Source organism: Panthera leo, chromosome D1 (genome assembly GCF_018350215.1).
Source record: "Panthera leo isolate Ple1 chromosome D1, P.leo_Ple1_pat1.1, whole genome shotgun sequence".
NCBI classification, from domain to species: Eukaryota; Metazoa; Chordata; class Mammalia; order Carnivora; family Felidae; genus Panthera; species Panthera leo.
In genome coordinates, this window is record NC_056688.1 from 577164 (window position 1) to 649252 (window position 72089).

Consider the following 72089-nt stretch of genomic DNA (forward strand, 5'->3'; position numbering starts at 1 on the left):
CTTCTTCCCTAAACTCCAGATTATTATAGCCAATGGATCACTCGACATTTTTACGTAAGTGTCTAAAAGACATCTCAAATTGAACATGTCCCCAGAAACAGTAAATGATAGCTCCAGCTCACTTCCTCCAGTTTCGTGGGCTAAAAACCTCAGTCGTATCCTTGGCTCCTCTCTTTTTCTCTCCCTCCACCTGTTTGGAAATCCTGGGTCTCCAAAATAAATCCAAAATATAGCACTCCTTACCACCTCCCCTGCTTCCACTTCTGGATGGAGCCACCATCACGGTCAGTTGGAATATTACAACAGCCTCCTAACTGGCCTCCCAGCCTCTAACTGTCCCCCACAATCTAGGGTCAACCCCGCAACCAAAGCGGTTCTCTTACAATATTTGCAATGCAGCCTCACTTCTTTGAAAAGCTTTTTTAATGGTCTTTCATTGCACTCAACAGGTGTAATCCCTACAATGACCCAGGGGCTCTATGTGATTTGGGGCTTTGCTGCCTCTTTCACCTGCTCCCCTGCCCCCCACCACTCCGACTCAACCACTGTTGCTTCTGCAGCCTCATTGCTCGTCCTGGAACATTCTCAAGCAAGCTCTTGCCTCAGTGCAATGAAATGGAAATTCCTTCTACCTGAAATGGAAATGCACACATTCTGTCTTACTTTCTTCTTTCTTTCAGGTCCTCTGATCAGCTGCCATTTTATTCCTGTCACTATCCCTGAACACTTTCCCCATTCAACTCCTTGTCTTTTGTATCCCGTTTTGTCTCCATAGCTCTTTGGCCACGTAACACCCTGTACGCACACTTACTTGTTTCTGTTATGTTTGGTACCTGCTACAAGAACATGGGCTCTATCACAGCAAGAGTACTGACTTGGTCTCTAGTATGTTCCCAGTGCCGGAACAGCTACTAGCTGATGGAAAACACTTGAAAACACTTGTTGAATTAAATGAATGAATAATGGCACAAAGCTAGTAGTACTGGATTCACCATTTGCCAATTTATTTATTTTTCCAATTTGGCAATTTCTAACTAACTTATCAGTGGAGATCCATGAATAAACCATAGCCCATCCCACATTTTGAAATGAAAACGAGAAGACTATTACTAAATTCTGAAATGTCCATTAATTTCAAGATAGCCTGTGACCACTGTGACCCAGAGGCTGGCTTGATGAGAAAACTAGCTAGCCTTCTCTCTCTCCCCTAAATGCACATGTCATGGCAGAGCTATCTTATAAATCAGGAATTTTCAACTGGAGGTGATTTTGCCCCCTGAGGGGACATTTGGCAACATCTGGAGACATTTTTATTTGTCACAACTGGGGGAAGGTCCTACTAGCATTTAGTGGGTAAAGGTCTAGGATGCCACCAAATATCCTATAATTCACAATCCTACAAGACAACCCCACAGGTAAGAATCCCATCTAAAATGCTGTAGTGCCAAGGTTGAGAATGTATATTCTGCTATTGTTTGGTAGAGTGTTTCTAAAATGTCAGTGCAGTCACACTGATCATAGTGTTGTTCTAGGCTTCTCTGTGTCTACTGATTGTCCTTGGACTTGTACTGTCAGTTGAGTCATGGGTGGGGGCTCTTCAACTATCATTGGAGATCGAGTCCTCCTTTTAATTCTATCACTTGGCTTTATGTATTTTGAATCTCTGTTATCAATATACAAACACTGCTATGTCCCCTGGATGAAGCTACCCTCTTATCATTATTGGATCACCCTATTTATTGTTGGAAAGATTCCCAAATCTACTTTATAATAAACATAGCTGCCCCAGCTTTCCTTTGATTAGTGTTAGGAAGTCCTCTTCTGTCCTTTTACTTTCAATCTGCTGGTGTCTTTATATTTAAAATGAGTTTCTTATAGACAGTACATAGTTGATCCTGTTTCTTTGTCCAGTCAAACAACTTCTACCAGTTAATTGTGCTGTTTAGATAATTTAAATTTAATGTGATTTTTGATATGGTTTGGTTTAAATCTACCACCTTGCTAGCTGTTTTATTTCGCCAATCTATTCTGTGTTCACTTTTTTCTTTTTCTGCCTTCTTTTGTTTTCCTTGAGTCTTCTTTATAATTCCATGTGATAGGCACAGTTCTGCCCAAGATTGTTACCCCTGATGTCCACACCCTGTATATTCCTCTACCCTTGAGTGTGGACAGGACTTGCAAATACGATGGAATTTCACTCCCATTATTAGGGTATACTATGGTAAAGATGAAGAGATTTTGCTACAATTAAGGTTCCTGGTGATTTGATTTTGAATTAATCAAAAATGAAATTATCCTTGGTTGCCCTGACCTAATCAGGTGAGTCTTTTAAAAAAGTATCCAGTTCTTCCTTGAAGAGGGAGATTAGAAGTAAGAAAGATTCTCTTGCTGACCCCCATGACATAACAATGTAAGTTCCTATGACGTGAGCGGTACTGAAAACAGCACAGTAGGAATGTAAGGGCAGCCCTGGGAGTTGAGAGTGGTCCCTAACTGAACAGTGGCAGAGGAGGAGGGGTGCTTGCAATGAATTCTGCAACCTGAACGAGCTTGGTAACAGATCTTCCCTCTTCAGATCTCCAGATGAGAATGAAGCTAAACCAACCTCTCAGTTTTGGCCACATCAGATCCCAAGCAAAGGGCTGAGATAAGCTGTGTCTGGTTTCCTGACCCACAGAAACTGTGAGATACTCAGTATGGTTGTTTAAGCTGCTAAATGTGTGGTAAGTGTTACGCAGCAATAGAAAATTAATACATTACATTTTATTTCCTTTATTGGCTTATTAGATACACCTCTTTTTTTTTGCCATCATTGCTTTAGGGGTAATAGTGTACACCTTTAACTGATTCCACTTTTAAGTGGTTTTATACCACATTATCCATAATATAGGGACTTAGAGCAGGCTACTTCCATTTCACCAATCCTGATCTTTGTGCCATTGTCTACATTTGACTTCTATGTGATAGAAACCTACAATACACTGTTACTATTTTGCCTCAAGCAGTCAATTATCTTTGAGTTATTTTTTAAATAAGAGAAGTTCTCCCTCCCTTATCTGCACCTATTTTTACCATTCCCTGTGCTCTTCAATTACCATCTGGCATCATTTTTAAGTTGTCTGAAGGACTAATGTTCACATTTCTTGTAGTGCAGGTGTTAAATTCTTGTATGTTTTGTATATGTGAAAAAGTCTTTATTTACCTTCATTTTTAATGATTCTTTTGCTGAGTACAGAATTCTAAGTCAGCAGAGGTTCTTTTTTCCCCTCTCAGACCTTTACAGATTAGTTCACTGTGTTCTTGAGGGCAGGGATTCTGGTAAGTCAGATGTCACTCTCAGCTCTTCCCTTGTGGCTGTTTTTAGTTTCCTTGTATTACCCACTTCAGCAGTTTATTACAGTGTGGCTTGGTGTAGTTTTCTTCACGTTTCCTGTGTTTGTGCTTTGTTGAGTTTGGAGGATTCACAGATCATTTATAGTTTCCAAGAATTTTGAAGAATTTCAGCCATTGTTTTTTTTTTCTGCCGTTCCCCAAAGTCTCCTCTCATTACACATATCTTAGGCAGCTTCTTAATGTTCTGTTCATTTATTTTCAGTCCTTTGCTTAATTTGAGTCCATTTCTATTATTATGTCTTCAGTTGCTAATTTTCTCATCTGAACTGCCTGACCTGTGATTAATACCTTCTCAGATATTGAGTGTATCATGTCTAGAAGTTTGATTTTGATCTTTCCAGAAGGGAGCAACTTCTCTGTCTTTTATTAGTATCTTCATGCTTTCCTCTCCACTTTTTGATATAATATTTTGGTAATAGCTGTTTTAATGTCCTTGTCTAACAATTCTATCATTTTCATAATTTCAGAGTCTATTTTTATTAATTTCATTTTCGTTCTGATATAGATTGTATTTTCCTGCTTCTTTTCATAACTGGTAGTTTTCACTGAATGGCAGACCTTGTAAATTTACATTATTAGGTGTGAAATTCTTTTTATTTCTTGAAGTACTATTTTAGCTTTTTTCGAGGACTCAGCAAAATTATTTGGAAACAAATAAGCTTCCAGGTTCTATTAAGATTTGTTAGGGACCAGGGCAGGCTCTAGTCTCAGGGCGTTTCAGATCTTACTGCATTTAAATACCCTCTGAGTACTTGACCCAGTGCCACAGGTATTATGAGATTCCTCTACTCTGGCTCTTGAGCACATGAATCACTCCAACCCTGTGTTGGCTCCAGGAATTTTTCACCTGCTCCTTCACAGTGGCTCTTGTCCTGGCCCCACATCGTCTCCTCGTGTGCATGCTCTAATCAGACGTGGGTGAGAATGGAGAGAAACCATCTCTGGATCTCCAGGGCTGCATCTTTCCAGGTCTTCCCTCCCCCTTGGCATTCCAGGAAGAATTCCAGATGCCTTGTTCTCCCTGAATTCTCTGCTCTGTCTTCACAACTCGGGGAGATCATACACTCTGTTTCGATTACTCCTCTCTGCACTGTGACTTTGGAAATTCCCTCCAGACAGTAAACTGAGGCAATCATAGACTTCATTTCTCCATTTCCCTTCTCTCAGGGATCACTGTTCTATGCTGCCTGTGTCTAATGTGTAAAATCCATCATTTCATATAATTTCATTGTTTAAGGAAGGAGAGAACAACCAATCCCAATTACTCTGTCATGACTAGAAGCAGAAATCTGTATCTAAGTCAATTTTGTAGAACAGAATGGGCAACTGGCTTCACCATATATCAAGTTTTCTTATAAAAATATAGCAATGTAAAGAATATAATGTTAGTGGGGTGTCTGGGTGGCTCAGTCGATAAAGGGTCTGACTCTTGATTTCAGCTCAAGTCATGATCTCACAGTTTGTGAGTTTGACCTCCCATCAAGCTCTGCACTGATGGCACAGAGCCTGAGTGAGATTCTGTCTCCTCTTCTCTTTGCCCCATCACCGCTGGCGCGCGCGCGCACGCACACACACACACACACACACACACACATTCTCTCTCTCTCTCTCTCTCAAAACAAAAAATAACCTTAAAAATAATATATAAGCCTCTCTCTTCCTCAAAAACTTAAAACTAGAAGCACCCTATGATCCAGCAGCCCCAGTTCTAGGACTTCTTTCAGGAGAATTGAAATCGGGGTCATGAAGAGATATCTGCCCTCTCACAACAGCCAAGATATGGAAATAGTGTAAACACCCCTTGTGGATGACATATGAAGAAACTGGTGTACACGTGCATACAGTGGAGTGTTCATTTGGCCTTTAAAAAGAAGCGAATCCTGCAATATGCAGCAATACGGATGAACCCTGGGAACACAATGCTGAGTGAGATAAGTGGTTACAGAAGAACAGGGATGGTATGCCTCCACTTCGAGTGGTCAGACAGGAGCAGAGTGTGGAGCGGTGGCTGCTGGGGGCGGGGGGACAGGAAGGTGGACTCGCTATTCAGCGAGTGTAAAGTTTCACTTACACAAGGGGATTAAATCCTGGAGATCCACGCACAACACTGTCTCTATAATTGTAGTCTTACAAATTTGTCCAGAGGGTAGATCTCCTGTTCTGTTCTTACCATAACTGGTTTTAGGAAAGAGCTCCTCTATTAAACCTTAACTCTATCATAGTTTGATTGTGCCCCTTGTCTCAGACTTCTCTGATGTGCCTTCTGAAAGCCTGAGTCTAGAACAGCTCCCAGATCAGTATTCCTCAGAGCTGAATGGATATTGCCTTTATGCAATCGTCAAGACTTCGTTATCTGTATCACTGTCACGTGACAGAAATCCTGTGCTCCCCCTCTTTTTGCACTTGCTGCTTTAACTTTCAGGCTGAAGCCCAGATCCTCAAAAGGAGGAGCCACGTCTTTGTATCCACAGTGCTAGACACACCGTAGATGCTCACAAATGTGTGTCAAACGACTGGATCCATGACTTCAAAAATCAGCTCTTTAGGAGTCAGCTCTGCTGCTCTCCACTGCCAATCTACTTCTAGCTTAGGACAGCGTCACCTTTATCTCCAGTACTGGGGGCGACTGTTCTCATGGACAACACAAAGGAGTTCTTTATGACACAAGTACATGGAAGACTCTTAACTTAAAGTATCCAGGCTCCAGATCATGAGTTGCTGATTCATTAGCAAAATATAACACACATTTGAACACCTTTTTTCCTTCTAATCACTGTACATTCGTACCAAAGAATGCTGACACAGATAAAATCATAGCTGGTTCAAGTAAGGATACTTATACTCAGAATATGGTACAGTTTTAATATCCAGATTTTCAGGCATCCATCCCTATATTCCATGATGATAACAGGGAATTACTGAAGGCATTTATAGGTAGTACTTTGTCCTTACTCTTATTACACACTCTAGTTTCATATCACTTTTGAAGATTAAATGAGAAAATATCTCCAAGGTTCTATAGAGACTACTTGCAGGGGAAATCAGTTCATTAGCATTTTACAGCTGAGGCTGTCTAGGCTTCCAGAAGGGGTGTGACCTGTCCAAGATCACATAGAAAATGGCAGAATATGAACTGGAACCTAGATCCACCAGCATTCCCATGGTTTATTGCATTTTAGTTCTGTCCAGTCTCCCCACCAAGACAATAGCAACACTGGAGCTGGGTCTGGGGTGTAGGGCTGTCCCCAGGGGAGCCTGGTGGGGCACAGTGACAGGATGTCTTTTCACGGCTCTGTGCCATGGCCAAGGCAGCATCTGAGAGCTGGGGTCGAATCAATAGATCATCATTAAGAGGACCTGAGATAGAAAGCCAGAGAGACTATCCAGCCAAGCTTTGGTCTACAAAGGGCTCAGCAAAGAGAAGAAACAGAGCACAGGCTGGAGAGGTGAGAACAGGGTGGAAGCACAGGCTGCAAGTCCACACCTGGAGGTCACTCTCAGCGGGAGGACACAGGTCTGTGCTGGGGGCAGTGGGCAGGTGGGTACCACGGACCAGATAACCTACAGATAAGCTGCTCCCATCTGCTGTAGCTGTCCTGCACAGGACAGTTAGGGGGAATCTTCCTCTTTACTGCTTTGAGAGCTCACATTCCCCAAAGCAGACAGACTGGAAAGCCACATTTTTGTTCTGTGTTTGGTTGCCCCAAAGTGCAAGGTAAAGTGTGCAAGCCTAACAAAGGAGAGAAGCAATTCCCTCAAGGCATATTTTCTAGAAAATTTTAAGTGAACAGTTAGTGAGCTCACTGACACAAGCCTTAGTCTCAGGTAGGTTTCCTGCCCTCGATCTACCCTCATAGCTTATCACAGATTGCATCCTTCCACTGATGAACTTGAAAATCAAATACATTTGCAGTGGGACACTGGAATGGGATTTTATTGCATGGCTACCGCTCAATTGCAATTTGAGTATTACTGGCCTGAAACCAGCTTTAATTCAAAACATTGTTTGAAACTAGGTCAGATGACATGTCACAGTAGTGGGCTTGGTCTCTACTTGTCTGCTTCAGGTTCTGTGACAAGTTGGCACATGTTTTATGTCTAGTGTATCTGTCACCTTCTACGTAATATACAGTTTCCTCAGTCAGAACAACATGGCACTGTCTTTGTTCTAGGTTATGTAACCATTAATAATTTATTTTATAAATAAAAATTTTGCTGACATTCCAACTCAGCAAATACTTCCATCCTCAGTGGGAAGGAAACGAAGTGGATGCTCTATAGTAGGGTTGGAAGAGCTAGGATATTGTGCTTCTCAGGCAAAATCTTGCCCACAAAGCAGTGAATGAAATTTATAGACTTCGAAGTGATTTTGCCAGGGATGCGGAACTGATAGGTTTAAGGAACTGAAGAGTAAAAACTAAACTGAGAAGTTAGTGAGGCCAGAATTCTATAAATCTTTTTTGTTTTATAACAAAACAAAATTCTTATTTAATAATTTTGGTTATTCTTATTTAATAATTTCAATAACCCTAAAATATAGTTATATTTATATCTACTTTAAAAATGGAAACAAAAAACAAAAAATCCCCAAGCTTCCTAAAAGTTAAGTAATTTGGTCAAGTTACCTGAAAGGACCAAGTTTTATTCAGGGCTTGATCTAGACCTGCCTGACTTCGTATGTGTGACAAAGCAGTGCAAGGTGACATGCCAGGCACCATGGGCCACCCACCAGTACTCATCGTTTCCCCTTCCTTGATAAAGCCCAGTGTTGGTAAGGTGTCCACCCTCCCCACATCAGTGTGCAGGTCGGGGCATCCTCGTCTGTTACTCAAGGGCACCTGAATGGGCAGTCCTCGCCACTCCTCTTGAAATGGCAGGGTAGAGCAGGAAAGCATCGCAGGTGTGGTGGTGACACATTAGGGGAAGTGGGGGGGGGGGGTGTGAAAGGGCGGGGGGTGGGAAATGCTTTGGGGAAAATGTTTCCTCTTTCTTTACAGAGAATAAACAAGACACAATGGTCTTCATCTTTGGGATATAGAGTTGCTGGAGTTGCTGATCTATTAAGTAACCCTACAGTGCACTACCCCCCCCCCCACAATTCCCTTCATGAGATAACACATGCCTGCATTCACCCTTGTTTAAATCCTGGTTTCTGTGTCTAGGAGCCGGAACACCCTAACTGGATCTGAGACCACATGCCTGGGCTCAACCAAGCTACCCCTTGTGGATTTCATGGCAAATGGAACAGAAGGTCCCAGACTGAAGCACATTCATCCAAACAGGGCAGGTAAAAGGATCGCTGTGGCCAGGACTTGTCACTGGTACTTGTAAGGCAAAAGGTTTAGGAAATCAGGGGCCAGCTGGTAGAGAGGCAGGAACATTTGTTGGAATAAAACCTGCAGCTCATAGCAAAGCAACCTGGCTGGTTTCCTATACAGAAGCAGAGCATGTAATGGGCACTCAGGACAGGTATCCCCGCCCGTCAAGCTGGGTCATCTACGAGGGAAGTAGAAAGGAATTACCTGGCATGGCTATGCTCATGTAATCCATCTTCCAAGAGTTTCTTCTGGGCAGCTATTTTTTTTTATATAAAAGAAAATTTTCAAAACCAATTATTCCCATGACCACTCTGCATTCATTGGCTTAGAGATGTAATTTAATGTATTAAACAGTGAATTAGTAGCAGTTTTAATATGTCTAATATCTCGGTGAAAATTCTGAGTTATTTAAATTCTGGTTACAATATTCATGCTGATTAGAGAGGGGTGGTGAGAGAGAGAGAGATTGAGAGAAGAAAGAGAGAAAACCTAACAAATTCTAAAGCTCAATCAGTTCTTGTCACTAGTCACATCCCTTCTTTTCTCCCAGGATGCATAACAGAGAAACACACTTGCAGCATCTTATGATTCTATTCGTTAGAAACAAGAGAAATGCCCACCAAAAAACCCTGTGCAAAGGCACTGGAACAGCTCCCCTGGGGAAACTGGGTCACCATTAAAGTATAGACTCATACAAACGAATCAATATCAAATTACCATTATCTTCTTCCATGTTCCTATGTTTTTCCATTGGGGTTGACCATGAAAACAGGCCAGCTTCACAGCAGGCCCAAGAAAAACGAGGAAGATAGTGCATCCTGACTTAAAAAGGCATCTGGCCAGATATGATTCCCTGTAATTTTTTAAAGACATAAAAAGAAATACAAATAAATATTTTTAGGTAAACATTACATTTCCTCAGGTAATGGAAATGGTAGGCATAGTTCCCATCTAATAGTGAAGATAAGGCTACCCTACGACTCAGCAATCACACTAACAGGCATGTATGCAAAGAATACAAAAATACTGATTCAAAAAAAAAGATGAAGATAAGGTAAGGAAGTTTTACTTATGCTTTCTAGTAATCTCTGATGAAATCAGGAATTGAACTCCTAGTGAAAAGCAAAACAAAGGAAGAGAGAAGAAACTTTTTAAATAAATAAAAGAGTTGGGTGAGGGGTGGGGGGGGGGGTGGACAGGAGCCCTAAAGATGAGATTATAATACAAATACACTAACCATTGGGCGGGATATTGTTTTTAACCCACATATAACTGAAAATTGTAATTCCTCTTACTAAGACAATTTAACTCAGAGGTGATGGAAGCCACTGTGACCTTGTCAAGTGGATCCCCAGGAGGAAGGATTCAATACCACGGCATGTATGCAATTATGTTTCCCACAGTTTTTCCCCAAGGTTTCTATAGCCTGTAGCTGTACTTCAAGACTATTAGACACAGGGCTCAAGTGGAGACTGATACCTAGACACCCAAAGCATCATTACAGTCTCACTGTTAGATGACAGCATCGGGAAACCAGAAAATAAAACAGGCCTGGCCAGGCTTAAAGCGGGTCCTCGAGGTCTACGGATCCATGTGGTAGTAACTTCCCTGATCACCAACTATATAACTAAAATAGTCATAAACCCCATGTCGGTTTCTTCCCCTGTGGGGTGAGAGGCACCAATGGGAAGCTTCTGAAACTACTACCCTCCCCCAGCCAAGATGAAGGCATTTGGAGGTAAGCAAGGGCATCTTTAGTGCTCTTTAGAGACTTAAAAGATGCAGAGGAGCTAGTCTTTATTATGCTTCTTCCTGGCAGGCATGCCTGCAAGCTTAGAAGAACCAGGGGAGATTTGATCCTTCACATTAACAGTCTCTTCTGTTCTAAAAGATACATTTAAGATATAAATTTCCTTCTAAGGTGAATCGAGAATTCAAACTTAGAACAGCTTGAACACCATAAAATAAAACATTTATCTCAAGGAACACTGATTTAAGTCAGTTCTCTGCTAAAAGACAATAATTATTGCATGACATCCCATTCTCAGGTTCCATTTCAATAAATGTTCATTGATCGCCCACCAACCAACGGTAGGTACTAGGTGTGCAACAATAAACTATGTAAGTCTGATTGAACTTTCAGAGTAAAGAGAAGCATGGAGAAGTAGTAAGGAATAGAGACCAGACAGCATACACCTACAATACAACAGACTGTGCTGTGCTGAGGTCCCAGGGAACACCTAAGCCAGCATCGGTGGATACGAGTGCGTGGTGATGAACCTGAGGAGAGGACAGGGGCACATGTTCCAGGAAAGGTGAGAAAACGGTTTCTGGCAGAAATGCCAACATAGGTAAAGACACAGAGGAAAGAAGCAGTGTGGTAGATGCCAGGGACACTGAGAGGCAGCTGTTCTGGCCTCAAACTGCCAAGAGTAGCTTTCTCCTAGAGAAGTACTTCCGTGCATGTTGTGTTTCACTTGGAAGAGGAAGACTCTGGTGAGTAACTTGGAGAGAAGCAAGCGCGCAAAGCTCAGATCTTAGCACCTCACCCTCCCTCCTTTCCTCTTTCCCTTGCCCTCACTCCTTCTCGCTCCTTCTTTCTCAGTATCTACCTCCTTTTGGGAAAGGGTGATTGCCTTACCTTTGTGTGATAAACAGATTAGAGCCCAGGCCAGCTTTTTTTTTTTTTAATGTTTATTTATCTTTGAGAGAAAGCAGGGGAGGGGCAGAGAGAGAGGGAGGCACAGAATCCGAAGCAGGCTCCAGGTTCCAAGCCTAGAACCATGAGATCGTGACCTGAGCCGAGGTCGGACACTTAACTGACTGAGCCACGCAGGCATCCCGAGCCCCGGCCAGCTTTTTAGAGGCAGGTCCAAAGGCGTGTCTGTCTCTGGAAAGCATATCTGCTGTGCTGGCCTAGTGCCCCATCAGACTGGTGGTCCCCAAATCAAGGCTTGTGGAGAGAAGGTTTTAGGAAGGCTGGCAGGGGCTTTGAAGACACAATATCTAACCTGGTTGTTTCCTAAAAGTAAAACAAAGACTTTGATTTCTCACACCTTTGTGTATTTTCTCACCTAAGCCTCCCTGAGGGTAAAAGAGAGTTGAAATCTGATTAACCAGTATTCCTCTGAACCCCATCAGGTATTAGTACTGGTAGGATGTGAGCTCCTAAAGGGGGTTTTGAAAGAGATACCGCCAAGGTCAGGTAGAAACTCACCTTCACGGACACTAACAGCCGTTGTCATTCACTACACTGTGGGAGGATTGACTTCAATCACAGTCCTGGCCCCTCAAATCCTACCTGCTTCACTGATATTTAAACTATAAACCTTAAATCCCAACTGACACCAACTACTTCACCCTCATCCCTCACAGGACTCACTTGTCAGCATCTCAAATCCTCCCTATTTTGAGGAGTAGATAGCAAAGCAAACAGTAGCAAAATCTGACCAAAATGGTGATGCAGGAGAGCCCCTCCTGCCCTCCACAGGGACAAGCAATTAGAAAGCTGCCTGGGAACAAAAACAGCACCAGGAGAATCTGAAGTCCACAGAAGAAACTTCAGCCACAACAATAGGAAAAAAACAAACAAACAAACCTGAAAATAACCACACAAGAAGCAAAGGAATTTAGCTTCCTTGTGCCTACAGGTGCCATGAAGCTGGCACCGCTGGGCAGCAGGAGGGAACTCCCCAGTTAGACTCCCTAACCAGGGAAGGAAGCCGGCAGGCAGTGCAGAACAGCCGGCCTCAGCTCACCCAGATGAGCTAAGACAAAGCAGAGGGAGAGCCAGGAGCACCGGAGGGAAGCAGGGGCTCCCAAGAGCAGCCACCCAGTGGGAGCAGTCTTGGCCCACCCAGCAGAAAGCCCAGTAGCTTTCACTGCTGAAAAAAAAAAGCAGTGGACAGCACAGTGGCTACAGACCCATGACAGTATTGAAAGTCCAGCTAGATCAATCAGCAAGAAAAAGGAAAGGCATCCAAATCAGAAAAGAAGTAGTAAAGTTGTCTTTGTAGACGATGTGATCTTACATACAGAAAATCCTAAAAACTGTTGGAGCTAATCAATGAATTCAGTAGCTTTGGGAATCAAAATCAACATACAAAAACCAGTCGTATTTCTAAACACTAACAATAAAATATCTGAAAGAGAAATAAAGAAAACTATCCCATTTTCAATAGTATGAAAAACAATAAAATATGTGGGAATAAATTTAACCAAGGTAGGAAAAGATACCTACAATAAAAACTACAAGACTTTGACAAAAGAAACTGAAGAAGACACAAAAAAGGAAAGATGCTTCATGTTCACAGATCAGAAAAATTAATATTGTTAAAATTTCCACACTACCCAAAACCATCTTGTAGACTCAATGCAATCCCTATCAAAATTCCAAGGACATTTTTCACAAAAATAGAACAAACAATTCTAAAATTTGTATGGGAAAAAAGACTCCAAATAGCAAAAGCAATTTTGAGGAAAAAAACAAAAAAACAAAGCTTAAAGCATCTGACTTCCTGATCTCAAACTATACTACGAAGCTGTAGTAATCAAAATAGTATATTGATAAAAACAGACCCACAGACCAAAAGAACAAAAATCGAGACCCCAGAAATAAATATTTGTGTATGGTGTCAACTAATATTCAACAAGAGGGTCAAGGATAATGCGCGGGGGGGGGGGGGGGGGGGGGGGGGGGGGGAGGAGATTATTTTTTAATCTGACACCAAAAGCACGAGCAATGAAAGCAAAAGTCAACAGATAGGACCACATCAAACTAAAAAGCTTCTGCAAGAGAAACTATCAACAAAAAGACAGCCTATGTAACAGAAGAAAACACTGCAAATCATATATCTGATAAGGAATTATCCAATATATATAACAAACAACTCAATAACAACATCAACAACAAATCTAATTAAATAATAGGTAGAGGACCTGAATAGACATTTTCTAAGGAAGGCATGCAAATGGCCAACAGGCATGTAAAAAGGTACTGGACAGCACTCTTCATTGGGGAAATGCAAATCAAAACCATAATGAGACCAACATACACCTGTGAGAATGGCTGTCATCAAGAGGACAAGAAATAACCAGTGTTGAGAAGGACATCAAGAAAGGGACTCTTCGTGGGGTTCCTGGGTGGCTCAGTCGGTTAAGCTTCTGACTTTGACTCAGGTCATGATCTCATGGTCCGTGGGTTCGAGCCCCACGTCGGGCTCTGCGCTGACAGCTCAGAGCCTGGAGCCTGCTTCGGATCCTGCGTCTCCTTCTTTCTCTGCTCCTCCTCCATTTGCATTCTGTCTCTCTCTCTCAAAAGTAAATAAACATTAAAAACAATTAAAAAGAAAAGGGACTCCTCGTGCACTGTTGGTGGGAATGTAATTTGGTGCAGCCACTGTGGACAACAGTATGGAAATTCCTCAAAATTTTTATTTTATTTATTTATTTTTTAACGTTTTATTTATTTTTGAGACAGGGAGAGACAGAGCATGAACAGGGGAGGGTCAGAGAGAGGGAGACACAGAATCTGAAACAGGCTCCAGGCTCCGAGCTGTCAGCACAGAGCCCGACGCGGGGCTCGAACTCACATACCGAGAGATCGTGACCTGAGCCGAAGTCGGACGCTTAACCGACGGAGCCACCCAGGCGCCCCATAATATTTTAAATAGAACTAATATATCATCCAGCAATCCTACTTCTTGGTATATGTGCAATGGAAATGAAACAGGATCTCAAAGAGATATGTTTTCATTGCAGCTTTATTCACAATAGCCAAGATAGAGACACAACCTAAGTGTCCTTCAGCAAATGCATGGATAAAGAAGGTGTGGTGTTCCCATCTGCAACAGAGCATCACCCAGCCATGAGAAAGAAGGACATCCTGCCATTTGCAACAGCATGGAAGGAACCTGAGGGCTTTGTGCTAAGTGAAGTAAGGCCAAGAAAGACAGTTACTGAATGATAGCAGTTGTATGTGGAATCTAGAAAAGCCAAGGCCCTAGAAACACAGGGGAGAGAGTAGTGGTTACCAGGCACAAGGGGGCGAGGGGAATGGGGAGACGTTGGTCAAAGGGTACAAGCTTCCTTTATACAATGAATAAAATATGGGGAATTACCATACAGCATGGTGATATAGTTAACACTGCACTATATACTTCAAAGTCAGGAAAAGAGTTCTTAAATATTCTCTCCACAAAAAAAGAAAGGGTAATTATGCGATGTGATGCGAGTGTTAGCTAACAGTCTGATGGGAATCGTTCTGCAAGATAGAAATGTATCAAATCAGCCGTGTGCGCATTAAACATATACAGTGTTACATGCAGTTGTACCTCATCACAGCTGAAAAAATAAATAAACCAGCCAGTAGCTACGCAGGAATATTTATTCCCATGGTCTGTTCAACCTGTTTGAGTTTCAAGAGCTATTTGTCTCTATTTTTAGTAACAGCATATGTACCAGAAATCTATGAGAAATTATCCCTTTAATTTATATGACATACAATGAAGCAATCTCACTTCCTGGGAAATTTAATGGGTAAAATATTTTAATTTTGTTTCATCAAGTCTCCATAACCGACAAATGTACTGCAAATGGGTTTCATCTGTCACCAGTTAAGTTACCTTTGGAGAATTATTTTACCTTACTGTGCTTTGGTTTCTTCAGGGGTAACAGAATAATATTACTTTCCTTCAGTGTTTTGTGAGGATTAATAAAAATATATGTAGAAAGTCTAGCACTTTTCTGGCAGACAACAGTTCTCATTTGCTGAACACCATTATTACTAAGGCCTGGGGATGCTGGAGATGTTGGAGAAAACAAAACAGCCAGGAGAGAGTCCCAGTAGGATTTATTACCCAAATGAACATAGCCTGTGGGTTCTAGAAGATTCACATAACTTGCAGGTGTCAGGTTGGGTCACTGCATGGATGGTGGGATAATTCTCCAGGTAGAAGTGAGCTAGGTTTTGAAGACCTTCAGTCTGAATATCCCTCAGTTATGAGAATGGATGTCACACAGATTCTGAGCTCAAGAGAGGGGTCTGAGCTGGAGATGAGGATGCAGGAGTTATCGTGTGTAGGTGACCAAGGAAGACACGTGCGTGGAGGAGTTGGGGCTGAGGGCTGAAGAGGGAGGCTTGGGGAACATGACATTTAGAAGATAAAAGAAGAAAGACAGCTTTGGACTCTTGCCCTGGAAAGAGTGTTAGACAACAGTCTGCTGGCCCACATGTGTGGGAAGCCCTAAAAAACTATCTTAAAGAAAAGGGAGAGAGGATCTGAAAGAAGCTGTTCAGATAAAACCACTTACTTCTCTGACTTCCAAAAACATAAACAAAAATCTAAATTGAGTCAATAGAACATACCATGTTCGAGAGAAGTGAGACAAACACACAAGCAAGTGAAACAGAGCTAGAGGGCACCACACACAAACCCACTCCCTCTTGTGTGCTCGGTCCTTGTCCTCCAACTGGGCACTGCAAGCCGGCACGTTTGAGGTTCACGCTAGAAAAGGACTTTGCAAAGGTAAGATGTTGTGACACGGAACGGGCCGCCTTTAGAGGTCCTGAGCTGCCAGTCCTGGAGAAGCTAGAGATTGAGGATACTTTGTCAGGGAGGTGTGTGAAGGTACTGTGTGATGGTTCATTTTGTGTGTCCATTTGACTGGGCCAAGGATGTGCAGGTGGGGGCGCCTGGGGGGCTCACTCAGTTGAGCGTCCAACTTTGGTTCAGGTCATGATCTCATGGTTCATGGGTATGAGCCCCACGTTGGGCTCTGTGCTGACAGCTCAGAGCCTGGAGCCTGCTTCAGATTCTCTGTCTCCCTCTCTGCCCTTCCCTTGCTCACACTCTGACTCTCTCTCTCTCTCAAAAATAAATAAACATTAAAAAAAAAAAAAAAAAAAAAAAGGTCATGAATGCCACCTTCTAAAAAGGATGTGCAGGTGGCTGCTCACACATCATCTCCAGGTGTTTCTGTGTGGGTGCTTCCAGAAGAACTTAGCATCTGTCTCAACACACCTCATAAAGAAGATCCACCATCACCAGCGTGGGCCCCAGGCTGCATCCAATATACTGAGGGCCCAAACAGAGCAAAAAGGCAGGGACGGGAAATATTTGCTCCTCTGCTTAAGCTGAGACACTCATCTTCTATTGTCCTGGGATTCCAGCATTCCCAATCTCCAGGCCTTTGGACTCAGACTGCGACTCAGCCCTTGGCTGCCCTGGTCTTCAGGCCCATTTTCTTGGTTCTGGAACTTGCAGATGCTACATTGTAGGACTTCCCAGCCTCTGTGAGCATGTGAGCCAATCCCTTGTGGTGATGTCACTGCAGCCCACTGATTCTCTGTTGGAATGATGCTGCCTGTCGGGGGTGGGGGCAGATGATTATGTGTGAATATGTGTGAGTGGTTGTGGACATCACAAAGATTGGAGGGGCACTCTTGATTTTTAGTGATCAGGCACCACGGATGTGAGAAGTTCCACACTGGCTCAATTGATTGCAGAGAAGGTAAACTATGGGATTCTGAGGAAGAACTAATCATACAGCCTCACGAGAGATTGCTAATGCAATGATAGGAAGATTTCAATGAAATATCTACTCCATATAACATTTCGAGAAGAATCAATGATTTAGTAAAAGTTCCCAAAAGCAACTAGGAGTGTGTTGCAATTAACTGAATTTTCCTTGCAGCAGGATGAACATATTATGTGTAATAATAAAGCTTTTTTAATCACACATATTAGCTTTTATAAAGGAATAAAGAGTTTGCAAGGTAATGTTAATTTTCAAAATTACTTGAAATAGATAAAAAAGAATCATCAAAATTTAGGTGCTTAAAATCTTTATAAGTACTTCATAGAAAAAAATATTTAATGCCTTTACATTAGAAAAACCAATGGAGCACCAGCGATCTTTAGCAATGTGAATGTGTAGCAAACTTTTGAAAAGCAGCACTGAGCATTTTGGAGATTCATTGCCTTGTTCGTTTACCACACTTAGTCACCAAGATTGTAAATGGGACGCTTCACAAATCAGGGAGTACTATTCAGCGCTATTAATACAATTAAGAGCAGTGTTTTAGACTCTGCAGTGACGTTGAAGAAGAGTTTGAATGTCTTAAACATGGAAATAAGGGGATTCTCTAAAGAAAATTGTTTAAAAGATTTTATTTACTATTTGACACTGTTGTTCATATTTTCACTCAAACAATGAAAAAATAGATATTAAAAATTGAAATAGTGTGACATGATATACATCTTTGATGTGTATTTGAAAAGTTAATGAGATTCTTACTTAAATGCAGAGAACCAAATCAACCTCAGTGAAGCAATGAGAATCATTTGGGGATTTAACCACAGACAATTTATTTATTACTTCAGTCACAGAGGATTTTCAAGTTTCATCTTTGTAGCAGTTAAGATAAGAATGAGCTCAAAGAAAATAAGGGGACAAATCAGTAATACTGTTCAAATAACTAGATTAGCCAAAGAGGACGACGACATCAACAACAAAGAACACTACTGCATTCAGATGCTATCACGTAATGACAGGTACAGTCTCTCCTGCAGGGTCCCAGCTAGGACAAGTGGGTGGATGACACACCTGAGCTGAGTGACACAAGGAACACGCAATGAATGATTCTCAAAGACATTGTTAGAGAGGAAAAAATCACAAGAGGTACTTACTGACACTAGTAAAACTAAGACATCAGCTAACTAGCTCCACAATCAAAGTAATCATACTTGTTGACTTAGCGAGTGGGAAAAAACAGAAAATATGTGTGTGGGTCTTGCCCCCAGTTCCTGCCACAGAGCTCTGAAGCCCTTGACATTTCCTGAGTGATAGGATTGATTTTCTTCTAGTAAGATGCCTCTTGTTGGGCTACCTGATGACTTCAGAATGAAGGCTGAGTACCAGAAAGACCAAGCCATGATTAGAACTTCCATCCTCCGGGAAGGGGGAAGGAATAATGCAAATCCAATCAATACCCAAAGTGTTATGGATGGAAAAACTATACATATACATGTTTTATACTTATATTATTGTATTTCATATTTATATGTATATATATATTTGTCACTAGTACTTTTAGGCATTTACACTATGTGCTTAGGCATTTACACTATGTGCCATGTTCTATAATTAGTGGGTTTGATTATAATGTCCATGTTTTTATTCATTCTGGCATTACTTCTTTAAAATTACTGCAGGAAGGGCTTAGAAATAATTAAACATACTATAATATGCAATCAGGTAGGAAATTTATTGAAATCCTATGAAATCACTATAAATGTACATCTTGAAAAATGGTTAATGTAGGAAATACCCATACTATAAATCAATGATTAAAAAATACAAATGAAATTATATGTCCAATATGATCCCAAGTCTATAAATAAAAATGTACATGACCACAAAAAGACTGGAGGGAACTACAACGAATTATTAATGATGATATAATCTCAGAGTGGCAACATTACTTTTCTTCATATTTTTGAAAACATGACCTAACAAAAGTAGGGATAGAAGGGACATACCTCACCATCACAGAGGCCATATATGAAAGGCCCACAGTTAATATTATCCTCAATGAGGAAAAACTGAGAGCCTTCCCCTACAGTCAGTAATATGACCAGGATGTCCACTCTCACCATTACTATTTAACACAGTACCAGAAGTCTGTGCTTCAGCAATCAGACAACAAAAAGAAATAAAAGGCATGCAAATCAGCAAGGAAGAAGTTAAACTTTCACTATTTGCAGATGACATGATACTCTATGTAGAAAACCTGAAAGCCTTCACCAAAAAATTGCCAAAACTAATACATGAATTCAGCAAAGTCGCGAGATATAAAATCAACCAGCTGAAATCTGTTGCATTTCTATACACCAATAACATAGCAGCAGAAAAAGAAATCAAGGAATTGATCCCATTTGCAATTGCACCAAAAACAATAAAATACCTACAAATAAGCCTAATTAAAGAGGTAAAAGATCTGTATTCTGAAAAATATAGATGGCTTATGAGAGAAATTAAGAAAGACACAAAGAAATGGAAAAGCATTCCATGCTCATGGACTGAAATAATAACCATTGTTAAAATATCTATCCTACCCAAAGCAATCTACACATTTACTGAAATCTCTATCAAAGAGGTTCTGTATTCTTCACAGAGCTAGAACAATCCTAAAATTTGTATGGAACCACAAAAGACCCCAAATAGCCAAAGGAATCCTGAAAAAGAAAAACAAAACTGGAGGCATCACAATTTCAGACTTCAAGCTATTTACAAAGCTGTAATCATCAAGACAGTATGGTACTGGCACAAAAACAGACACTCAGATCAATGGAACAGAACAGAAAACCTAGAAATTGACCCACAAATATATGGTCAACTAATCTTTGACACAGCAGGAAAGAATATCCAATGGGAAAAAAAAAGTATCTTCAAAAACTGGTGTTGGGAAAACAGGATGGAGACATGCAGAAGAATGAACCTGGACCACTTTCCTACACCATACACAAAAATTAATTCAAAATGGATGAAAGACCTAACTGTGAGACAGGAAACCATCAAAATCCTAGAAGAGACACAGGCAGCAACCTCTTTGACCTCGGCCAGAGAAACTTCTTACTAGACACAACGCTGAAGGCAAGGGAAACAAAAGCAAAAATGAACTGTTGGGACTTCATCAAGATAAAAAGCTTCTGCAGAGATAAGGAAACAACCAACAAAACTAAAAGGCAACCGATGAATGGGAGAAGATATTTGCAAATGACATATCTGATAAAAGGCTAGTATCAAAAATATATAAAGAACTTATCAAACTCAACACCCAAAAAACAAACAACCCAGTGAAAAAATGGGCAGAAGACATGAATAGACATTTCTCCAAAGAAGACATCCAGATGGCTGACACATGAAAAGAAGTTCAACATTATTCATCATCAGGGAAATACAAATTAAAACCACAATGAGATACCACCACATACCTGTCAGAATGGCTAAAATTAACATCTCAGGATGTTAACAACAGATGTTGACAAGGTCGCGGAGAAAGGGGAGCCCTCTTGCATTGTTGGTGGGAATGCAAACTGGTACAGCCACTCTGGAGAACAGTATGGAGGTTCCACAAAAAATCAAAAATATAATCATCCTACAATCTGGCAATTGCACTACTAGGTATTTTTACAAAGGATACAAAAATGCAGACACAAAGGGGCATGTGCACCTCCCCCCCAACATTGATAGCATCACTATTGACAATAGCCAAAGTATGGAAAGAGCTCCAGTGTCCATCAACTGATAAATGGATAAAGAAGATGTGGTATATATCTGATGGAATATTACCAGACATCAAAAAGAATGAAATCCTGCCATTTACTAGATGTGGATGGAGCTAGAAGAATGTATTATACTAAGCAAAATAAGTCAATCAGAGAAAGACAAATATATCATTTCACTCGTATGTGGAATTTAAGAAACAAAACAGATGATATAGGAAGGGGGTGGAAAGGGAGAGGGAAACAAACCACTGGAGGCTCTTAAATATGGAGAACAAACTGAAGGCTGATGGAGGGAGGAAGGTGGGGGATGCACTTAGATGGGTGTTGGGCATTAAGGACGGCGCTTGTGATGAGCACTGGGTGTTGCATGCGAATGACGAATCACTGAATTCTACTTCTGAAGCCAACAGCGCACTGTATGTTAACTAGAACTTAGGAAAACGTGTTATGTTACCATCGGAGAAAAATAAGCTATTTTAGTCACGATATAGGCACTATAATTACAATGTTCAGGAAAAGCTCTTAATGGGAGTCTCGGTTCCCTTGCTCCATATTCTCCTGGTTCTTTCACATACTGAGCACTCAGAGTCAGCATGAAGCTCTCCAGGATGCTCCAGCATTAATGGTCCCAACAGTTAAGTCATGTTTACAAGGGTTGAGCGTTGTTTCCAAGTTTGTGCATGCCAGCTGCACTTATTATTGCTATGCTGTAATTTAATTAACTAGTATATAAATAGTTGAAATGGGAGCAGGGAAACAAAGAAAGCTGCTGTTTTTAAGAACCAAACTGAAGGTTTTGAGAGGACTCCATCAAGTCTAGTCAGTTGAAGGAAGGAAGGAAGGAAGGAAGGAAGGAAGGAAGGGAGGGAGGGAGGAGGGAGGAAGGGAGGTAGGCAGAATTTGCCTTACTGTGTGGGGCTGACAATTTAAAAGAATGGGGTGGGAGAAGGAGAAAAATCTGGAAAGATTCAGCACTCAGATGACTTTGTGTGTTTACGTTCTCCAACACCCTAAAGAAATGGATGCTGGAAGAGTAAATGCTGTCTTATTGGTATGACTTATTCAAGAAAAATTGTGAATAATCCAGTTAATGAGCTTGTACCAAGAGTCCCGTATCTGGCTCCCACATCAAAAGATTGGTGAAAAATGCACATTTAGGGTTTTAATTTAAAATAAAATGTTTAAAATCTATGTGTGTTTTCGTTTATGAATGCCCAGCCCAGGTTTTTCACCAATACTGACAGAATAATAGGACAGCAACCACGTTGTGCTGTGAACGTCTTACATTTAGTCTGGATTAAGCTAGGGTGTGAAGAACGCAGGATGGGGTCTGTGACCTCGGTTATAATCCTGTCTCTCACCCACTAGCTATGGACTTCTGTGCATTGGGCACATCTCTTAACCTCTCAACCTTAATTTCCTTACTTGTAAATGAGAACTTTTGGGTGGAACATGAATTCAAGTCATTTGCACTGAAATAACAATTCTACTACTTGTTAATAAACATTTATAAAGTAACCACTAAGCTTACAACAATAGAAAAACAATATATTTCAATCATTTACGGTATATAGTATCCAATTAAAAGTAGCTTTGCAGGGAGAATATATGAAAGGGGTATAAATTTAGCCGTATCACTTTTTTTGCAAAGGAGAGAAGCAGAAAATCACATTTATAAACTTGAATACATACAATAAATTCATATATCCAGTATTAAAAATCATTGTTAAGACTTTAGGAAATGCATCTCCTTCTCTAAGTTAAATCTGGTGTGAAGCTATTTTATTGTTAAATAATTTAACACAACTGAACTATGAATGCAGATCTATTTCTGAATTGCTCTGGTACCTAGAAAAGTCTCTCAATCATAACTTGCAAAGAAAAAATCTATTTTGTCATTTACTCCCTGCCCAACCCTACCCTAAGGTGTATGAATAATTGAAGAGTTTGTGTGAACATGTTCCATAAATTAACAATTATTATAAACTTGGCAAGGAAGCCAAGTGCCTGGAGTGACCTCCATTCATAGGCCCACTGACTGCAAGGGCCCCACTGACCACCAGGAGCCCACTAACCACCAGGGGGCCCACTGACCACAAGAGCTCCACTGACCACAAGGGCCCACAGGGCTGCTGTTAGGGTCTCTGAATCCTGCCAAATTGCCTATTCCCAACAGAGGAAGAAAAACACCCACCCTAAAGTAGTCCAAATGTCCTGGGGGGAAAAATGCCCCAAATATCCCCTTCACCAATTCATGTTTTATATAAAGAGCCAATCGAAAGGCAGTCATCAAGCAGCTGATCATTCTGTTGATAGCAAAGTTCAGACTTAAAACTGAAGTGGCAGAAAAGCACGTTCCAAGTAAAATCCGTTACAAACATTTTTACTCGGGTTCAGCTCATCCGAATGCTTCAAGTATGAACCAGTGTAGGTATTGCATGCAGGGGGGCCCAAAATGATGTGTATTCCACTGTAACATTTCAGTTTTTGACTCTCACATAACATGTCTGTGTAATCATCTTTCACGCTCTGCATTTCGAGAGGTGGCAGCGACAGTGAAAAGAACCTGGAACTTACAGGGAGGGTTTGAGTCAAGTTCCTTGTTTTTTCGTTGCATTACTTTGGAGAAGTCACTTGACGTGTTAGAATCCCAATTGTGTACGAAGAAAGCTGAGACTCTAGTATGTAGGTTGCTTGCATTCTAGTGATTAGAGGAATCTAAGAATATAGCAAGTGCTTTGTAAACTCTAGATTCTACCCATCATTTTCCATACTTAAACATTAGTAAGTATTCAGCTATAAATAATTTGTGCCTATTGCTTATTTCCTTTACAAATTATAACCTCCACAACATTTTACACAACTTGCTATAGTTCAGAGAAGAAACTTAGTTTCTTTTTGTGTATATGTGCTTGCTTATTTATTTATTGATGTAATGAACACCAGGAATACCACCTCTTCCCCGCTCAAGTTTAATACTTCCCCCAAACGGCTGATACTCATTCTTTGTCTTTATTCTTAATAACATTTTATCATGCATATATTTTTTAGGGATATGTTGTTTAAGCTGCTTTTAAATTTTTTTTTTTTAAGAGACAGAGACAGGGTGACTACACATGGCAGAGGAGGAGCAGAGAGAGAGGGAGAGAGAAAGAATCTCAAGCAGGATCCACACTGTCAGCACTGGATGTGGAACTCAAACTTACGAACCCTAAGATCATGACCTGAGCTGAAACCAAGAGTCAGACGTTTAACCAGCTGAGCCACCCAGGTGCCCCAAAGCTGCTTTTAATTTTTAGCATGTATCCTGCTATATATATGCAATCTGCTGGAATTTGCTCAAAAAGCTACAGGACTCACTTTGAATGCTATAGTAGTTAAAACAGCACAGGGACAGAGAAATTGACCAACAGGATGGAATAGAGAGTTTTCATCAGATCTCTATAAAACTAAAATTTAGTTTCTTCATTTATAAGAATTTTTAACTACAAGATCTCTGAGCTTCCAACAGATGAAGTGATTGGCCCAAGGTTACAGAAATACTGAATAGTCCATTTATAGGATTTATACTTTACATTTGCAGTTTTTATTATAAAAATATATTTGCCTTACAGTCTATTTTCTTGTGGTGGTAGTGGTTGTTTCAACATCTTTATCGAGCAGCTTACATACCAATAAGTTTATCTGTTGCAATTGTAGAGGTCAGCAATTTTTAGTAAATTCACAAAGCTGTGCACCCACACCACCAGTGATCTCAGAACATTTCCTCACTCCCTCTGGCCCCCTTCCACAGTGTTGCGAGGTGCCCATTCCCAATCATTACTCCCATTTGTAGGTAACCACTGATTCACTTTCTATTGCTTATAGATGTGACTTTTCTGGAAATATGACCTAAATAGAATCACACAATATATAGTCTTTTCTGTCTGGCTTTTTCAATTAGCAATAGTATTCTTGAGGTTTTGCCATGTGGTAGCAGGTATCAGTAATTTGTTCCTTTTTACTGCTAAGTAGTATGCCCTTTATGGCTACATCACATGCCATTCAGCAGCTGATGGATATGTGGGTGTTTCCAGTTTGGGACAATGGTAAACAGTACTGCTATAGATATTGGCAAATAACTATTTGCGGGGGAGCACGTATTTTTATTTGTTTTGTGCAGATACCTAGGATTAGAATTGCTAAATCATATAGTAAAATTATCTTAACTTTTTAAAGAAACTGCAGACTGTTTTCAAAAGCAGGTGTACTACTCCATTCCTCAGGATTGTATGAGGGCTCCAGCTGTGAGTTTGGTCAGCATAATTGTAACCATTCCCGTGGATGTGAAGCTGTACCTTGTTGTAGTCTTAATTTGCATTTTCCAATGGCTAATGAGATTTAACATCTTTTAATGAGCTTATTAGTTTGTATGTCTTCTTTGTAAAATGGCTGTTCAAATATTTTGCCAATTAATACAAATTTCTAATTGACTTAATTAGATTGTGTGTTATTCAATTGCAAGCATTCTTTACGTATGATGAATATAAACCCTTTATCAACTACATCATTTGTAAACATATTCAACAAGTTTTTAGCTTCTCTTTTCATTTTCTTAATTTTGTCTTTTTTTTTTTTAACTTTTAAATTTTTTTTTTTTTAACGTTTATTCATTTTTAAGACAGAGAGAGACAGAGCATGAACAGGGGAGGGGCAGAGAGAGAGGGAGACACAGAATCCGAAACAGGCTCCAGGCTCTGAGCTGTCAGCCCAGAGCCCGACGCGGGGCTCGAACTCACAGACCGCGAGATCATGACCTGAGCCGAAGTCGGCCGCTTAACCGACTGAGCCACCCAGGCGCCCCAATTTTGTCTCTTAAAGACCGTAAGGTTTTCACTTTGATAAGATCCAGTTTATCGGTTGTTTCCTTTTGTATCATGCTTTTGGTGTTATACCTAAGAAATCTCTGCTTATCTCAAGGTGTCCTTACTTCTCCTATGTTTTCTTCTAGAAGTTTTATTGTTCTCATTTTTACTTTTGGGCGATGATCAATTTGGAGTTAATTTTTGTATATGGCATAAAGTAAGAATAGAAGCTAGTTGTTTTTTTCTTTTTAAACACAAGATACCCAATTTTTCGAGTCACATTCATTGAAAAGACTATCCTCTTTCCATTGAATTTTCTTGACAGCTTTGTTGAAAATCAACTAACCATAAATATAAGTGCTAGTTCTGGACTTTCTCTTCCATTCCATTGACATAAATGTCTATCCTGATATCAATACCAACAGTCTTGATGACTGATATCATCATACATTGTATAGTGTATGGTGAGCATAAGTCCTCCAACTTTTTACTTTTCTATATTGTTCTGGCTAATATAAGTTCTTTGAATTTCCACATAACTTTTAGGATCACCTCCTAAATTTCTATTTAAAAAGTCCAATGTGATTAGATGTGCCCTAAGTTCTCTCAGCCATATTTTGTAGTTTTTAGTACATAGGTCATCCACTTCTTTTTTTATCCTAAATAATTTATATTTATCCTAAATAATTTATTCTTTCTGATGATACTGTGCATGAAAATGTTTTTGTAATTTCCTTTCTGTATGGTTCCTTGCTAGTATATAAGAAATGCAATTTATTTTTGTATATTTACTTTGTATCCCCAAAGCTGTTTTTTTAGTTTTTATTTAAATTCCATTTAATTAATATACAGTGTAATATTAGTTCCAGGTGTACAATATAGTGATTCAACACTTCCATACATCACCCAGTGCTCATCACAAGTGCACTCCTTAATGCCCATCCCAAGTGCACCTCCCTGTGGTGACCATTAGTGTGTTCTCTGTAGTCAAGAGTGTATTTCCTGGCTTGTCTCTCCCTTTTTTTATTCCCTTTGCTTGTTCGTTTTGTTTCTTAAATTCCACATATGAATGACATCATATAGTATTTGTCTTTCTCTGCGTTATTTAGCTCAGCATAATACTTTCTAGCTCCATCCATGTCATTGCAAATGCCAAGATTTCATCCTTTTTGATGGCTGGGTAATAGTCCATCATATATATACCACATCTCCTTTATCCATTCATCAGTAGGTGGACACTTAAGCTGTTTCCATAATTTGGCTGTTATTGATAGCACTGCTATACACATTGGAGTGCATGTGTCCCTTCAAATCTGTATTTTTGCATTGTCTGGGTAAATACCTAGTAGTATGATTGCTGGTTTGTAGAGTAGCTCTACTTTAAACTTTCTGACAAAACTCCATACTATTTCCCACGGTGGCTGCACTAGGTGGCATTCCCATCAACAGTGGATGAGGTTTTTTTCCTCCACATCCTCACCAACACCTGTTGTTTCTTGTGTTGTTCATTTTTGCCATTCTGAAGGTGTGAGGTGATATCCCATTGTAGTTTTAATTTATATTTCCCTGATGATGAATGATGTTGAGGATCTTTTCATGTGTCTGTTAGTCATGTGGATGTCTTCTTTGGAAAAATATGTATTCATGTCTTCTGCACTTTTAATTGCATTATTTTGTTTTTGGGTGCTAAGTCTGACAAGTTCTTTATAGATTTTGGATACTTTCCCTTTATCAGATATGTCATTTGCAAATATCTTTTTCTATTCAGATTGTTTCCTTCACTGTGCAGAAGATTTTTATTTTTTGTAGTCCCAATAGCTTATTTTTGCCTGTATTTCCCTCACCTCAGGAGACATATCTAGATGCTAAGGCTGAAGTCAAAGAGGTTTACTGCCTATGTTCTCTTCTAGGATTTTTAACATTTCAAGTTTTATGTTTAGGTTTTTAATCCATTTTGAATTTATTTTTGTGTACGTTGTAAGAAAGTAGTCCATTTCATTCTTTTGCCTATGGGTGTCCAGTTTCCCAACACTATTTGTTGAAAAGACTGTCTTTTTCCCACTGGAGATTCTTTCCTGCTTTGTTGAAGATTAATTGATCATATAATTGTGCTTTATTTCAGGTTTTCTATTCTGTTTCATTGATTTATGTGTCTATTTTTGTACCAGTGCCATACTGTCTTCATGACTACAGCTTTGTAATATAACTTGAAGTCCGGAATTGTGATGATACCTCCAGCTTTGCTTTTCTTTTTCAAGATTGCTTTGGCTATTTGGGGTCTTTGTAGTTCCCTACAAACTTTAGGATTGTTCTAGCTCTGTGAAAAATGCTGTTGGTATTTTGATAGGGATTACATCAAATGTATAGATTGCTTTGGGTAGTACAGACATTTCAATAATGTTTGTTCTTCCAATCCATAAGCATGGAATATCTTTCCATTTCTTTGTGTCCTCTTCAGTTTCTTTCATCAGTGTTTTATAGTTTTCAGAGTACAGATCTTTCACCTCTTCGATTAGGTTTATTCCTAGGTATCTTATTGGTTTTGATGCAATTGTAAATGGGACTTATTTCTTAATTCATCTTTCTGCTGCTTCATTATTGTCATATAGATCCGAAGTTGATTTTAATACATTGCTTGGTTCTATTTAAATTAGTTAACTTCAAGTTTATCTCACTCATTTCCTATTTATTTTGCTACCATTAGTTTTTGCTTCATATTTTTTCATATACCTACATTTCATTTTATTAGAATTGATTAAATTAACTCCATGCAATTGTACAATATTTTGTGCAAATATTCTGAATAAATGTGTGATTCTTAATAGCTTTTTTCCCTGGGTGTTATCCAAGAAGTTCATTCATATCAATTTAATTTATACAAATTAAAATCATGTGGGCAAAGGCATCAAATACTGTTCTTCGATATCATTACAAATATAAATATGTACTTATTTTATTGTCAAAATTAAACTCAGTAAAGTGCATTTTTTGAGAATCTAATTATTTGTGCTTTGGTCATGAGTTCAGTCTCATAATTATTTGTGCTTCCTCTAGTGTTAAAATAAACTTATGTACAACTTGATAACTTAGTTTAACTTAGAAGTTATATTCAGAGATGCTGTGGTCTGTTGACACATATATGAATTTGTCATCATGTACTGAATAATATTCTAATGCAGCATTTTCCCAAACTGTTTGATAAGAATGTTTTTGGTTATGAATAAAGAACACCTTAAGCAAGTAAGTTTGGAAAATTACAGGATAGCAAAGTTAAATAGCTCTTGTTTCTGAGGGACTTCTCAAAGCATTTGTTAATATAGACCACACCTCTCAAGAGGAAAATGCATCGTGTTTTTTCTTGCCACATACGATTTCAAATTCAGCAAAGGTTTTTAGGCAAAAAAGCAGCTATGCCTTAGTGGCCCCTGAGTCTTCAACTTTGTTCTACAGCCCCATAAATCTAAACTAAAATATTCACTGATTTCTCTGCACCTAGTGCTTTCCTCTTCCCAGGCAAAGTCTGGGTTCCGTGTCTTGCCCCATCCCACCAGTCAGCACAAACCCAGAGGATGAAGTGACTCAGGAAAGAACATCAGCTCAGTTCACTGACTCTCCCTTCACCTGGATTTTTTCCCTTACAGCCCTCATTGGGTCAGAAGCCATCTAGTATTGAAATTTGTGTTTTAATTCATCTTTCCAAATTATTTTTATCACAAAGACTGGATTATCACAAGCTGTTGCACACTATTCAAAATCTTGTCTATCTGAAGCAAATACGCGAGGAAAGTAAAATAGCACCTATAAATATTGAAAAGTAGGAGAAAACCCTTAATTTCTGATGATATTATTTTGAAAACACCATGATCAAACTAAAAACCAACTAGAAATAAGGTGGCCAGTTAGAAAAGATGCAGGCAGCTCTGTCTCCCACATGTTGTCCCTGGCTGCCCGGAAACCATAAGGGACCATTATGGGACCATAAGGTCCCCATAAGGGACCATTAGTAACAGAAAAACAACAAAACCTCAGCAAGACACACACAGATTCTTGAAGGAGAAAATTAAACTGCTGCACTAAAAGGAATAGGAAATGACTAAGAGAAGCTAATAAACACTTGAATAGAAGAAATAATAAAGGGCAAAGGGTCAACATGTTAAGATGCATTTGAATATGTATATGAACAGATATTTCTATGCCATGTTTAATATTTAGCACATTTATTTATTTAAAGCATAGCTAATATGTGAGTTAAAGATGTGGAAAAGGTGGTAAAATCAGTAAACATAGATTCTCCATAAATGTAGTGGGGCCCCTCTGTTTAGAGTGTAATACCTCAGAATCCAAATGGGTTGAGACATGAACAGATGTTTCACACAAGAGAAAAAATAAATTTATAAAAAAGTATAGAGTGAAATATTTTCATTAGTTATCAAAATTTTAAAAATTGAATAAATTAATAGTAAGACACTACTTATCATTTATCACATCAATTTAGCAAAAATTGATTTAGCACATATAATACTGTACATACATGAGTGTATGTGTGAAATGATAAGAATTTGGAGAAATTAAGCATTATTATACACAGTAACTGTGTAAATTTTACAACCTATTTGGAAGCAATTTATATATCAAGAGTCATTTAAAAAATAGCTCCCTTACTAATTATCTTGGGCAAAAGTCCAGTTTTTTTAAGTTTTTTAAATTTATTTTGAGAGATAGCAGCAGACAGCGGAGGGGGGAGGGGGAGAGAGAGAGAGAGAGAGAGAGAGAGAGAGAGAGAGAATCCCAAGCAGGCTCCACACTGTCAACACAGAGCCTGATGCAGGGCTTGAACTCACAAACCGCAAGAACATGATCTGAACCAATACCAAGAGTCAGCCGCCTAATCAAATGAGCCACCCAGGCGCCCCAGGCTTACTATTATGAATAGTGCATTCAGTGTTTTTTCTTCATATTTATCACATTTAGAAAACAACATCTAAAAACTTCTTTAAAGTTTCTGATGGTAACAAAATGCCAGTTCAGTGCTACATTCTCAGTACCTAGTGCACAGCAAATTATAAGGACTTAAAAAATATTTTTGAATGGAGTACCTGATTCACATCTTCTCAATAAAACATTATATATTTAGGATAACTGAAAAGCCTAAGTAGCAATATAAATATATGTTGCAATAAGTAAATAGGATATAAACTTTTATGTATCTTCTATGTATACTGTCATTAAACTAAGTAAATAACATATATATACATATACAAATAATGGAAGAAACAATATTAAGGTAAGTTAACTATGAAAGGGTGATACCAAGTTATTCATCATGAAATACTGGAAAGTCATAACTGAAATGAATCTCAGTTTCCTGATCTGTTACACATGAATGAATTTATAGTTACAGAGGCACATAGGAAGAGGTGAGTCAGATAATATATATAAAAACCATTTTACAAATTACAAAGATCTTCACAAATGATAAGCAGTAATTTTCATGATTCACCATGAGTTATGATCTCCACTGATTACTAGTATTTGTATGTTGTGAATGAGTGACTATTTCATCTGTGGCTTAATGACTTCCCTAGAAAAATAGGAACCAACATTTGAAGGAAGTAGAAAAAGAAGGAGGAGGAGGAGGAGGAGGTGGAGAAGGGAGAGGAGGAAAAATAAGAGATAATTAGATTTATCATCTAGTTTGTCATCTATTTTGCTCTTTTAAGAAATTAATAATAAATTAGGCATGCTGTATATGTCAGTGAGTTTCAAATTTTCAAATCTGGGTCAAAGATTTAGTGTGTGTGTGTGTGTGTGTGTGTGTGTGTGTTTATGGAAATATAGGGAACTGTTTTAAGGAAAACCCAACAACTACTCAAGTGAAGAATCTTGTGTCTCATAGTTTTCATGTCATTAGATTCTCATAATTCTCATTTGCAAGATTATTTTAGGAATATTGAGCATGCCTTGAGTATGGCTATGATGAAGATATTATTAAATTAAACTCTATTAGATAGACATTTTGGTTATTAAGCAATATTTTCAGATAGTTTAATTTTTCCCATTAATTCTGGGCACTAGATATTGAATACCATTGTACTGGTTTAATATATTTTATATTTTTTATAGTTATTATTTTAAATGGTGATAGTGCATAGTAACTGGGCAGTTACTGCATGCTAGACACTTTCATAAACAGTAAAGATAAGGTGTGAGCCAAACCAAAAAAAATGTTTCTACTAATTAGAAATCGGCATCTGAACACATTAATATTAGCAAATCTAGCTATTCAGAACAAGAAACTACAAAATGAAAGGACTCTCTGGAGCTTCTATTTATAATATTTATAAATACAGACAAATAAGTTGTTCAAAAGATGAGTCTCTCTTCCCCAAATTATTACAGTTTTCACTTGGCATTTAATAGAATTCATTATTTATTACAATATAAATTCCACTCTCTGCTCCATAGGGATTGGTCCAGCTGCATCCCCTGCCATTAGCATCCATAATATCTGGTGCATAACATGGCACACTGGTATGTGCTCAATAACACTATATATGTATATATACATACATATATATATAAATATATACATACATATATATATATATACATATATATATATATATATACACACACACACACACATATATAGTGCTTAATAAAATTATTTTCCAGAATAGGTTTGTTGTCATTTGTTTAGCCCTCTTAACTTTTACAAATGATGAGAATATGAAATTCAGTGACAAATTTCAAACAAAAGACCAATAATTTGATCAATTCAGTAACATAGACACAACACTTGAGGGAGTAATATCTGTGTACAAACAGAGTGCTAATGGTTTCTTACATAGAAGATCTGTTTTCTGGTAATATTTACACCATGTCATTTTTTTTTCTGAATCTAAACACTACAGTCAATTTAAAAATCTGGATTACAATTAGAACCCATTGGGAAATAATCTACCAAATGGATCATAGTACTTTTAGTTCAGATGAAAACTGGATTAATATACAGATTCTTCTCTAGTCAAAAATGTCCAATATGCAGCAGGTATGTCCAGTTGCCTGATAAAGACATGACCATATGTGTGTGATTAACTATATGAGTACTTTTTTCTCAGAGCGTATGTGGATATTCTTTTAGAAGTCAATTTCACTAAACTGATATTTCTTTTCCAATCCTCACAATATAACTATAGACTAGTTTGGGGTGCTTGGGTGTCTCAGTTGGTTAAGCGTCCAACTTCAGCACAGGTCATGATCACAGTTTGTGGGTTCAAGCCCTGTGTCAGGTTCTGTGCTGACAGCTTGGAGCCTGGAGCCTACTTCTGGTTCCGTCTCTCCCTCTCTGTCCCTTCCCCACTTGCAGTCTCCCTCTCTCTCTCCCTCAAAAATAAACAGTAAAAAATTTTATAACTATAGACTAGTCCACAATCTTGAGAACAGTAAATTATGAGTGAGGGAAGCCCTAGAAATAACTAAGGAGACACATTCAGTTTACTGTGTATCAGGGTGCCATTCACATTAGCAGGAGTGGAAATACTGTTGCCATTTTATTGCAGAATAATGCTTCTGTTCTCAGGGGATTTAGATGATGAGTAGCTCTTGGGAACTGAAGAGTCTTCAGGACTGTTCTAATTATAACATTCCGTATTTTTGCAACCACTACAGAGTTTAGACTTTTAGTTTACAAAGACATCACTCAATGACCTTACCTAGTAAGTTTCCTTTGTAGACCATATACCACCATCAGGACACTCAGTTCAGATTAGTAAAATGTTGTCTTTTGTTTTGTTTTGTTTTTCTTCATAAGTGTATTCTTTAATCCCCATCACCTATTTCCCCCATCCCCCCATCCTCCCACCCCCTGGTAATCATCATAGTGTTCTCTGTAGTTATTTCTATTTCTGTAGTCTATTTCTTGGTTTGCCTCCCTCTCTGTTTTTCCTTTGCTCATTTGTTTTGTTCCTCAAATTCCACGTGTGAGTGAGATCATACAGTATTTGTCTTTCTCTGACTGACTTATTTCATTCAGCATTATATTATACTCTTTAGCTACATCCATGTCATTGCTAATGGCAAGATTTCATTCTTTTTATGGCTGAATAATATTCTGTCCACTTCTTCTTTATCCATTCATCTATCGATACACACTTGGGCTATTTCCATAATTTGGCTATTGTAAACAATGCTGCAATAAACACTGGAGTGCATATATCCTTCTGAATCAGTGTTTTTACTTGTGAGGTAAATACCCAGTAGTGTGATTCCTGGATCATAGGGTGGTTCTATTTTTAATTTTTTACAAAACCTCTATACAGTTTTCCACAGTGGCTGTACCAATTTGCATTTACACCAACAATGCAAGAGGGCTCCCCTTTCTCCGTGTCCTTGACAACACCTGTTGTTTCCTGTGTTGTGAATTTTAGCCATTCTGACTGGTGTGAGGTGATATCTCATTGTGGTTTTGATTTGCATATCCCTGATGATGAGTGATGTTGAGCATCTTTTCATGTATTTGTTGGCCATCTGGATGTCTTCTTTGGAGAAATGTCTGTTCCTGTCTTCTGCCCATTTTTAATTGGATTATCTGCTTTTTGGGTGTTGAGTTGTGTAAGATCTTTATATATTATGCATACTAACCCTTTTAGAATTTACCATTTGCAAATATCTTCTCCCATTCAGTACGTTGCCTTTTAGTTTGTTAATTGTTTCCTTCACTGTGCAGATTACTTTTATTTTGATGTTAGTCCCAACAGTTTATTTTTACTTTTATTTCCGTTGCCTCAGGAGACATATATGGAAAAAAGTTGCTACAAGTGATGTCAGTGAGTTTACTTGCCTATGCTCTCTGCTAGGAATTTTATGGCTTCAGGTCTCACATTTAGGTCTATAATCCGTTTTGAATTTATGTTTGCAAACAGTGTAAGAAAGTTGTCCAGTAGGGGCACATGGGTGGCTCAGTCGGTTGAGCGTCCTGATTTCAGTTCAGGTCATGATCTCACAGCTTGTGGGTTCAAGCCTCGCATCAGGCTCTGTGCTGACAGCTCAGAGCCTGGAGCCTGCTTCAGATTCTGTATCTCCTTCTCTCTCTCTCTACCCCTCCCTGCTCATGCTCTGTCTCTCTTTGTCTTTCAAGAATAAATAAACATTAAAAAAAAATTTTTTTAAAGAAAGTTGTCCAGTTTCATTCTTTTGCATATTGCTGTCCAGGTTTCCCAGCACAATTTGTTGAAGAAACTGTCTTTTTACCTTTGGATATTCATTCCTCCTTTGTCAGAAACTAACTGACCATTATACTTGTGGGTTCATTTCTGGGTTTTCCGTTCCACCATGGATCTATGTGTATTTTTATGCCACTACCATACCCTTTTAATAACGACTGCTTTGCAATACAACCTGAAATCTGGAATTATGATACCTCCAGTTTTATTTTCCTTTTTCAAGTTTGATTTGGCTATTCAGAGATCTCTTGTGGCTCCATACATATTTTAGGATTTTTGTTCTACTTTGTGAAAAATGCCATTGGTATTTTGATAGAGATTCCATTAAATCTGTAAAATACTTTGGGTAGTATTGACAGTTTAACAATATTTGTTCTTTCAATCCATAAGCATGGAAAGTCTTTACATTTCTTTGCGTCCTTTTCAATTTCTTTCATAAGTGTTATGTAGTGTTCAGAGTACAGGTCTTTCACTTCTTTGGTTAAGTTTACTCCTAGATATTTTATTGGTTTGGGTGCAACTGTAAGAGAGATTATTTTCTTAATTTCCCTTTCTGCTGCTTCATTATTAGTGTATAGAAATGCAACAGATTTTTTAATGAAAGTTTTCCCTTTAACAATATATACGGTTTCTGGGACAAAGTTCAGAATAGAAAATAAGGTAAGAACTTTGAATTAGATTAATTTTGAATTCTTAGTTCTGGTTTACCCAATGATATAAGGTGATCACCTTATTAAGGCATTTGGTATTATCTTGTAATGTTGAAAAATCACATACACTTCATCTTAGTAATTCTAATTATAGGTATATGCCTGAAGGAAATTCTAGCACATATGCAAGAAGACTTGTCCAAGAACATTGATAGTATTCTTCTTACTAGCAAAATGGTGAAAAACCAAACCCCAAAAGTCTGTTGATAGGAGAAGAAATAAGTAAGTTGTGGTTTATTTGCACAATGGAATAGTATACAATAGTAAGAGTGAATGAACTACAGCTGCATGTAACAACATAGGGGAATCTTAGAAGCATGATGTTGAGTGAAAAACACCACATTTCTCCAGGCTTCATATAGTATGATACCACATTTTATAAAGCTCAAAAACAAATAAAGCTAAACAGTACATTATTTAAGCACATATATGCATGTAATAAAAATATACGGAATGAAAGTGATAGAATTATAAACCAAAATTTCAGAAGTCATTACCCACAATGGGGGGGAGAGGAGGCTGGATGAGGGAGGAACATGTAAGTACATAAGAGTTATTGGTAATGATACAGGACCTGATTTGGATTGTTGATTGTGATTAACTGTTAATCACATGCTTTATCCTTTGTATTTATTCTTTAATATGAATCAAATACTATATTAAAAGAAAAAATATATATAAATAATTTTAAAATATGATTAAAAATTGACTAAATACTATGGCTTATCCAGTAAATATTATTCTCCTCTAGTAATTTTAAATAAGTATGTAGTCTTTTCATTTACTTATTTATTTATTCTCCCCTTACTGTGGAAATACACTGAGCCAGGCACTATGCTAGCTAGGTACTAGGGATTCAAAGACAGTCAGCATCCTTAAGTACCTTATGATCTGGTAAAAGAAGTTTAACAACACGATTGCAATTCTCCATGAATAGGAAGGATAAATAAAATGTTGCATAAAAATGATTAGAACATAGTAACTACTTGAAAATATTAACTATTAATAATATCAATATTAATAACATTAACTAAGATTATTATTACTATTACTGTTGCTATTTGAGTGGGGTGGGAGGAGTAGCCTTGAGGACACAGAGGCTGAGCACTTATATTCTTCAAGTAGTACACTTTTTCTCTTGCTAACCCAAAGTGTATACAATAATGGATGTTTCTGTTTCATACGGCGCCTCTGAGTAAGCAAAATGTGAAAGGTAAGAGAACAAAGCAAACCAAATACTATTTAATCTAAGCTCTACACCACACTGCCCGTTCTTTTAATATTTACTCTCTTTATAAATGTTTGCTCTTCACGTTGCTCTGATAATTCTAAGAATGCAATTTCCTCACAGAGCTCTACTTATCTTTAGAAAAGCAAAACTAGACATAGTTTATAGGCCAAATGGGAGAACAAAAAAACAATACATATAACTGAGAGATTTTCAACTCTGCCTCCTGAGCCACACAGCTCTAATCCAGCAGCCGCCTCTTAAAGTCCTGGGGGTAAACTAAGGCCCCTCGTCAGATGAAGGAACCCACACACATCAACTGATGGTGTTTTAGCCTGGGATTAAAATTGGGAGTATAAATACAGTCTGCTAAGTAAAGAATATTAAGGCAAAAAAGAAATTAAACTTTTTAGAGAAAGTTATACACTTTTGTACATTCTTACACAGAACAATTGCCACCACTGTATAAAGTAGCTCATGGCCAAAAAACTATTTTACTCAGGTCTCAGTGGACAACATTACCCAAGGCCTGAACCATATAAAACCAAGAGTTTAGATGCTAGATGCCCACATGAATCACACAGGTTTAAAATCAAGTCTTCAACCCAGTAATGCTGATCACTGGAAATGTCAAAACTATCTCCGCCCAATGAATAATTTAAACAGAGAAGCAAACATAGCCCTCGACAGAGGTTCCCCCATGAGCAGCCCTGTGGACACCCGCTGCTCCCGGCCACCTGCTGCTTCCTGACTCAACTTAAAGACCGAAACGGGTGGCTGATTCCACTACAGGGAGCAGCTCATCATACAAAGCTCCCTCACAGAGTGAAGTTCTGGCCAAAGCATGAGTGCTCAGATCCTCTGTTTTACTGGAGTCAGGGGAAAGAAAGGGCTCTCCTTTCATCTTTCTTATCTTTTCTTACCTTTCTACAAATAGCCCAAAACAAAGGGGAAATAATCCCTCTAGTGGTAAAATATATCAACAGCAAAGCACAGGCTGAGGTGGCCCAGCTAGAGTTGCCTGACTTTGATCGCAAAAGGTAGACAACATTCAGAACTGTGAGGCAGGCAGGCAGGACATGCATGCCAGTGATTTTCGTCATCAGATAAAATACAGATGTCCAGTCAAATTTGAAATAGTGAATATTTTTTGTGTAAGTATGACCCATGCAATATTTGGGATATACTCATGAAAATATTTGTTGTTTATCTGAAATTCAAATTTCAAATATACTTTATCTGCGAAATCTGGAAACGATACTAATAATGGATTTCAACAATTACAGCAGCAGTGTCTGAGCTCCAAACAGAAATCCCGTGATCACCATATACTCAGCAAAAATGGTTCAATACACGCCCATAATGCATATGGCCTCCCCGACACAGTCCAAATTCACAGAATACTAGAATTAATTCAGTTAGAAAATATGTTGCACCTTTGAAGCGTATAGCATAAAGTTGCATGTTAAAATATCTCATCATTTCTGTTGCTAATATATTCAGATGACTTTTCTTTTTTGCTTAAAATTTTTATTTTGCAAAATTAACAGACAACTACGTTACATTATTTTGAAAGCTAGGAAAGACAAGCTAGAAAACAAAGCCTTATAACACCCATATTCCCACCAACCTAGAGAAATATTGATACCAGATGATTTTTCGATATACAGGTATAAGTTCACGCCTTATTTATTTATTTATTTATTTATTTTAAAGGGCGGGGGGGGGGGGGGAGATTGTGAGTAGGTAAAAGGGGCAGAGAGGGAGCATCCCAAGCAGGCTCCACGTAGACCCCGACTTGGGGCTCAAACCCACCAACCATGAGATCGTGGCCTGAGCTGAAATTGACTCGGATGCTCAACTGAGTCCCCCAAGAGCCCTGCGTGCCATTAATGACTGCTTTTTCATTAACGTATTCATTCTTAAATAGGACTTTACCCACATGGAACTTACCTTCCCGTGGAAGGAGATGAAGTTACAAATAAAAATATGATCCATGAGAGAACCCATGACGCGAAGGAAAATGAAGCCAAGCAGGAGAGAGTGTGTTGGGGGCCGGGGTGAAGCGCGGTGTTTATGTCAGATGATGACGGCCTACACCTGCCCCTCAAATAGGGACACAAGAGGAGGCCGGGAATCAGCGCTGGAAGCAGTCCTCGCAGTGACCGGTTTTACCTCAGGGAACACAGGAGGTTCCGGAAAGTAAGTCCTGCGCGTGCGCAGCTGGACGCAGCCCGGCCGCAGGGAGGCCCGAAGCCTTCGGGCGGGCGATGCCAGCGGCCAAGCTCGGGGGTGACACGCTCCGCAGAGCCAGCGAACAAGCAGGGGAAGGGACACACGACCCCGGCCCTCAAGGGCCTTCCTGCGGCGACAACCGAAGCTGGGTATTTGTGCGGGAGATTATACCCCCTCCCCCCCCCCCCCCAGGGCGAAGCAGTGCGCATGCCTGCCGCCGCCAGTCTTCCCAGCAGGCTGTGCGGGCCGGCGCGTGACCCGCCTATGACCCGGAGAGCCGAGCCGGCAGGCACCGTGCGGAGCCGGGGGAGGACTTGCACCCGCATCCGGACCCGGCGTGCCCCTGGGTTCTCACCCTGGGCAGCCACGTCCGCGCTGGCAGGCAAGTACTCCGAGTGCGACAGTGCGCGAGTATGTCCTTTAAGTGCGGGGGTCGGGCACCTGGGGGCAGCCGTTAACCCTCTGGTTCGGCTCAGGTCATCTCTGGTTTGGTGGGTTCAAGTCCCGAGTCACATGAGCCCCGCTCGCCTCTCTCTCTCTCTCTCTCCCTCTCTCCCTCCCTCCCTCTGTTCCTGATGGGATTCTCTTTCTCTGTCCCTCACTTACTTACGCCCTTTCTATCTGTCTGTCTGTCTCTCTCTCTCTCTCACAAAATAAAAATTAGAAAAAACTTAAAGTGCCGGGTTTGCTTCTCAGCCTTTGGGCAAAGATGGAGCGGAAGGGACTTGGAGAAGGCATCATGTGGGGCGTTTCCGGGACAGAGCCGTCCAACGTGGCTGAAACTAGGGGGCAGAAGTGGTACCCCCAGGGGGTCCCTGGGGGACTCAGTGGGTTAAGCGTGGGACTTTGGCTGAGGTCATGACCTCCCAGTTCATGAGTTCAAGTCCTGCGCCGTGCTTTGTGCTGACAGCTCAGAGCCTGGAGCCTGCTTCAGATTCTGTCTCCCTCTCTCTCTGCCCCTCCCCCGCTGGCGCTCTTTCTCTCTTTCTCAAAAGTAAATAAACAACAACAAAAAGAAGTGGTACCCACACTACTGAAAACTTGCCCCATTGTAACCAGTTTTGTGTGATGATGTCTTCTAGGCAGAAATGACGTATAAACCAGATTGGCAGGGACCAAGCACACTGCTCCTGCACACCGCGCCTCGAGACCTTCTTGTGGAAAAGGAGGACACTGCAGGCTGATTTGCAGGCAAGTGCATGTCATCTGACAGCCGCCGCTCGCGTGGGAGACCACTTTCCACTCCTGACAGTCCTGACTGATGCTGGTGGTGCTCACGTGGCAGAATTCGCCCCCTAGATCTCAGAGGTACCACAGAAGCCACGGCTGGGGAGGGGATGGGGCAGAGCATGGAAATGCCACTGATTAGAAACAAATCTCTCTTCCAGCCGAAAATGGTCTTTTGTTATTTTAAAGTGCCTTTGAGGAAAATATTCGGCTAATTCCGAGTTCATTCTATCTGTCAGGACTGCCATTCTTCTCCCAGAAGGCTTGTCTTCCTCCTTCACAGGATGGATTCTGCACACAAAGGGAAAGTCCCACGTGCCTGGGGGTTGGGGGGGCAGGGGGTCCAGGCCATCTTGGGCGGAGGTCCAGATGGAGAGGATGTGGAGGACACATACCCGCAGCTGAGTCCGCTGGCCTCTGTCCTCACCACCCGACTCCCGGAGTGCTCGGCTGACATCACTGTGGCCTGTGCTGTCCTCACGTCACTTGGTTCTGGCTGTCACCCCCACCCCCGTCTGGGTCTCCTTGCTCTCTGCACCTGGCCTGGCCCCAGCCGGCCGCACTGTGGCCTCTGCCGTGTGGCCCACACAGACCTCAGCAGAGGGTTCTCGCTCTGCTACTGTCGAGTCCTGCACGAGAGCGCTGGGGAATCTGAGTCTCCCCTGTGCTGGAGAGAGAAGCAATCTCCAGCATCCTCTCTGTCCAGACATGCCAGCTCACCACCTCTCTTCTGTTGTGTTCACTCCCCGTGAAGGGGCCTCCTTCCTGAGAACCTTCAATCTACCTAAGATTTCTCTATTTCTTCGATATCCACCCCACCCTTCCTTCTTTACACAGCTTTAGTGCCGTATGATTCACTTGCCATGAAACTGATCCCTCGTAATGCCCAGATCAGTGCATTTTCATAAATGCATAGGGGGCACAGCCAACACTGTGGTTCAGGCTCAGTGCACCTGCACCTAAATGTTCCCTCACACTCATCTGTAGTGGGTCTCATTCCCACTGAGTGCTCTCTGTGCTGGGCGGAAGCACTCCCAATGCCAGGCTGTTGGACTGGGTACTTAACCAGCTTTTCCACTGAGGACAGCTGAAAATCAGCACTAGGTGTGTGAGGTGTGATGTTCAGATGAATGATAATTTGTATGAAAATTACCAGGCCAAAATGTAGGAACAGGTGAGAACCCACCCAAAAAAGGTACAAATGGTTCCCCAAACTATTTTGGCCCTGAAAACACTTGCCCAAAGGAACAGACAGCCGTGAGCAGAACTGGGGTTTGAGTGGCTTCTTAGAACACAGCAACTAAGGCAGCCGGGGCCCACCTGTCACGAAGCCTGAGGAGCACCACTGTCCCCTCTTTCCATAGGGACCCTCAGAGGAAGAGCTAGCGTTTCTCCAGATTTGCAGCCCAAGTATTACAAGGAAGCTGAACACTTATACTTGGGTAATTGGTCGTACAAGACCACCAACATGCAAGGGAATAAGACAACATGAGACATGAGCGGGAGAAGCCAGAAACAATGGACAGACTCATAAACACTTCATTTAGAAATTATACATTCTGTGAATTTTTTTAATCTTTAAAATAACTGAAAGGAATCAGACACTGAAAAGTGAGGAGGCAGATCATAAAAAGAATTAACTAGCAAGTCTTGAGCAGAAGATACAGTAACTGAAACTTAAGTCCCTATGATGCATTTTATCCAGTGTTTTTTGGCAAACTTCCCCAATTCTCATCCTTCCTTTTATTCTTCCTATTATTCTATCCTCCAGCCTCACTAAACTCTGGAATCTGGAAACAAAAGGAGCAAGGGGTATTGGCAACTCATCAATTAATGTGTCTGCACATAGCTTCTTATTTGATGGTTTGTTAGTGCCCTTCCTAGAAATTGACATCCAAACTCTTTATTGGAAAGAAATAAAATAATCTATCTCAAAACTGGGCAGGGATTCTGCATTTATTAGGTTGCTTTCTGTTGGATTTCACAAAAACCCATCTTGAGCTTAAAACATAAAAGGAAATCATTTTAACAACACCATATTATCATGGCATCCAACTACAGAATTGCTACATGACCTCAGAATAAAAGTTGGAAAATGGACTCAAATATTATTCCTTCTCTCACTCCCTTCCACCCCCCACACTTGTTTCTCTTAGGTTCTCAGCCTCCCTGTCTTCTGGAAAAAGAAAATGACCTCATACTCCCTTATCTCAGATTCATCACCCTGGTCCTCTGGCCAGGGTCTGTACTATCTCCAGAGAGAAGGAGATGGGAAAACAAAATATTAACCATCCACTATCGTGACAGCACTCATAAGTGTTAAACTTCTAAGGTTCATCTGTAGTTTCTGTAGGTCTGACAAACTGTATCAATAAAACCATAATCAGTCCTACAGGAATACATAAAACTTCCAGAAAGGAGGGGAGAGGAACAAGAGACTTTTTCTTCTGGTTCCAGCCAACAAGTTTATTTCAATTAACCATTCTACCTCAGACAAGTAAAAAAGCAGGAAGAAATAGTTTTTAATAGTAAAAACATGTTCTGACCCGTGTAGATACAGGGTTTTCTTTAATAGTAACTTGGTATGAATTTTTCTGTGTGTTATTGTTTACAATAAAAAGGGGTTTAAAATATCTGAATGAATGAATTCCCTAATATGTAAAGTTTCATAAATAACTTTATTTATTTATTTATTTATTTATTTATTCATTTATTTATTTATTTAGAGAGATAGAGAGAGAGAATCCCAAGCAGGCTCTGCACTGTCAGCACAGAGCCTGACTCGGGGGTTGATCCCATGAACTGTGAGATCATGCCCTGAGCTGAAATCAAGTCAGACAACTGACTGAGCCACCCAGGTGCCCCATAAATAACTTTAAAAATATAAGTAAGGAATAATAACAGGAACATCACAAAAAAGAAGTGAAGAGTCAATCATCAGACAAAAATATGCTCGCTTTCACTAATAATCAAAATATGGAGGTTTTAAAGAGGATTTTTTTTTCCATCATCCAACTGTTAAAAATTAAGAAGACTTTATAACCAGGGTTGATAAGAATGTGGGGAATCTGACACTGCAATGCTAGTCTGCAGCACTCCGAACCAATGAACTGTATCTACATACACCATCATAAAAAGATCACCAAATCACACTGGTAGCTGTAAAACATAAATTGCCAAACAATTGAAAACCCAAACTGTGTGAAGACAGGATGAGCAGAAAGAAGGGACCTGTGGAATGTAGGTCATAACCATCTGGCCATGGGGAAGATGGTGAGGCCCTGGGGCAGTTACAAGGACCACAAATAGCTCAGTGGTCCAGGGGCAAAAGTCTGGAAGCAAGGAGAACAAGACCGTACTCAGGCCATCAGCAGTTTACCAGCATTAAAAATATGTTGAAGGTCTAGGAACCCAGATAATACAAATAAGTGCCTGGAGTTCACAAAATGCAATGTAGCTGAAATTGCATCAGAGACAGAAACAGATATGAAAAGGTAAGTCTGGTACAGAAATCCGCAGAAGTTATTCTAACTATGGGAAGTATGATTGTGCTTGTGCTCTACTCCTGGAGAAGACAAGAAAGGAGGTGACAGTTCATGGGCTGCTCACACAGGAAAAAAACAAGAACTTTTATTCCAAGTATATTCATGGCAAAACAATGTGACTCAATCCATGGGGAAAAAGATGCGGCGTTGTGCTATCTCTGTGACCTCTGACTCGAGACTAAACTCAGCTTTTGGCTACCTCGTTGCTAACCGCAGTTGTACATCAGAACAAAAAGTTCTATCAAACAAACGCCTGACATTCTAAACTTTGAGAAAGGCGAGTACTCTCAAAACATACTGAATTCAGAGCACACATGTCAACAGAAAGTGACCTAACAATTTCCCTGAAGCAGAGAGAGAAGGGATGGAGTTGCTGGCCCCAAGAATACTTTCATTTCACCATTATACTCTCGCCTACAGCTGATTTAGCATTTGCTGCCAACCCCTCACTGCCCACAACCTGTAGAATGGAGTCTTTTTTTTTTTTTTAACGTTTATTTATTTTTGAGACAGCGAGAGAGCATGAACGGCGGAGGGTCAGAGAGAGAGGGAGACACAGAATCTGAAACAGGCTCTAGGCTCTGAGCTATCAGCACAGAGCCCGACGTGGGGCTTGGACTCACGGACCGCAAGATCATGACCTGAGCCAAAGTCAGACGCTTAACCGACTAAGCCACCCAGGCGCCCCTAGAATGGAATCTTTTAGATTACAGGAATGTAAAATACATCAGGATAAAAAACAGAGCCCTCTTTATTTTTTTTTAAATTTATTGTCAGGTTAGCTAACAAGCAGTGTATACAGTGTAGAATGAGCCCTCATTTAACAGTCCATTGTATTTATTTCTCCATTGCATTTCATTGCAGAAGTACAGCAAAAATAAAAGGTTCTTTGCATTTTTATTCAAAAAATAAGTCATTTCTATCTAGCTATAGGTGATGCAGTGAGCCATCACAGATCTCAACAATCCATTTAAGTGGGCCTTCAAATCCACGTGATGAGATATTTTTCTTCTAGTTTCTTTTTCACTAACATCTTCTGCCTCTGGAATGTGAGCAGGGCCCGGTAGGAAAAGTTTCCTTTGCGTCCTCTCTCATCTGTTCCTGCTGCACCTCCCTTCTCCTCCCCCTTCTGTCTAAAGTTAAAATCTGCCCAGTGCAGTTGAGAAGCATTCCTCATAAAATTCTTATATTAGTTATATTATTACAAAAAACATGTAAATATAGAAGTGAATGTGTTAAGTGTAGCCTAACCAACATTATGTTATAGAAAAAAATATAGATAAAATGAGTTCATCCATCATCTCCATACCTGAAAGTATTACTAGTTATATTTTGCGGTGTTTCCCTAATCTTTTATATAAGCATATAAAATGGAAGTGTATTGCATATATTTTTTGAACTTTGTATTCGTTCAAAATATGCCATGAATATTTTAATCTATTAAGTTAGTTAAGTACATGACATAATATTCCATCATATAGATATATCATGATTAATCTTATCATACCTTCTTGTTAGATTCCAGGTTACTTAAATGATGTTATATTATAAATAATGCTGAAGTAAATAGCATCTTAACTAAATCTTGTATATATTCCAATTTCTTAAACACAGTTTCCTAAAAATGGAATTACTTGGTGAAAGGTATGAATATTTTTAAGATGTCTGCAACTTGCCCCATATTGCCCTGCAGAAAGCAGGTACTGATATACTCTGACCCAGGCAGTTCACAGAGTACAAACCTTACTTTACCTTCACGGCACTGGGCATCATAATTTTTTAAGCTTTATACCAAATCCAAAAATAAAAATTTGGTAACATTATTTTGAATATGATTGTTTTGATTTTTAGTGAATTAGAATATTCTTATAGTGAAGTACTCAAAGATATTTTTCTTTACCTGTAAGGATACATTATATATTTGCCTTAGTTTTTGCTATAATTTGTCCTTTTCCAAATTGGTATCTCACATTTTGATTGCCCATATTGGGTTTTGTATACAGAGATGTTTAATTTTATGTAGTTGAAATATCTTTTTTTTTTATGTTTTCCTATTATCTCAAGAGGCCTTCCCCATCCCACATCAAATTAAAATACACTCCTATGCTCCCTGGATTATTTTATGTATACATGTAGCTTTCATCTCAAAACCGTAAGGAATATCTTTAGGTCAAAGGATTCTGCTCCAACAACTACTACTTAGACAAAGCCTAAATGTTTTAAATATCTCACTTTAGGGGCGCCTGGGTGGCTCAGTCAGTTAAGCGTCCAACTTTGGCTCAGGTCATGATCTCACAGCTCGTGGGTTTGAGCCCCGCATCAGGCTCTGTGCTGACAGCTTTGGATTCTGTGTCTCCCTCTCTCCCTGCCCCACCACTGCTCACGCTCTCTCTCTCCCTCTCACTCAAAAAATAAACATTAAAACAGTTTTTTTAATATCCCACGTTATTTTTTAAATAAAAGTTGTCATTTATTTTGAATTACACATTGTCTAAAATCCAAAAAAGTACCATTTAGAAGATACAGGCATAGCCTATCTCAGAAATTACACCAAGCCTGAAGGCTTTAGAAAACTCCAATAATCTCCAATTTGGTGGCACGGAATTGCATTTGTTTCGTCCTTACCAACTGCAACTGCCACTCTGTAAGAAGAAAGTGGCACAATCAAGCTAATGTGCAGACTGTGTTGTTGTCTTACCCTGGATGTGGGCAATGTCAAGTAAGGTGTCGGGAATGTTCTAACTGAGCAGCACAGAGGAGCCCTGAGGAGGAAGGTGCTAGACAATACTGAAGAGGAGGCTGAAGCACACTGCAGAAACAGGTATTTTCATTTACTGGAAGCAGTGTACTATATATTCTTTTATTTTTTAAGTTTATTTTTTGAGAGAAAGAGAGTGAGTGGGGAGGGGCAGAGATGGAGAGAGAGAGAATCCCAAGCAGGTTCCGAGCTGTCAGCACAGAGCCCCACATGAGACTCAGTCCCATGAACTGTGAAATCATGACCTGAGCTGCAGCCAAGGGTCAGAGGCTTAGCCTACTGAGCCACCGTGTCGTTTGGGTGTGTCTGAACTGGTTGAACTCCTTGGCTAATTTTCTTTGTCACTAAACTTTTTCGTGTTGCTTACTTTGTACACGGTCAGTCATGTTTTACCTGAGAAAGTCGTCCAGCCGTCATGTGGGAGCACACCACACAGATCTGTTCTGTTTACCACGTAAGCTAGTTGTGTTGTGAATAAAACCCCGTGTTACACAGCTACTGAAGATCACAAAACCGTAATAATACTTCACTGAGCTCACTTTGGAAAACCGAACAAGTATTTATTTAGCATCAAAAATGAAGTGGCATGGTCAAAAAAAAAAAAAAAAAAAAAAAGAGGAACATTCAGATGAAAACTGAAATATTCAAGCATTGAAAATTATGTCTTTACAAAGTAAAACATCTGCTTAGCTGATGTTGATGTATAATTTTATTCTGAACATTGAGCACTGCATAGAAGTAGCCACATTTCATATTGATATTCACTTCATACTTTCTGTGAGAGAAAACCTGTAGCAGTCTGTGGTTCAGTTTGGATATGCTCTTTTCATCAACTCCACTTCACCCGCTCCGTAGACTAATCGCAAGCTTACTCTCTTGCTGTAAAGCTCACGGGTGCTCTCTGAGGCGGTTGGACATCCGTCCCATATGCCTGCTCTGCAGCCCCCTCAAGTCCTGTGCCAAACGAGAATGACTTATTTCTTTCCAAACGCATTTATGCAGGTTGTACTCATTGTGTAATTAACATATAATTTCATTAAATATTAGGTAAACGGTGAACTATCAGAGTAAAAAGAAAATCGTTTCTCTGAACAACTCCGTGAGTACTTTAGAAAAACTCAATAAGAAAAATTTTGAGGTGGGTCCTGGTGGCTCAGCTGATTGAGCATCTGACTGGCTTTCAGCCCAGGCCGTGATCTCACAGTTCATAAGTTCGAGCCTCACATCGGGTTCTGTGCTGACAGCGCCAAGCCTGCTTGAGATTCTCTCTCTTCTCTCTCTACCCCCCCCCACCACTCACATGTGTGCTCTCTCTCAAAATAAATAAATAAACTTAAAAAGATTTTTGAAGGTAAAATTGCTGTTGATTTGTCACAGGGAAGATGACTTAATAGAGAACAAGATCATAAAAATCTTTATTGTGTTGCAGTGCTGAATTCTTACTTGACTTACAAGAAAGTAGGAATAGGAGATGCAGACACTGCATGGTGGGGGGGGGGGGTGATTTACATGAGAATTTGGAGAGCTGGCCCAACCCACGTGCTGTCTTCCCAGGACCTGGAAGAGACTACAGTCTCACCATCACCCCTCTATCAGGACCACTAAACAGAAAGTTGCTCCCCATCCTGCACGCCTGTTGCCTGATAGAAGCCAATGCTAAGCCATCTCCAAAGGCCCACTCTCATTCTCTCTCTGAAGAACACCATCACATGTAGGGAGGGAAGAAGGCACAAGAGCCCACAACTAGCCAACCAGCAAACTGCTAACTTGTTCGCATCTCTGATCCCACTCAATCCTCATGTAGGGCCAGCATGAGAGTGTCGTCCTCATTCTAGTGATAAAAAAAGGGGGGGAGGGGCCAGGAGCAGGTACACACAGTCATGAACCCCTGGCTGAGATGTGGTACGGTCTGGGCTTCTAACTCCAGAGGCTGGTTCTCTCTGCTTCCCCATTTCTTTAGCAATCAAATACTAACTCCTATTACAAAATACCAAGTTAGAGGAAATTTGATTTCTCTCAGCTTCAACCTTTGAGTGTGGTATAATGAATTTTAAATGAGTCCACTAGTCAATAAAAGATAAGAAAGTGTTTGTTTATTTTTTTTATTTTTTTACTGGAGAGAGAGAGAGTAAGAGTGCAAGCAGGGCAGCAGCGGAGGGAGAGAGAAAGAGAGAATTTTAAGCAGGCTCCACACTCAGCACAGAGCCCAATACGGGGTTCAATCCCACACTTCTAGGATCGTGACCTAAGCCAAAATCAATAGTTGGACACTCAACTGACTGAGATACCCAGGTGCCCTAATAAAGTATTTATAAATCAATTGAAAGAAACATACCTTCAAAACAGCTATCCCATAAATTTTCAAAATTCACAAGGGTAATCTTATAAAAGAATGTATTTACTTTTAAAGTTTTAAAGTAAAAATGCTTTAAATAATACAGACAAAACAATGACTTTATGGCTAAGAATTTTCCCAATATCCCATTCCAATAAAAAGACAGTTTTTAAAAATTCTGTATGCTATATAATATTGAATGCATAACCTCATTATATTATCTGAGACTTTGTCCTCAAAAATGGTATATACTTAAGTGGATTCTCAAACTCTCTCATGTTCCTCTACATGACCAAAGAAGCATCTGCTCTAGAACTTTTGTCTTCTAAACTTGTCAGCATTGATTTTAATATCACCAAGACCTCCATTGCTTACTACTTCCTGCTTTGACATGATTTTTCCTACTGTACTGACATAGACTGATTGACTCATTCATTCATTCATTCATTCACACACTCATCAACTCATTAAAACATTCACTTAGCAAATATTTCCATTTCTTCTAACACTTACCACTCTTCTGGACATTGAGGATGCAGTGTTAAGGAAGTCTCTGTTTCCTTGGGCAGTGCACTGTCTGTATTTTCCAGCCCCTGAAAACTGCAAGACAGAGGACAGGAACAAACGACTGGATTCTGGCCAATTGAATAAGGACAAAATAAATGCAAATTAGTTTTGAGCCTGGCGTCAGAATCCTCTCAATGAGCCTTAACATGCACCTTCTTCCTCATCTCCTGGATGGATACAGGGATCCAACAAAGGACTTTGAGTTCCTAGGGATGGTGAAGCCACCAGGCAGAAAGAATCTGGGTTCCTAAAACACATGGAAGATCATTTATCCAGCAACCAATGCATGAGTGAAAAACAAACATGTATCCTAACTGGTGCTGCCATTATGGAACCCGGCACAGGGTCTCCTGAAAAAACTAAAAATAGGCCCACCATATGATCACAGTTCCACTTCTGGATGTATCAGTCTGGAGGATAATAAGACTGAAACACGTTTTTCAATTTAGTCTGGTTCCTCTTGAATCCCTGAACAAAGCTGATTTGTAGCGATGGAATATTCTGGGCATAGGCTTTTTAAATTGTCAACTTAGACTTTGACATATTTCAATTTATTACTTTTCAACCATAAAGTTGGCATATTTGCTTTAGAATAACAGTCCTCCTTTTAATCTGTTTATTTATGAAATACACCACTTTCCTCTGGGCAAAGCTGCAGCTTGGGCTCTGAAATCTAAGCAGTGATTTGACATAGTGTAATTACCTGTAGTCAGCTTTAAGAGGAGACCAGGTAGTGGAGACAGACTCTTCCACCTGTGGGCAGGACACATTAAACTCCGGAGGTTAGCTTTTAAAGAAAATTTTAGAAAGTATAATATGACAAAGTCATATCAGCTTAACATACAGACCTCACACAAATTCACACACACACACACACACACACACACACACACACACACACACACACAAAATGCTAGTGAACAATAGAGGTTATAAAACTACCCAGAATCTTAGAATAAAGTTTAAAGGTCATAATATGGTACTTCGTGTCTTGTTGAAGGCAAAGAGGAAATCAAAATACTTAGAATTGGGGAGGTTTTCTAGAAACTACCCCTTTTATATATTATTGATTAGAGTTTAAACTGGATTAACTTTTTTTAATAAAAATTTATTTTTCTTTTTATTTTTTAAGTTTATTTTTTAAGTAATCTCTACACCCAATCAGTGCTTAAACTGAGTATTCTGAGATCAAGAGTCACACACTCCACTGACTGAACCAGCCAGGTGCCCCTTGGATTAACTTTATAAAGGCATATTGGGGTCTCCTGGGTGGTTCAGTCGGTTGATCGTCCAATTTCAGCTCAGGTCATGATCTCACGGTTCGTGATTCCAAGTCCCACATCAGGCTCTGTGCTGACAGCTCAGAGCCTGGAGCCTGCTTCAGATTCTGTGTCTCCCTCTCTCTCTGTCCCCTCCCCTCATGCGCTCTCTCTCTCTCTCTCTCTCTCACACACACACACACAAATAAGCATTAAGAATTTTTTTAATTAAAAAAATTTAAAGGCATTTTGACAGAATTTTTTTATTTTATTCTATTTATTTTTTCAATATATGAAATTTATTGTCAAATTTGTTTCCATACAACACCCAGTGCTCATCCCAAAAGGTGCCCTCCTCAATACTCATCACCCACCCTCCCCTCCCCCCACCCCCATCAACCCTCAGTTTGTTCTCAGTTTTTAAGAGTCTCTTATGCTTTGGCTCTCTCCCACTCTAACCTCTTTTTTTTTTTTTCTTTACCCTCCCCCATGGGTTTCTGTTAAGTTTCTCAGGATCCACATAAGAGTGAAAACATATGGTGTCTGTCTTTCTCTGTATGGCTTATTTCACTTAGCATCACACTCTCCAGTTCCATCCACGTTGCTACAAAGGGCCATATTTCGTTCTTTCTCATTGCCCTGTAGTACTCCATTGTGTATATAAACCACAATTTCTTTATCCATTCATCAGTTGATGGACATTTAGGCTCTTTCCATAATCTGGCTATTGTTGAGAGTACTGCTATAAACATTGGGGTACAAGTGCCCTTATGCATTAGTACTCCTGTATCCCTTGAGTAAATTCCTAGCAGTGCTATTGCTGGGTCATAGGGTAGGTCTATTTTTAATTTTCTGAGGAACCTCCACACCGTTTTCCAGAGCGGCTGCACCAATTTGCATTCCCACCAACAGTGCAAGAGGGTTCCCGTTTCTCCACATCCTCTCCAGCATCTATAGTCTCCTGATTTGTTTATTTTGGCCACTCTGACTGGCGTGAGGTGATATCTGAGTGTGCTTTTGATTTGTATTTCCCTGATAAGGAGCGACGTTAAGCATCTTTTCATGTGCCTGTTGGCCATCCGGATGTCTTCTTTAGAGAAATGTCTATTCATGTTTTCTGCCCATTTCTTCACTGGGTTATTTGTTTTTCAGGTGTGGACTTTGGTGAGCTCTTTATAGATTTTGGATACTAGCCCTTTGTCCGATATGTCATTTGCAAATATCTTTTCCCATTCCGTTGGTTGCCTTTTAGTTTTGTTGGTTGTTTCCTTTGCTGTGCAGAAGCTTTTTCTCTTCATGAGGTCCCAATAGTTCATTTTTGCTTTTAATTCCCTTGCCTTTGGGGATGTGTCGAGTAAGAGATTGCTACGGCTGAGGTCAGAGAGGTCTTTTCCTGCTTTCTCCTCTAGGGTTTGGATGGTTTCCTGTCTCACATTCAGGTCCTTTATCCATTTTGAGTTTATTTTTGTGAATGGTGTGAGAAAGTGGTCTAGTTTCAATCTTCTGCATGCTGCTGTCCAGTTCTCCCAGCACCATTTGTTAAAAGAGACTATCTTTTTTCCATTGGATGTTCTTTCCTGCTTTGTCAAAGATTAGTTGGCCATACGTTTGTGGGTCTAGTTCTGGGGTTTCTATTCTATTCCATTGGTCTATGTATCTGTTTTTGTGCCAATACCATGCTGTCTTGATGATGACAGCTTTGTAATAGAGGCTAAAGTCTGGGATTGTGATGCCTCCTGCTTTGGTCTTCTTCAAAATTACTTTGGCTATTCGGGGCCTTTTGTGGTTCCATATGAATTTTAGGATTGCTTGTTCTAGTTTCAAGAAGAATGCTGGTGCAATTTTGATTGGGATTGCATTGAATGTGTAGATAGCTTTGGGTAGTATTGACATTTTGACAATATTTATTCTTCCAATCCATGAGCAGGGAATGTCTTTCCATTTCTGTATATCTTCTTCAATTACCTTCATAAGCTTTCTATAGTTTTCAGCATACAGATCTTTTACATCTTTGGTTAGATTTATTCCTAGGTATTTTATGCTTCTTGGTGCAATTGTGAATGGGATCAGTTTCTTTATTTGTCTTTCTGTTGCTTCATTGTTAGTGTATAAGAATGCAACTGATTTCTGTATCTTGATTTTGTATCCTGCAACTTTGCTGAATTCATGTATCAGTTCTAGCAGACTTTTGGTGGAGTCTATCGGATTTTCCATGTATAGTATCATGTCATCTGCAAAAAGTGAAAGCTTAACTTCATCTTTGCCAATTTGGATGCCTTTGATTTCCTTTTGTTGTCTGATTACTGATGCTAGAACTTCCAACACTATGTTAAACAACAGCGGTGAGAGTGGGCATCCCTGTCATGTTCCTGATCTCAGGGAAAAAGTTCTCAGTTTTTCCCCATTGAGGATGATGTTAGCTGTGGGCTTTTCATAAATGGCTTTTATGATGTTTAAGTATGTTCCTTCTATCCCAACTTTCTCAAGGGTTTTTGTTAAGAAAGGGTGCTGAATTTTGTCAAAGGCCTTTTCTGCATCGATTGACAGGATCATATGGTTCTTATCTTTTCTTTTATTAATGTGATGTATCACGTTGATTGATTTGCGAATGTTGAACCAGCCCTGCATCCCAGGAATGAATCCCACTTGATCATGGTGAATAATTCTTTTTATATGCTGTTGAATTCAATTTGCTAGTATCTTATTGAGAATTTTTGCATCCATATTCATCAGGGATATTGGCCTGTAGTTCTCTTTTTTTTACTGGGTCTCTGTCTGGTTTAGGAATCAAAGTAATACTGGCTTCATAAAATGAGTCTGGAAGTTTTCCTTCCCTTTCTATTTCTTGGAATAGCTTGAGAAGGATAGGTATTATCTCTGCTTTAAACGTCTGGTAGAACTCCCCTGGGAAGCCATCTGGTCCTGGACTCTTATTTGTTGGGAGATTTTTGATAACCGATTCAATTTCTTCGCTGGTTATGGGTCTGTTCAAGCTTTCTATTTCCTCCTGATTGAGTTTTGGAAGAGTGTGGGTGTTTAGGAATTTGTCCATTTCTTCCAGGTTGTCCAATTTGTTGGCATATAATTTTTCATAGTATTCCCTGATAATTGTTTGTATCTCTGAGGGATTGGTTGTAATCATTCCATTTTCATTCATGATTTTATCTATTTGGGTCATCTCCCTTTTCTTTTTGAGAAGCCTGGCTAGAGGTTTGTCAATTTTCTTTATTTTTTCAAAAAACCAATCTTGGTTTCGTTGATCTGCTCTACCGTTTTTTTAGATTCTATATTGTTTATTTCTGCTCTGATCTTTATGATTTCTCTTCTTCTGCTGGGTTTAGGCTGCCTTTGCTGTTCTGCTTCTATTTCCTTTAGGTGTGCTGTTAGATTTTGTATTTGGGATTTTTCTTGTTTCTTGAGATAGGCCTGGATTGCAATGTATTTTCCTCTCAGGACTGCCTTCGCTGCATCCCAAAGTGTTTGGATTGTTGTATTTTCATTTTCATTTGTTTCCATATATTTTTTAATTTCTTCGCTAATTGCCTGGTTGACCCACTCATTCTTTAGTAGGGTGTTCTTTAACCTCCATGCTTTGGGAGGTGTTCCAGACTTTTACCTGTGGTTGATTTCAAGCTTCATCGCATTGTGGTCTGAAAGTATGCATGGTATGATTTCAATTCTTGTAAACTTATGAAGGGCTGTTTTGTGACCCAGTATATGATCTATCTTGGAGAATGTTCCATGTGCACTCGAGAAGAAAGTATATTCTGTTGCTTTGGGATGCAGAGTTCTGAATATATCTGTCAAGTCCATCTGATCCAATGTATCATTCAGGACCCTTGTTTCTTTATTGACCGTGTGTCTAGATGATCTATGCATTTCTGTAAGTGGAGTGTTAAAGTCTCCTGCAATTACCACATTCTTATCAATAAGGTTGCTTATGTTTATGAGTAATTGTTTTATGTATTTGGGGGCTCCGGTATTCAGCGCATAGACATTTATAATTGTTAGCTCTTCCTGATGGATAGGCCCTGTAATTATTATATAATGCCCTTCTTCATCTCTTGTTACAGCCTTTAATTTAAAGTCTAGTTTGTCTGATATAAGTATGGCTACTCCAGCTTTCTTTTGGCTTCCAGTAGCATGATAAATAGTTCTCCATCCCCTCACTCTCAATCTAAAGGTGTCCTCAGGTCTAAAATGAGTCTCTTGTAGACAGCAAATGATGGGTCTTGTTTTTTTATCCATTCTGATACCCTATGTCTTTTGGTTGGCGCATTTAATCCATTTACATTCAGTGTTATTATAGAAAGATACGGGTTTAGAGTCATTGTGATGTCTTTATGTTTTATGCTTGTAGCGATGTCTCTGGTACTTTGTCTCACAGGATCCCCCTTAGGATCTCTTGTAGGGCTGGTTTAGTGGTGACGAATTCCTTCAGTTTTTGTTTGTTTGGGAAGACCTTTATCTCTCCTTCTATTCTAAATGACAGACTTGCTGGATAAAGGATCCTCGGCTGCATATTTTTTCTGTTTAGCACACTGAAGATATCGTGCCAAGCCTTTCTGGCCTGCCAAGTTTCAAAAGAGAGATCAGTCACGAGTCTTATAGGTCTCCCTTTATATGTGAGGGCACGTTTATCCCTTGCTGCTTTCAGAATTTTCTCTTTATCCTTGTATTTTGCCAGTTTCACTATGATATGTCTTGCAGAAGATCGATTCAAGTTACATCTGAAGGGAGTTCTCTGTGCCTCTTGGATTTCAATGCCTTTTTCCTTCCCCAGTTCAGGGAAGTTCTCAGCTATTATTTCTTCAAGTACACCTTCAGCACCTTTCCCTCTCTCTTCCTCCTCTGGGATACCAATTATGTGTATATTATTTCTTTTTAGTGTATCACTTAGTTCTCTAATTTTCCCCTCATACTCCTGAATTTTTTTATCTCTCTTTTTCTCAGCTTCCTCTTTTTCCATAATTTTATCTTCTGGTTCACCTATTCTCTCCTCTGCCTCTTCAATCCGAGCCGTGGTCGTTTCCATTTTATTTTGCATCTCGTTTAAAGCGTTTTTCAGCTCCTCCTGACTGTTCCTTAGTCCCTTGATCTCTGTAGCAAGAGATTCTCTGCTGTCCTCTATACTGTTTTCAAGCCCAGCGATTAAATTATGACTATTTTTCTAAATTCACTTTCTGTTATATTATTTAAATCCTTTTTGATCAGTTCACTAGCTGTTGTTATTTCCTGAAGATTCTTTTGAGGGGAATTCTTCCGTTTGGTCATTTTGGAGAGTCCCTGGAGTGGTGCGGACCTGCAGGGCACTTCCCCTGTGCTGTGGTGTATAACTGGAGTTGGTGGGCGGGGCCGCAGTCCGACCTGATGTCTGTCTCCAGCCCACCGCTGGGGCCACAGTCAGACTGGTGTGTGCCTTCTCTTCCCCTCTCCTAGGGGCGGGATTCACTGTGGGGTGGCGTGGCCCGTCTGGGCTACTTGCACACTACCAGGCTTGTGGTGCTGGGGATCTGGCGTATTAGCTGGGGTGGGTAGGCAAGGTGCACGGGGGCAGGAGGGGCAGACTTAGCTCGCTTCTACTTAGGTGACCAGCTTCAGGAGGGGCCCTGTGGCAGCGGGAGGGAGTCAGACCCGCTGCCGGAGGTTTGGCTCCACAGAAGCACAGCCTTGGGTGTTTGCACGGAGCGAGCAGGTTCCCTGGCAGGAACTGGTTCCCTTTGGGATTTTGGCTGGGGGATGGGCGAGGGAGATGGCCCTGGTGAGCGCCTTTGTTCCCCGCCAAGCTGAGCTCTGTCCTCCAGGGCTCAACAACTCTCCCTCCCTTTGTCCTCCAGCCTTCCCGCTTTCCGAGCAGAGCTGTTAACTTATGACCTCCCAGATGTTAAGTCCCGCTTGCTGTCGGAACACACTCCATCCGGCTCCTCCGCTTTTGCAAGCCAGACTCGGGGCTCTGCTTGGACGGCGGGCCGCCCCTCCGCCCTGGCTCCCTCCCGCCAGTCCATGCAGCGCCTCTCCGCCCTTCCTACCCTCTTCCGTGGGCCTCTCGTCTGCGCTTGGCTCCGGAGACTCCGTTATGCTAGTCTTCTGGCGGTTTTCTGGGTTATTTAGGCAAGTGTAGGTGGAATCTAAGTGATCAGCAGGACGCGCGGTGAGCCCAGCGTCGTCCTACGCCGCCATCTTCCCAACCCCTTGACAGTATTTTTTAAAAAGTATATGCCCTTTGACACAAAAACTCCACATCCAGAAATATAACTTGTATAGACACGTGCAAAATGTACATTTTCAGAGATCTTAGAGCACTCTTACTGAAACTGATAGTTCCAGGCCTACATGGTCGATGCTTTCCTAGTGTGCTTAGAGTTCATCACCTGTGCGTAGGGCCTCTGGTAGACCTCTCTCAAAAATAAATAAACATTAAATTTTTTTTATTCAAAATACTATTCTAATGGAATTTTTATAAGCATTACATTATAAATTAATATACGAGTTGTCTTTTATAACATTTAGCATTTCCATTCAGGAATGTGGTATACAGCATAATTTAATCACTTCTACCTTTTAGGGCCCATGGTATATTTTTTTCAAATCCATCTTGCTAATATAATATTAAAGAATAGAGTAGGGGCACCTGGGTGGCTTAGTTAACTGTCTGACTCTTGATTTCGGCTCAGGTCATGATTTCACAGTTCGTGGGATCAAGTCCCGTGTCAGGCTCTGTGCTGACAGCCCAAAGCCTGTGTGGGATTCTCTCTCCCTCTCTCTCTGCCTTTCCCCCACTCGCATGCACACATGCACGCTCTCTCTCTCTCTCTCTCTGAAAATAAATAAACATAAAATTTTAAAAAAAGAGTGAAGTATAGAAAGCCAATATAGAAAAGCAAATAGGTTCGTGTAAACAGACATACACACATTGCACAATATATACCCACCTATGTAACGATAAAGATTTGTGTTAGCACCTGAGATGTTTTCTGTACTGCCTGCTAGTCACTGCTGACATATTGGAAACCCACTGGCTCATGTATGTTTGTTTATTACCAGCTTCATTAGTTGGGGTCATGGCAGAAAAGTAAATGGCACACTCAAATGGATAATTGATAAGAATTTTAAGAAAAGTCTCTTGATGAAGGCATGAGCAGGATTAAGAATGTAACATGAGGTGATAAGACAGCAGGGACTGGCAATGATGGGAATCCGTTACCTTAAACAGCCTGCAGGAGCAGAAGAGTGTTGTGTTATGTCTCCAGTGCCCGGTGAGAGCCGTAGCCGTGGGGAAGACCACCTGAACAAACCCATGGCCTCCCAGGGAATAAACAGTAAATACCATGATCTCATTCTGCTTCTACACACTGCTCTCCAGCTGACGCTTCCTATTTGCTGAATCCAACCAGATGACAAAGAGCAGAGGTGGTGTGTTTTGAAGAACTCAGCCTCCCTACCGGGGAGAAAGGTGCAGAAAAGGACAGAGCGCTCTCAAGACCTAGAGAGAGCAAGGGAATGAACAAAGCATGGCTTTTTATTAGAATTGAGACCCATGCATCTGTAAAAAGAGTGAGGAAGACTTACACATCTTGACAAGATAAATACTGAAAATAGTGAATAAAATCAGGTTAGAAAATACAAGTTCAGTAGGCTACAAATCATGTGTGTTTATTCTAATGACTTAGGAAGACCCAGAAAGCAACAATATTAATTGCATGTACATGAACCTTATTAAAAATAATACCAAAAAGTAAAAACATGGAAGGCGAAAATACATACTAACTTCAGGGTTGCCTCTGGGACTGGAGAGAGTGAACAACATGGGAATGAGAAGGCTTTCACTTCTGTATCATTTCATTACATAGACATGTGATACTTTCTAAAATCCACGTGGTGGTCATGAATTTCTGTTAAACTTTCTCTTGACTTTTTCATGTGATTTTAGTACTTCATAATTAACTATGAAATTAAATGTTGGTGCAGGAAGGAGAAAGCGAAAGAGTAGTCACCTTAGAAAAGGCAGTGGCGTATATTTCTGCAGGTACAGATCAAGGTCTGAGTCAGGATGCCCAACTGCAGAGCAGAGAGTGTCTTCCTGTGTTCCTCCAGCACATCTGGCCCATCGGCCCTGCCTGTGTGTCCTTCTCGGGCCACTGTCATCTCTCTCAAAGTCAGAGGACTTGCAACCACATTCTGGTCTTAAGTTTTCCTAAGCCTTAGTTTTAAATGGTGCTGACACTTTTTCTCCTTTCCTGTGACTTGGTTGTAAGAAGTCATAGGGGCGCTTGGCTGGCTCACTTGGGGGAAGTGTGCAACTCTTGATCTCAGGGTCATGGTTTCAAGCCCCACATTGGGTGTAGAGAATACTTAAAAACAAAATCTTAAAAAAAAAGAAAAAAAAGAATCCAAGATAACCCGCATTGGCTGCTGGTAATGATGGTTGGCACTGTTTTAGACTGAAGCTCGTAAGAATGAATCAGTGTAAATGAATGAGTTTGTGTTGAGGTTCTGAAGGCATTGTAGTTTATCTGTGTTCTCTTCTCTTCCTTCATAGCCTATAAATTCCTGTGGGGCACAAAACACTTTTCATTTATGTGATTTATCTTTGTGTCTCAGCACCTGGCACAGTGCCTGACATCAATCAGAGAAACACTTGTGTTCAAGCTATAGTGAAAATTTAGGAGTGTGGAGCATTGCACAGTAAGAGGAGCAAAATCAAAAGAAGGGGACTATAGGAAAATAATTTGGGGAAAGGCTATATCTTACAATGAAACACACTTAATACTAATTAGGACAACATTTATAATACATTTATCCTGTGTGTGCCTTGGTTGTGAGGTACAAATGCTATTCTATAATGGGTGCAGGTGTGGACTTTAGCTGTTGCCTTTTCCTTGATTTTGTTTTAGTTTCTTTACTTTCCTAAATTTGAAACTAAAGGAAACTTGATAAAAATAATACAACAAGCACTTGTGTAACCTTTACCTAGAGAAGAAGGGTCCTTTATACCTGTTTTCCCCATGGATTCAGCGAGTGGATTATGCATTTGGTTTGATGGTCATGCCCCCTTAGTCTTCTTTAATCTAGATGGGACCCCCCCCCCCAAAACACACTTTCTAAATTCTTCATGACATTGGCATTTCTGAGGAGTTCTGGTAATTTGCCTTGCAAAACGTATCTCCATCAGGATTTGTCTGATGGTTTCCTCACTTTTAGATGCAAGTTAAATATTTTTGGCAAAAAATGTCGTTTAGATGATTTTGTGTGTCTCAAAAGATGTTTACATCACTGCAGGGAAAATATAATGTCAGTTTTGTTCCAATATTAATGATGCTAAATCTGATCACTTGATGAGGTTAGCATTACCACAACACTCCTGTGAAGATAATTGATTTCTGTTTGTAATTAAAAAGTAATCTGTGGGGTGATGTTTGACACTGATTGTGCCGTTATTGCAGTGGATCTAGCGTCCATTGAAAAATCTAGTTTGAATTAATTATTACATACCTTTTGCAAAATAATGATTTTCTAATTCTATTACTCATTCTGCATTTAGTAGCTGCAAGAGTTTTCCCTGAACACACAGCTCTATTGCTGTAGTCACAGATTCTGGTTCTGCCTTCAGTGTGGGATAATCCATTACACTGTTATGATTTTGTTGCTCAGATTGCCTCACGTCTCACCAGGAGGAACTCCTTGGCCTCTGGATCATTTTAACGCACCGCCGTAAATTCTTGAGCACTTCTTTGCTTTCTGACCCAACAGTGTATTACAGGCTGTTGTTTTATGTTCCCTTCTCCACACCTGGAGACGGCCTTTGCTCTGGGGACCCTGGTGCCTGTGCCTGTTAGTAGGGCCATGATTCAGATCTCAGGGCCGCTGCAATAGACATGCTCACAGCGACATAGCAGGAGGCCACGTGGGCCCCACCACCACTGCCTCCATGCGTCTCCACTGCAGTAACTCCAGTGCATCTTCTGACAAGCAGTTCAGCTTCCCCTCAACAAATTCATCACACTGCGGTCAGAGTGACCTTTCCAAAAATCACACCCGTTCCTGTCATACCCAGGACAGAAGCGTGTGCATGGATGCACCCAGGCACAGCATGATACACTTAAATCCATTTGATGGCTGCCCTTTGGGGTAGGATAGACACCAGAATCACTAGCATCATCAGAAAGACCCCGCAAGGCCTGTCCTTCCCGACACTCCAGTGGCTTTGGGCTACTTTACCCCAGCGCCACATCAGTGTGATTCATATCTTTATAAGAGGAGGAAATTTAGACAGACATGAACAGAGGGAAGATGGTGTGGAAAATGATGGAGAAAACTACCATGTGCAAGCCAAGGAGAGGGGCCTGGAACAGACCCTGCCTTCAGGCCCCAGGAGTCCTGCAAACACCTCAATCTCAGATCTCCAGCCTCCAGACTGTGGGAAAGTAATTTCTGTTGCTTCAGCCCCCAGTCCATTGTCCTCTGTCATGGCAGCCTTAGCAGATGAATCACTGCCTTTCCACCTTGTTAGCTCACAGCATTTAGCACAGGGCATCTCACACCACAGACACTTGAGAAATGTTTTTTCGTGTGACTTGAATTAATCACCACGTTATAGTGTATGGCTTCCCAATTACAGTGTAGATACTGTGGCCTTCAGAACTAACTTCAGGGGCACCTAGGTGGCTCAGTAGGTTAAGTGGCTGACTTCGGTCCAGGTCATGATCTCAAAGTTCGTGGGTCTGAGCCTCCCCATTGGGCTCTGTGCTGACAGTGTGGAGGCTGCTTGGGATTCTCGCTCCTTCTCTTTGCCTGTTCCCCACTCATGCTGTCTGTCCCTCCCTCCCTCCCTCCCTCCCTCTCTCTCTCTCTCTCTTTCAAAATAAAGACATAAAAAAAATTTTTAAAAAAAGGAAGCACCATCTGCCTCTTAGCAAGTTTTAAGTGTCCAGTATCGTTAACAGTGGCCATCATGCTGTGCATTAGATCTTTATAACTTATTCATCTTGCATTACCGAAATTGGTACCCTTCGACCATCTCCTCATCCCTTACCTACCCCCTATGCCTCTACGAGCTTGACTATTTTGGATTTGGTATATTGGTATATTGGTAACTGATGATTTCTCTCACTTTTTTTAATCCTTTAAGGATAGACTAGGATGCTTCTGTGTCCCTGTGAGTCCGTGTGGCCCTAACAGGCCAAATTTTCCTATAATTATTCAAGAAAATGTTCTAAAGTCCATTGGGGTAACATCAGTTGGCTTGCTGCTCTCACAACTTGCCTGGACGGATCCACTCCACTTGAAATATCGCAAATCAACACTGTTCTTACTTTTGGGAGAATGGCGTCTCCTGCACTCAGGCTAGGCTCCTGCTCTGTAGTCAGAGGTAAAGAATGTACAGGGGCTCCCCAGGTAACACACCCCAGCACACCCAAATGCCCTTTCCTGCCCACGTCCATGAGCATGCCGTATTCCAGATTACTTCACTTTCGGAGTTGCTAGATCGTATTCCACCCCCAGTTCACCCCCATGATTTTTATCCCCAGCTGGGACGACTTCCCACCCGCCCCCATGAACCATGAGACATTTACCCCCACAGGAGAACCATCACCTCTTCCTCCCTTATGTCCAGTCATTTGGGAGGTAAAAAAAAAAAAAGGACAACAGAGATCTTTAGGGAGTTTTCTACGGAAAATTAATTACTTTCTACTTTTTATATTCAGGGAGAAGTACTCTGTGATTAAAAATAAGTGGGAAAAAGGCTCACGTTCAAAAATAGACACAGCTTTCCATCTGCACCAATATGCCCTTTGATAAAGATGTGTGTTCATTTTCTTTCAATAATCCCATGTCCTGTGACTGATTTCTGAGAGAATGTGGTGTTACAAACTCCAGGTGGGTCACAGCCCAGTAATGATATCAGAGTATAAACCATCATAATCCTTCCATTAAACTTTGAGCAATCACAATACCACCACCAATGATAGTGAAAGAAAAGCCTTTTTCTCGAGAAGCACAGACCATTTATGGGAATGTTTGAGCTGCCTTTCAATAAACACAGACACGTGAGTCAGCCGTGAGCTTGAGTCTGGGGGTGGGGGAGAAGGTGGCTGACAGCAGCAGGTTTCATGACCCATGGGTACATGGTGCGTACAGGTGGTGGCCCTCACCATGAATATTTCGACCCTCCGAGGCTGTGATCTTTTCTCTGAAAATGAACGCTGGCTTCTAGATATCTCACGGCTCAGTTCGTAATAGCTATATTTGTGCATTTAATTTATGGTGTTTCCTTCGATCATCCTTTAAAAACTCTTCACTAAATTGAAAACTCTACCCATCAGGTATAGCAGATGCCACTGCCCTGTGTCTCGTCCCCACAGCTGCAGCTGGGATGACCGGTCTGGGCCAGTTGCCAGCACCCCATCTAAGGCATCTCATCTCCACTTGTGCACACCAAGGCCTCTTCAGAGGCAAAGAGCTTGCTCAGCCCTGCACAGCACAGCCCAGGAGCGTGCGGCAGTGATGTCCAGAGCCATGCTAACCAGCGGGGCGTGGGACCAGGCAGAGAAAGGCCCTTTAGATGCACAGTCCCAGGCAGCATTCCCTATGTTTCTCAGACGTTTTTGCAAAACTGCGCCGGCCTCGACTTCAGGGACTCCTCATGATGTGGGTCTTCCTCTCTGCCTAGCTCAAGGGCCCCCTCCCAGTCAGAGGACCTGCTCCCAGCTTCTGGTCTCAGGCTCCACTTTCAGGAGAGGCCAAAGACAACAAATACCTTCAAGTCTAGTGTCATCTAGATGTGAAATTTAGATACTGAATCAAAGGCAGTGAGAGCAACTTGGAAAAAGTGTCATCTAACCATTAAGCACTTTGTCAGTTTAGTGCTTACCAGCTTACCACTGCTAAGCGCTGTTGCAGGCACTGGGGACCTGCTCCAGGAAGTGGCTATTAGAAATAGCAATTCACTGAGTTAATATTTGTAAAGCACTTAGCACTGTGCCTAATATATATTGAGTAGTATGTGCCCATTAAACAAATAGAAAATAGATAAATGGACTATGTCCTGAGTATCTACTGATTATATCTCCAAGTATAAAACCATCTCTCAGCTTTCCAACAAACTCAACAGTCTTTTTAATTAAACTTTTGAGATAATTAGACATTCAATAAAGTCGTAAGAAATAATAACAGAATGACCACATGTGCCCTTTATCTGAATAGCATAATTTTAATTACAGTGCTAATCAAAATAATTCAATTTCCCTATTTTCTTTTTTCATTTTGCCTGAAACACAGGGTCCAGTGCTTTTTTATTGAGGTGAAATTTTCATAACATAAAATCCATTTTGAAATGGCATTTAGTGCATTCATAACATTGTGTGCCTACCCATTCCAAGTTCCAAAACATTTCATCAGCCAAAAAGAAAACCCCGAACCCAGTAAGCAAGCACTCCTTGTTCTTCCCTTCCCCCAGCCCCTGGCAACCATCAACCTATTTATTGTCTCTGTGGATTTACCTGTTCTGGATAGTTCATGTAAATGGAGCCATGCATTCTAAGACCTTCTGTGTCTGGCTTCTTTCACTTAAGCACGATGGTTCTTAGATTCACCTACATCATAACATATACAGATACTTCATTCTTTTTTATTGCCAAATAATAACCCATTGTATGTACATACCACGTTGGTTATCCATTCATCCACTAATGGACATTTTGATTCTTTCCACCTCTTGGCTATTGTGAAAAGTACTGCTGTGAAGATTCCTGTACAAGATTTTGTTTGAGTACCTCTTTTCAATTTTGGGGTGGTGAATATGCCTAAGGGTGGCGTTGCTGTGTCATATGGTAATTCTATGTTTAACTTTTTCAGAAACCACTAAATGATTTTCCACAGTGGCCGCACCATTTTACATTCCTACTAGCAGTGTGCACAGGTTCCAGTTTCTCCACATCCTTGTCAACATTTGTTAATTTCATCTTTTGTAGTAGTAGTATAGCCAACCCAGTGGGTGTGAAGTGATATTTCATTGTGGTTTTAGTTTGCATTTACCTAATGACTAATGATGTTAAGCATCTTGTCATATACTTGTTGGCCATTCATGTATTTTCTTTAGATATATGTCTATTCGGCTTCTTTGCCCAAAGTTATCTTTTCACTTTCTTGATAATGCCCTTTCATGCATTAAAAACAAAAGTTTTTAATTTTCATGGCATTTAATTTATTTGCTTTTTCTTTTGTTGTTTATGCTTTTGAATTATCTAAGAATTCATTGCCAAATCCATGGTCATGAAGTTTACCTCTTCTTCTAAGAGTTTTATAACATTAGCTCCTACATTTAGGTTGTTTATCCCTTTTGAGTTATTTTATATAGTATGAGGTAGGGGTGCAACTTCATTCCTCAACACATGACTACCCGGTTGTCCCAGCGTCATCTGTTGAGGGAACTATCCGTTTCCTTTACAGTGGTCTCGGCACTGCTGTTGCAAGTCAATTAACTGTATATGTGAAGATTTATCTCTGGGCTTTTTATCCCGTTCCATAGATCTTCATGTCTATCTTTATGTCAGCACCACACCGTTTTGATTACAGTAGCTTTTTATTAAGTTTTGAAATCAGGTAGTGGGAGTCCTCCAACTTTGTTCTTTTTCAAAATTGTTTTGGCTCCTTTCAATACCATATGAATTTGAAATTTGGCTTTCCTATTTCTTGAGAGAAAAAAAAGGCTATTGGAATTCTGATAGAGATTACATTGAATCTGTAGATCACATTGGGTAATACTGCTATTCTAATTATATTAAGTCTTCCAATCCATTAACATAAGTTGTCTCCATTTATTTAGGTCTTTAACCTTGATTATATTTACTTATACCTATTTATTTTGGATGCTATTGTAAGTGAAAGTTTTCTTAATTTTGTCTTTGGATAATTCGTTGCTAGTGTATGGAAATAAAACTGATTTTTGTGTACTGATCTGCAGTTTTTTAGAATTTGTTTATTAGCTGTAATTGTATTTTGTAGAGTATTTAGGATTTTATATATATAAGATCATGTCATCTGTGGAGAAAGGTAGCCTTACTTCTTCCTCTCCGATTTGTAGGTCTTTTTTTTCTTTTGCTTGCCTAACTGCTCTGGCTAGAATGTCCAGTATAATGCCATGCTGAAGTGGCAAACATGGGCATTCTTGTCTTCTTCCTCATCTTATGAGGACTGCTTTCAGACTCTAACCATTCAGTATGTTAGCTGTGGATTTTCCATAAATTCTCTTTGTGAGATTGAGGAATTTTCCTTCCTCCAAGTTGGTCAAGCTATCTTTATCATGGAATGCTGCTGAATTTTGTAAAATGTTTTCTTACATGAATTGAGGTGACCATGTGGTGTTTTTTTTCTTAATTGTATTAATGTGATATATTGATTTTCATATATTGACCTCACTTGAATTTTGAATACATCTCATTTGGTCACAGTGTATAATGATTGTAACATGCTGCTTGATTCAACTTTATTGAGGATTTTTACCCATATGTTCATAAGGAATGTTGGTCTCTAGTTTTCTTTTCTAATGATGCCATCATCTGGCTTTGGTATTAATGCTGGATCAAAGGCAGGATAGGATATAGCTGGATAATATTTTTAACCCATTCTGCCAATCTTTGACTTTTAATTGGAGTTAGTCCATTTACATTTAAAGTGGTTACTACCAAGGAAGGACTTCTGACATTTTTCTGTTTGTTTTCTATATTTCATCTTTTGTTCCTTAGTTCCTTCATTATTGCCTTCTTTTGTGTTTAGTTGTTTTTCATAATGTATCATTTTGATTATTTTATTTTCTATATAATTTCTAGTTATTTTCTTACTGGTTATTCTCTGCTGCTATAACTCTGGCTCTATACAGCTCTATCCCACCCCTTTATGGCATTGTCATCATGAATTAATCTTTGTATGTCGTGTAACCATTAGCATAGATGATAATTTATGTCTTATGCATTTGTCTTTTAAGTCATACAGGGGGAAAACAGAGTTACAAACCAAAAATACAATAAAACAGTTATGCTGTCTCTTGTATTTACCTATGTATTTGATTTTACCAGTGTTCCTTATTTCTTTGTATGGCTTCAAGTTCATTTTCATCTGAAGAACTCCCTTTAGTATTCCGATAGGGCAGGTCTACTAGTGATGAACCACTTCAGCTTTTGTTTATTGAGAAATGTCCTAGTTTCTCCTTCATTTTTCAAGTATAGTTTTGCTGGATATACAATTTTTGGTTTGCAGGTTTTTTTTTCTTTCAGCACTTTATATATGTCATTCCATGCCTTCAGATTCCATGGATTGTGCTGAGAAATCAGCTGTTAATCTTGAGAATCACTCATACATAATGCCTTTCTTATCTCATTGCTTTCAAGACTCTCTGCCTTTGACTTTCAGCAGTTTGATTTTAATGTGTCTCAGTATGGTTATCCTTGTGTTTGTCCTCCTTGGAGTTTGTTGAGCTTCTTGGATATGCAGATTTTTGTTCAAATTGGGGGAGTTAGGGACCATTATACTTCAGATATTCTTTCTGTCCCCTTCTCTATGTCCTGTCTCTTGGGACTCCTATGATGAGTATGTTTGCATGCTTGATGATATCCAAAAGGCCTATCTTTCTCCATTCCTTCTTTCTTCTCCCCACCCTGGATAATTTTAGTTGATCTGTCTTCAAGTTTGTTGGTTCTTTCTTCTACCTACTCAAATATGCTATTGAAACCTACTATTGAATTTTTCATTTATGTTTCTGTACTTTTTAGGTCCAGAATTTCTGTTGGGGTCCTTTTTATATTTTCTGTATCTTTATTGATATTCTCTATTTGTTGAGACATCATTTTACTGGTTTCCTCTATCTCTTTGCCCATGGTTTCCTTTAACTCTTTTAGCCTAATAAGTCAGTTGGTTTAAAATCTTTGCTTCATATGTCCACTGTCTGTGCTTCCTAAAGGACAGTCTCTGTTGATTTCCTCCATGAATAGGCTATACTTTTCTACTTTTCTCTGCATACCGCATATTTTTGTGAAAAACTGGATATTTGAATATTATGATAACTAGAAATCAGATTCTTCCCCCTCCTCAGGTAATTTATTTTATTTTATTTTTGCTTGTTGTGGTTGTAGTGGTTTGTTTATTATTTTTCTAAACTATTTTTTTAAAGTCTGTATTCTTTGTTGGGTGTAGTCTCAGAAGTCTCTCTGTTCTTTTGGCTTATAGTCAGCTAGTGTTGTAGAGGTTGTCTCGAATACCTAAATGACAGGAAGGAAAGGTAAAGGCTGAAAGAGATAGGAAAGGAAATGAAAGAAAAAAGAGCCTCTCCCAATGTTTGCAGATTAGTTGTCTAAGTTTAGTGCGTAGCCAGGCTATTTACAGCTCTGCATTAGCCTGCACTTTGTGAGAGATGAAAGCTCCAGGTGTTCTCTGGTCTTTCTGGGCGTGCATTCTGCCCTGGGCGTGCACATGGCTTTCTAGATTCCCTGGTGTATGCAGACACTTTGCAATACCCTAATCTCCCAAAGAAACTCTCTCCCCAGTTTCTCTTTCTAGACTGTTGGAGTGTCAGGGGTTTTGTTTTGGTTTGTTTGTTTGTTTGTGTGTTTTGCCTCAAATGCAGTCTCTTGCCCCAGAAGTAGCACATTGTTCATTTGCCTTACAGTGTTTCCAAGGAATGCCCTCTACATAGCCACTCTTTCACTGTGACAGAGCTCGAAGTCAGGTGGAACAGAAGCAACCACCCTACACCAGCCCTTCAGGTAGTCTCCAGATGGGTCAAAACAGACAAAACACAGTTCTTTGAGGATATTATCTTTTCTGCTCCTTCCAGAACCAGAGACCGGGGTCTACCCTGGGAACTCAGGCTTCTATCTTCAAGATCATCACTAGGCCAGGAAGGGAAGTCAGGCAAGAGCAAGCAAAATTCCACAAAGTTTTCCTTATGTGTAAGTTGCACTCCCCACCACCACCTTTTTTGTACCACATTTGCTTGCTTTCTGTCAACCTTTGGCTGTTTTCCAGAGTTCTGACAGAATTGCTTCTGACAGTTTTTGCTTTATTTTTTGTTATTTCCATGAGGGATGGGCTTTTGGAGTTACCCACTCCATCTTGTTTGCTGACATCACTTTCCCTGGTAGTTTTTAAAAATTTCATCCTTGATTTATAGAAACTTTCAGAGAGGTAAAAAAACTGGTAAGTATTATCACCAGCCACCAGATAATAACTTTCACATATGTCTCGATAACCACAATGTCTTGACCATATCTATTTATACAAAATATATTTAAATATGTATTTAGAAATGTTTGTAATAGATGTCAGCATCATTTGTGAAAATGCACATACCCGAAGAGCAAAAGCAATTTCAATGGCATGGGCTTCCACCTCTTTAACACTGTTCCATTTATATATAGGCTTGTGTCACTTCCACACTCAAAATCCCACCACTTTCTTGGAACAAAAACCCACAGTCAGGGCTTGGGATGATGGCAGAAAAACACTCTGCCCACTTTAACATGACAGGACATCGACCAGCTGCCCATGGTCAGCAGCAATGGGTGAGAGAGGAGCAGTGAGTCAGCAGAGTCTTTTTTCAGCCTGTGTGCCCTACCTCCCTCTCACCAATCCGTCTACTCATCCCTCTGGAATCTAGATCCAAGTGAAGATAAGCCATCGTAATGAAGTTTGAGAAACACTCTCATATGCACTGATCTCTCCTTCCTCAACTTCTAGAGAACTTATTTCTAAAATTTATTTTTGTTTTTTATAAAATAATGTATGTACCTAAAACTCTCAAATGATAGTAGGGTAGTACTCTTTAAAGATTGAGTTATTGAAGGCAGAAAGAAAGGAAAAGAAAGGGAAGGGGAGGGGAGGGAAGGGAAGGAAAAAAAAAAAAACCTATTATAACCCTATTATAACCTTTTACTTCTGTACCCTTCTTGAAGCTAGACAAGTGGGATGCATTCCCAAAATACCCTGATATCATCTTCCTTGATAGGCCCACAGACCACCACCTTAGTCATGAGTCTCCATATTCTTAATAGTTTTCCAGCTCCTATTGTTTTCTAAAAATAACATAAATGACAAAATTATAAATGTGTCATCAAGGCAAAAAAGTCATCAATTTCATGAAAAGGCAAGTTCATACTACATATCTATGCTTTTCCTCCACTCCAGCCAGTCCAAGCACCTTAGACTCACATACCTACATTTGAGAAAACAACATGTTTTCCAATTTTGCTTCAAATGGTTGAAGTATTTTCAAAATATATAATAAAACAAATAGTTGGAAAAATGTATGTACCAAGAAAACGTTATTTAGGGAAAAGTAACAAGCATCACAAACATCTTTTGGTTTTTGTTTTGTTTCTGAGTCATGCACAATTAATAACCTGTCCAATTGTCTTTTTTCCATCTGAGAGAGATGTTGGGGTCATAGTGATATGGAGGTTGGAATACTCCCTAGTATGGCCAGGGGAATAAATCTGCACAGTGCATATGATAATAAAATATGGATTATGAAAAAATGAGTAAAATGCACTCACTTATAAAAGTGTCCTTGGTCTTTTTTAAACAAGAAAAGGACAAGAAGCAATTAGTATATCTTCAAAGCAAGAGTCAAAGAGGTAATGAAATCCTGTAGTTGAGGTTCTTAGCTTGTTACCAAGGGTTTTTTTAACCCAAAGAGATGAGAACATGTTAATCAAATTAATAAATTAAAGTTTTCCACACTTTGAAGAGTGGAATCGAAAAGCTCATCAGTCTGTGCCTTGTAACAAAATTCCTATGTGTTAATGCACTTTAAAATTATACATTAGTGTTTTTTTTTAATCTGACATTTTGATTTGCCATGAAAAACATTATTCCTGGTTTCGTGTGATTTACATGATGAACAAAGGATCTGCGGAGCTCTCCTTCAGAACCACTATGTCCACAAACTGGTGTTCTCCCTTGAGAACATATACAGAAACTTAAAATAATACCCAGAAAAATTGAGGCAATGGTAGGCATGAAATGGTTAACTAGTATTATGTATTATTTGCGGTGTTTTTGGTTTTTTTTCTGGCAAAGATTTGTAATGTATTCATCTTCTCTATAGTTTTTGTTTATGGGTTCTTCAGTAGGCCTTTAGTCTCTTTGGATGTTCGTGCATTTTATGACTGAACAAAACAGTATGTGCTGAAGGTATATTTATTTTAATGAAGATAGGCTGCAGATTTAAGTGACTCTAAATGGAGCCTTACAGTCATCTTTTACATAAAATTGCTCTAACTAAGATCACTGAAGACTTCCTACTTATCCAATAAAAGCATTTTCAGTAGCAGTCCTGGCAGTATTGACCAGCTGAAATTTTTTCCTTAGCTTCTCCAGTGACACTCTCTACCAGTTCTTTACCTGCTTCTGCTCTCGCAACCTCCCTGTTGTCTTCAGAGGTTTCCCTTCCTCCATCTGTCCCTTACATATTACTGCCCACACTCCATATGGAGTTAATTATCAAAAAAATCTTTCAATGTAGGGGGAAAGTGCTAGAAGAAAATGGTAGAAGCTACTTAAAAATGTTTTAATGTTATTTATTTTTGAGAGAGAAAGAGACAGAGCATGAGTGGGGGAGGGGGAAGGGCACAGAGAGAGACACACACACAGAATCTGAAGCAGGCTCCAGGCTCTGAGCTGTCAGCACAGAGACTGACATGGGGCTCAAACCCAGGAACTGCGAGATCATGACCTGAGCTAAAGTGAGACACTTAACCTACTGAGCCACCCAGGTGCCCCTATACAAAGTCACGTTAAAATGGTTGTGTTTGAGGTTGTAGATATATAGGTAATTTTTCCTACCTTCTGCTATTTTCCAAATTTTCTTCACTGAAAAAAAAAAATACGATTTTTTTTAAGTTTAAAGAATGAAGGGGAATTCCCCAAGTTCCATTCTTAAATGTTTTTCTCTTCCTACTATATGTGTACTCCTCTGATAAATGCACTTTTCCTCTGTTTTCTGTCAACAAATTTGCAGCAACAAATTCTAAGTCTACATAAGCTGTCTCCTTTCAAAAAGTGTGCCCAAAAACTTAATGTGTGAAAGGAAAGTAAAAGATATATGTACATTTAGGGAAATTTACACTTCCAAAGAGCTGAAATTTGTTAAGCAAAGTCAAGCCA

The 72089-nt window shown here is 39.9% G+C and overlaps 1 long non-coding RNA gene across 2 annotated transcripts; it reads left to right on the forward strand.

Annotated features, from left to right (window-relative positions):
* Positions 1-2424: 2424 nt before the first annotated feature.
* Positions 2425-39386, forward strand: LOC122200223. Of its 2 annotated transcripts, none has more exons than XR_006193753.1 (4): positions 2425-2723; positions 8556-8680; positions 10855-11026; positions 39123-39386. It is a non-coding gene; the product is annotated as an uncharacterized LOC122200223 (long non-coding RNA). The 2 variants fall into 2 exon arrangements; XR_006193752.1 differs by lacking the exon at positions 39123-39386 and adding an exon at positions 14472-14755.
* Positions 39387-72089: the final 32703 nt, after the last annotated feature.